This window comes from Pan paniscus, chromosome 21 (genome assembly GCF_029289425.2).
Source record: "Pan paniscus chromosome 21, NHGRI_mPanPan1-v2.0_pri, whole genome shotgun sequence".
Lineage (NCBI taxonomy): Eukaryota > Metazoa > Chordata > Mammalia > Primates > Hominidae > Pan > Pan paniscus.
Window position 1 is genome coordinate 64,772,547 of NC_073270.2, and position 71,574 is coordinate 64,844,120.

The 71,574-nt window shown below is 43.4% G+C and overlaps 3 protein-coding genes across 3 annotated transcripts; 1 reads left to right on the forward strand and 2 right to left on the reverse strand.

The window, feature by feature from the left end:
* The first annotated feature begins 10,009 nt into the window (after nt 1-10,009).
* TUBB1 (tubulin beta 1 class VI) lies at nt 10,010-17,414 on the forward strand. Its single transcript, XM_003810801.5, has 4 exons — nt 10,010-10,413; nt 13,664-13,772; nt 14,311-14,421; nt 14,526-17,414. Exons 1-4 carry the CDS (start codon nt 10,357-10,359, stop codon nt 15,602-15,604), a joined length of 1,356 nt encoding a protein of 451 aa, XP_003810849.2. The 5' UTR covers nt 10,010-10,356; the 3' UTR covers nt 15,605-17,414.
* A 2,007-nt stretch (nt 17,415-19,421) lies between these two features.
* Nucleotides 19,422-23,121, reverse strand: ATP5F1E (ATP synthase F1 subunit epsilon). Its single transcript, XM_003810805.7, has 3 exons — nt 22,961-23,121; nt 21,039-21,165; nt 19,422-19,576 (listed from the first exon to the last, which is right to left on the reverse strand). Exons 1-2 carry the CDS (start codon nt 22,990-22,992, stop codon nt 21,042-21,044), a joined length of 156 nt encoding a protein of 51 aa, XP_003810853.3. The 5' UTR covers nt 22,993-23,121; the 3' UTR covers nt 19,422-19,576; nt 21,039-21,041.
* Nucleotides 23,122-23,886: 765 nt separating this feature from the next.
* Nucleotides 23,887-33,720, reverse strand: PRELID3B (PRELI domain containing 3B). The gene is made up of 6 exons (XM_003810803.4): nt 33,426-33,720; nt 29,195-29,363; nt 27,920-28,009; nt 27,420-27,490; nt 27,201-27,303; nt 23,887-25,859 (listed from the first exon to the last, which is right to left on the reverse strand). Exons 1-6 carry the CDS (start codon nt 33,455-33,457, stop codon nt 25,740-25,742), a joined length of 585 nt encoding a protein of 194 aa, XP_003810851.2. The 5' UTR covers nt 33,458-33,720; the 3' UTR covers nt 23,887-25,739.
* Between the last annotated feature and the right edge of the window lie 37,854 nt (nt 33,721-71,574).

The window sequence follows — 71,574 nt, forward strand, 5'->3', positions numbered from 1 at the left end:
CTCCATCACAAGTCCTGTACATCACTCGCTTTCAGCCCAGAGCCTCTGGCAAATCAAACTCACAAACAAGGGTCAGGAGGAGGGGTGAGATGGTCAGGAAGGGGAATAAACATTCACAGTCCTGCTCCCAAATGCTGGCACAAAGCTTAATTTATCTGGGGAGTTCCAAAGAGGAGACTCTCCGGATTTACCCTATTGAAAGTTGGTTAAAGGGAAGGATATTTTTAGGCTGGTAACAAAAAGGACGTCCAAAGTTGACAACTTGTGCCCCCTGGGTTTCCCTAACATAGAAGCAATTCAAGATCAGAATCTGATGGAATAGGGCAGGAAGAGAGGGAGGGAGCCTATCCATTTGAAATCATCATTTACTTTTTTTTTTTGGAGACAGAGTCTCGCTCTGTCACCTGGGCTGGAGTGCAATGGAGCAATATCGGCTCACTGCAACCTCCACCTCCTGGGTTCACGCAATTCTCCTGCCTCAGCCTCCTGAGTAGCTGGGATTACAGGCACACACCATCACACCTGGCTAAGTTTTTGTATTTTTGGTAGAGACAGGGTTTCACTATGTTGGCCAGACTGGTCTCGAGCTTCTGACCTCGTGATCCTGCCGCCTCGGCCTCCCAAAGTGCTGGGATTACAGGTGTGAGCCACCGCGCCTGGTCTGAAATCATCATTTTCAAGCCAAGAAGGAAGGAAGGGGGCCTGATGAGACTTACCTCTTCAGCCTCTTCTGATGGGTCCAACACAGCAAACCACGCAGAGACAGGGCTCCTCATCTCTGAACCTGGCCCTAGTCAAGTGGATGCATGTCTGGCTGCCAGACTGCTCCGAGAAGCTGGCGGGCTGTGTCATTTTGGGGGTTACTAAAATTGTGCAGCAGAGGATCCTAAATAGGATTTTTGGTTTTCTTGGTTTTGGGGTTTTTGTTGGTTGTTTTTGTTTTTCCCTTAACTCGATGCAAGATCTTAAACATGTTCCTTGTGGGGGCGGGGTTGGGGATGGCCACAAACCCACCCAAACTCAAATTCCAGTGCTGCTATTAGTGAAGGATGTTTAGCTGGAGGAGTTCTCTGAAGGGCACGCAGATAAAACCAGGAGGTGTCTGGGACTGGAAAAAGAGGAGGGAGCACATTGGGAACCTGATAGACAGGCCACCCCAGCCGTTTCTTGCTGGGGACTGCTTGCTGGGGGTTGAGTTTAGCCCCAGAGCTGTGTCTGTCTCTTCAAAGCAGACTCACCTGCAGAGCAGCTTGGGGACTCTTGGAAACCGGAAAGGTGTTTCCTCCTGACTTGGCTGCAGGTGCCTGCAAGGTGGTTTTGTGGATACTGACTCATCTTCTCATCTGGGCCGGGATCCGAAGAGGCTTGGGGCAGGGCACTTGGACCTTCCTACCTCTGAGGCCCTACTTGCCTAAGCATTGCTTCTAGCAGCTCTTTATAAGCAGCTGTGTGCCACCGCCTTCCAGCTTGGGGCAGAATTGAGTAGGTATTTAGAGCAAGGCGTCTCCCCTGAAACCACTTTGCCTGGAAAGCTTGGCACCTATCCTGGGTTTTCCTTCCTGGAGGTAACGGAGTCATTCCTGCTCCCAGTGGTGCTTGAGGGCAGAGGGCTGAGCCAATGACATTCTAGAGGACTGTGCAGCCGCATTTGATACTTTGCACAATGCTGTGAGGTGGGGGTGGGGGTTGGGAGGCAGATGCTATTACTCCATTCTACTGGCGAAAAGACTGAGCCTCTGGAGATGTCAGGAGACCTGTGCTCAGCACGAGGCTCCTGGGTGGCAGGTTCCAATCCAGTCCCTTTTTTTTTTTTTTTTTTAACCCCATGAATTCTCCTGGAAAACACATGATCCAAGGCCACAGACACAAAAGCCTATTCATTTCTAAAAATAAGGCTGATTTTTCTCCTCATTCTGATAAAGATCAGCACTCAGGCCACGGCTGGCCCACCTTCCCAACCTGGAGGAGGAGAACACAGATGAGTTTTCATCGACTGTGGAATGGCCTCGAAATCCTTTTTCTTCTTCCTTTGTGCCATATTGTCTGGCTTCCACCCCGGCAAGCTGCAGACATTTCCTATTATTCCACATTCCTGAGTTTAGCCACATCCTGGATACCGGCATTTGTTTGGGTGGATGCCGACAATGCTCGCTAGGCTAGGCTGGTTTTGCAGGGCACGACGGTTCCCTCACCAGCTACAGGAGTTCCTCTTGATCCACTTGGTCAACGGGTCAGAGGCACTCGCTAACACCCAGATATCTCTGCAGTGCAGGCCTTCAGATAGGGCAGGCCAGGTTTGCAATCCACCATGCCACTGTCCCCAAGCACCACCATGCATCACATCCTGGCCTGGTTGTGTTATGGGAAAGGGGATCCCAACCCAGATCCCAAGAGAGGGTTCTTGGACCTCACGCAAGAAGGAATTCGGGAAAAATCCATAAAGTGAAAGCAAGTTTATTAAGAAAGCAAAGGAATAAAAGAACAGCTCCTCCACAGGCAGAGCGGCAGCACGGGGTGCTCAGCTATTTATACTTACCGTTACTTCTTCATTATACACTGAACGAGGAGTGGATCATTCATGAGTTTTTCGGAAAGGGGTGGGCAATTCCAAGAACTGAGGGTTCCCCCCCTTTTTAGACCATACAGGGTAACTTCCTGATGCTGCTGTGGCATCTGTAAACTGTCATGGTGCTGGTAGGAGTGTCTCTTAGCATGCTAATGCATTATAATTAGCATATAATCAGCACTGAGGACAACCAGAGGTCACTTTCATCGCCATCTTGGGTTTGGTGGGTTTTGGCTGCCTTCTTTATCACATCCTTTTATCAGCAAGGTTTTTTGTTTGTTTTTGTTTTTTGAGACAGAGTTTCGCTCTTGTTACCCAGGCTGGAGGGCAATGGCACAATCTTGGCTCACTGCAACCTCTGCCTCTTGGGGTCAAGTGATTCTCCTGCCTTAGCCTCCCGAGTAGCTGGGATTACAGGTGCCTGCCACCATGCGTGGCTACTTTTTTGGCTTTTTTTAGTAGAGACGGGGTTTCACCATGTTGGCCAGGCTGGTCTTGAACTCCTGACCTCAGGCGATCCACCCGCCTCAGCCTCCCAAAGTGCTAGTATTACAGGCCTGAGCCACCGTGCCTGGCCTATTGGCAAGGTCTTGGTGACCTGTACCTTGTGCCGACCTCCTATCTCATCCTGTGATGTAGAATGTCTAACCTCCAAGGAATGCAGCCCAGGAGGTCTCAGCCTTATTTTACCCAGTCTGTATTCAAGATGGAGTCGCTTTGGTTCAAACGCCTCTGACAGTTGCACAGTGACTGGTGGTGCACACTTGCTTGGGAGTGGATGTGGCTCCTTGGGCTGACATTGATGAAGGCAGCCTCATCAGTATCACCTTTGGGACACACCCTGTGCAGCACAGCATGTAACAGACACAGCCCACCCATGAACTCACCAGGAAGTCTTTCAAAGGGGCACTCAATGACTACCCGATTGAATTTGTTTGCCCTCTAAAGTTAGGCTGTCAGCAAATATTTGTTGAGCACCTAGTATGTGCAGGCTACTGTTTTCTTCCCCGGGGATTCGGCAGTGAACAAAGTCCCTGTCTGCAAGGACTTATGTTTTCTGCATAAGGGAACATGTGGAAAAGTAAAATGCTCAGGAGGTAGGAAGTGCTTGCAAACAGTTAAAACGGGGAACAGGAGAGACGGAGGGTCTCTGGAGAAGTTTGGTCTGGGACCATTCTTTTAGGTATCCAGTGAGTTGGGATTGAATAATGACAGTCATGGAAGGTGCTGGAAGGAGACTCAGCAGAAGGAAGAGTGTCTGCAGAGGCCTGAGAATGTGAGTGCACTGGGTAAGTGTGTGATGCACTGGGGAAAGCCCTTGGGGAGGCTGCGGACAGGTGGGCTCAGCCTCCAAGCTGCAGGGACCATGCGGGCACTCAGGCCAGCTTCACACGGCCAGCCCACCTCTCCCCTTCCCTCCCCTTTCTGCCATCTGACAGAGGCTCTGCTGACCTCCTTCATCCCCCACCTAATTTCCCTGCCCAGCGGGTTTCCCATCCCTGTCTCATGGGGCGTGTGCATTTTGGAAGATCTGAAGGCACACATCGACCTTCCTTTTGTAAGAGGTTTGGGTTTTCTCCCGGTTGCCACTGGCTTTCCAGGAGGGCAGTGGCTGAGAGCTGATTTCTGTTTGTAAGATCCCTCTGGTGGCTGTGGGAAGGATGCTGTGAGTGGAGTCAGCTGTGGGACAGGAAGGGCCCTGGAGGGGAGAGCCACAGGTGATGGATGAGGAATGCTGTTTGAGAGAAGGGGAGAGTAGATGCATCAGGACATCCACCTGGGAGCAGGACTTGCAGGATGCAGTTACAGAGTGAGGAGCAGGGGACGTGAGCACCCCGGGCTCCTGGAGCCTGCCTCTTGGCCCCTTGAACTGTACCCCTGGATGTAGGTGTCTGAGGACCTGCAATCCGTTTCTGGTTCTGCCACATTATCCTGAGACTTGAACATGTCAATTCCTCTCTGAGCCTTAGTTTCTTCTTGAAGGTGGTGGTGTCATGCAGGCTAAACGAGGGAGCATGTGGGAGACGGTGGCGGCGGCAGAGAAACTGGTAAAGACCGGCAGAGCGGGAGGCTAGTGCTGCTTTCACCCTCTAAGTCCCTGGAGGGCAGGGCCCATATTTTCTACTTTTCTGAGGTCCCTCAAAACTCATATATCAGAGATTTCTTGGACAAACACTGGGCTTGAAGAAGTACATATTTTTGTTCAATTTCAGCTCCAGGTGCTGACCCATTTTATGCTTATCTGTTCATGCCACAGAACATCGCTTATCACTAGCTGCAACTTCGGGAGACAGGAAAGATGCAAGTGAGAAGGTTCATGTGTCCATCTCTTAGATCTTCGCGCAGTTCAGGGGAAGTGGTGGTGGTGGTAGGTGTGTGTGTGCGCGCGTGTGTGTGTTATCTCCTGTAAATCAGAGATGCCACAGCCTGCATGCTGCTCACCAGTGCACCTGGAGAGACAGCAAGGTGTTTCCACCCTCTGGGCTTGGAGGCTGGACAGGTGTGAGGAGCAGCCAGAGTCTGCCTGGTACAGGAACCATGAGCATCTCAGCTGTGGGGGAAGAAGGTTAACACTCCTGGCTCAGCGAAAACCAGCAATGTCCTCCTAGTCTCTCTCCTGTTGTAGTTAGTTACTCATCCTCCTAGAACTTTCTTTTCCAGTAAGAGAACACACACCGAGCAGGGTACAAGAAAGTGGAGCTCAGCTCCTCTGGCGGGCTGCCTACACCCGCTGAGTCACCCATAATGGCCCCTCAGATGTCATTTTCTTGCTAAGACATTTGGAAAAATTTTCTGGTTCTAAATCACACGCAAACGGTATAATTCAACAATCTTCTCTGAGTTATTCAGGGAACTTCAACGCACTCAGAAGTGGAAGATCGGGGCGGATGAAATCAATGAATTCTCTGAGTGCTCTGTTTTTCTCTGAATTCTATTTCATTTGCCAAATGGAGGGTGGGGGCAGCTCCATCTGAGCCCTGGGGGATAACTCCTGGGGGAAGTCTGGAAGCAGCCGATTCGGGGTTTCTGGGTGACACTGGTTTTTCTTATCTTCTCGGTTCTATTTCTGTAATAGACGCAAGTGTCATGCAGGAAAAGGCTTGCTGCTACGGAGCCTTCTGTGGATGGCTGTGACAGGCCACTGGAGGAGAGGGTTTCAGGCTCAGGGCTGGGCTGGTCCTGGTTGGGAATCTCAGTGTTGTGGGCCATAGCGTCCTCACCACACTTGCTAGGAGGAAGCTCCTGCCCTCTGGGGCAATGCTTGCTGATCTCCTCACCTAAATGCAGGCACTGCTAACCTGCCTTGGTCACAGCCCTTTGTTGGGGGGGCAGAAAACAACTTTGTCACTCATCACGGTGGCCACTGTGAATCGCTTGCTGCAGCTCAGGACGGGGGCCGTCACCTTCAGCCTGGCAAAACAGACCTTGGGGTTGTGCCGGCATCTCCAGGGGCAGTGTTCACCTATGTCCTGCACAGGGCCCGCTTCTACCAGTCTGAGGGCAAGGCAGACTGTATTCCCCACCTCACTGCTGGCACTAAGGTGGCAATCAGAGGAGAGCTGTTTCCTCTGGGGAGCAGGTACCTTCAGAAACAAGGACAAGAGAGCTGAGACGGGACGCACGGCTTTCCAGACCTGCTGCCTTTCCTGCCACTCTGTTCTGCCCAGACATTTTAAATTGAGACAGGCCCCGATGCCCACGGCCATGTCAAGTCTGCCGCACAGTAGGTGCTCCGTCTGTAGGTGTGGAATGCATCTCCCCCTCCCACCCTGCGAAGCCCACTTGAAAAATACCACCGGCAGCCACATGTTAGGGGTCAGCCCTGGCAGGCCCAGTCCTCACACTGACTTGTGACGTGGGGATTTTTATTTCATTTTTCACGTGAAAAAGTTCAGGTCTAGGGCGGAGATGGGCCCCTGGGTGGTGGAGCTGCCACTCCATCCCTCACCCTCTCACAGCCCAGCGTCCAAAGCTCAGCACTCGCCTGGCCTGAATTAACATGGCCGGCGATACAAGAATCAAAGCAAACAGGGCTTCTCTCTTTTTCCTCCCTTTTGCCAACTGCCCCATTAACAGAAAAACCTTTTAAGCGCCCACCTGGAAACCTGGCTTTTCCCCCTCCCTAAGCAAACTAAGATGGCCAAGAGGAATGTGCTGCAGTGCGGAGGGTGGGCGGAGGACCCCAGCAGCCTGGATCCTGCTCACATGGCAAACAGTGAGCACAGGCAGACCAGAAATGCCCCTTGGGCCCAGCCCCGTGGTCCCTGCAGCAAGGCGGTTTGTGGCCAACAGGGGCTCCTTTCAGGAGCTGGGCCACAGAAGGCCACGGCTGCCCACCGGTCACACCTTCCCGTAATAGCTCACTGCGGTTATTCCATCTACAGTCTGTCCCCAACATCCAGGCTTCTTGGAACAGTTTATATCTCCAGCCTAGACCACCTCTTATGGAATGGAGGAAAAAGGTGACCCCACCTGGAGAAGGACACACTCGTGAATAAATACATCACTGGCTTTAAGAACACAGCCCGCTCTGAGCATCACTGCTCAAACCTGCCCAGCTGTCAGTGTGCCCTTAACAAACATTTACTGAGGCCCTGCCATGGATCAGGCACTTTGGGGACTCAAAGATGAAATGACACAGGCAGCTCCCAGCCTGGCGGGAGATAAGGCATGTGTATAAGTAATTAGCAAACAGGACTGTGTGTGGGCACTGCAGGTTGAAGTGCTCTGGTCCCCAGGAGAGGAAGTGTCTCTGATGAGGGACCTGCCTGTGGGAAGATCATGGAGCTGTCTTTGGTCTTCGGAGAAGTCTGGTAGGCAGGGGCCCCTGGGTGGGGAGGGAGGCTGGGGAGAGCTGGTGGGGACAGAGACAAGGGGAAAAGAGGCCAAGGCACGCCGGGAGAAAGGCTGGAAGTGAGGCAAGATGGGCTAATGTCTATGGAAACAGAATGGTCTGTTCTTAATTTTAAAATGGTCTGTTTTAATTTCTGAAAAATATTGCTGAGGACCTATGAATAGGTCTGTTTTAATTTAAACAGATCATTAATAAAATGGTCTGTTTTAATTTCTGAAAAATACTGCTGAGGACCTGTGAATATCCTCCTCTTGAATTTGCACATTCTTCTCTTTACCTTTGGGCAGGGAGGAGGGGTGACTGGACCGGAAGCATCTGTGAGTCATGTGACATTCAGGTTTGAGCACAAAAAAGTTCCAAACTTAGAGAAATATTACAAGGGTATTAATCTTGCGCTAACTTTGAAAAGAACCAGCAATTGTTACCACTCTGCCCCTTTACTGAACTGCCCTCTCTCCGTTTCTCACATTATGTGGTTGTGGAACTGTTTCAGAGTAAGCTGCCAGCATCAAAACGCCCTTGAAGCACAGTGCTTCATAATATGGGATCTCCTGGGAACAAGGACTTCCGCTTAGAACCACCCTGCCATGATCAAAGTCAAGAAATGGAACACTGATACGATACTATTTTCCAATGTACACCATCCTTATTTGAATTTTGACAATGATCCTCATACCATCCTCTATAGCAGCCCTCTTCCCTGGTCCTGGATCCAGCCCAGGATCACGGGGTGCACTGTCAGTACTCTAGGGCAGCGTGGGATCTACACACTAGACAGAGGTGAGAAGCAGTCCCAGTCCAGGCACTCTTAGGGCACAGTGCTTTCTTCTTCCCCACCTCTGGGTTTCTCTTCTGGTTTATAGCTCAGGCCCTTTGGCTGCGTGTTTGAGCTCCTTTGGGAGTAAGCAGAAGTGATTTCCCCCAGACACTCCATCGTTAGGAACTTTCCTGATTGTGTTCCTGACCTCACATCCTGGGCCCCACCAGGCCTGTAGAGGGAACACAAGGTTTAGGAGTCAAGCCTGGGCTTGGGGCACAGGAAGCACAGGCCCCTCATGGACCAGGCTGGGCTCCAATGCTTCAACCAAGGTCACGGGTCTGGCGAGAGGCAGGGGAGGGAAGGACCTCCAGGGCTTCTCGCTCTGAGTTCAGTAGTCTTGCCTGTCCTGAGTCCCTGTCCTGAGAGATGGCGTCCTTGAGCTGCTCCAGAGCTAGGAGTGCTCTCTTCCTAAGTAAGCCAGAGTTCCAAGAGTGCAGGATCTGGCCACATCTACCTCCTTCATTCCCTTGTCTGCAGCACCCAAGGTGAGCCCAGCCTATGACAGGTCCCCGTCCATAGCTGTTCAAAGAATGGGGGCAACCTCAGGGTGCCCGGCAGACATTAAAGAGAGGCCTCAAGAGGTGGTTGCTCACCGAATGGTGGTTGTCCACATCCTCGGGGCTTCAGGAGTGAGGCCTTGCCCTGTACCTGCCCACCTGCACCTCGACAGCTCAACAGGCACAAGGCAGCGTCCACCGGCTCTCCCCTTCCGAGCCAGGGCTCTCACGCCTTCTCAGGGAGTCCCTTCCCCATCTTCCTTGGAAGCTTCCACCTTCTGTCCTCCAGGCGGTGGGGAACTGCCACCCTCCTGGGCAAGGATATGGAGCTGGTGTTTGGCCTGGATGCCCTTGCCTGGTTGGAGGTAATAAAGCCTAGGGCTGGCTTTCGACGATGATAGAAGCTTGGTGGCAGGGGATGTACTGAGGACCAGGAGACAGAACAGCTGCTTTCAAGCTGCTGAGTACCCAGCCTGCTGCCACTCCTGTACCGCGCATGAGGGAATGCTTTTTTTTTTTTCTGACAGAGTCTTGTTTTGTCGCCCAGGCTGGAGTGCAGTGGCATGATCTCGGCTCACGACAACCTCTGCCTCTCAGGTTCAAGCGATTCTCCTGCCGCAGTCTCCCGAGTAGCTGGGACTACATGTGTGTGCCACCACACCTGACTAATATTTGTATTTTTAGTAAGAGATGGGGTTTCGCCATGTTGGCCAGGCTAGTCTTGAACTCCTGACTTCTGGTGATCTGCCCACCTTGGCCTCTCAAAGTGCTGGGATTACAGGAGTGAGCCACCACACCCGGCTCTAAGGGAATACAACTGGGAGTCCATTTTGCTCTTGGAGAATTCAGGGTCTGGTAAAGGGACCCTATGGCAAACATTAAGACCCCAGACACCATGAGCTGAGATGGGACGACAGAGCAGGAGCTGGGAAGGGTGCTGAGGCACAGCCCAGCCCTGGCATGGATAGGGCAGGGGTCCAAGAGGCCTGCAGGACACTGCAGAGTAACTTGCATACAGGGCGAGAAAGGGCATGTGGGGGAGGGCTGGGCAGACAGTGCCTGATGCAGGCCATCCCGGGACCTGGGACCTGCGAGGCCCAGTTGTGGAGCCTCCTGCTGTGTTGGGGCACGGGGCTTCTGGGGACCAAAGTCTGGAAAAGGGGCCGGGAAGATGGACAGGGAAAGCCCTTGGAGGTGGTCTGGTTACCTGGGTGAGCTAGGAGCCACAGTCATCATACCACGGTCATTAGGGCCAGCATGGTCACCTAGAAGCCTGCAAACAGTGCCAGCCTCCAAGCCCTGTGCACCGAGGTGGCCTTTAATCTTGCACTCACTCTCTAGGAAATGATGGGGCAGTATTCTGTGTTGAGGGAGGAAAAACACTCCCTTCCAAAAGCATGACAGGCAGAAAGCAGAGAAGGGCCAGGACTGGCTGAGGGCGGGGAGCTGGGCCTCTGGGGTGGACACACCCTTGGTCACATTGTGAGGGTAGCTTGGTTGGCCAGTCCCACCACTGCAGTGACCACAGTTGTGTTGGGCTCACACCAGTGAACTGAAGCTCTGGATTCTGAGAGTCTGAGGATTCCGTGAAGATCTCAGACTTGGGCTCAGAGCAAGGATGCGTGAAATTGTCCATATTCAGATTGGCCAGTGTGGCAACCAGATCGGAGCCAAGGTAAGTAATGTCTGGTTACTAATCCTAGCTTTACCACAGTCCATAGAGGCGGACAACCAAAAAAATACCCTAAGTTAGCAGGGAAGACAATAAGTCTAGCAGATTTAATGTACTTGCTAAATATCAGACAATACCTTTGGGCTTTAATTCTTAAAAAAAAAATTTCACATGGGAAAAGAAGGAAACAATCTTTAACTAAAGAGCTACAACACACATTAAGGGCTTAGAGTGTTAATTTAATTAATGTTAATTTTATCCATAGATACATATGTACAATACATGCCGACCATTATATTACATAATACGTTTATCATCTTTTTCTTTGCCCACTCTGTTGCCCAGGCTGGAGTAGAGCGGCAGAATCATGGCTCACTATAGCCTCAACCTCCTGGGCTCAAGCTATTCTCCTGCCTCAGCCTCCTGAGTAGCTGGGATTATAGGCATGCACCACTATGCCTGGCTAATTTTTAAATTTTTTTTGAGAGACAGGGATCTCACTTTGTTGCTCAGGCTGGTCTTGAACTCATGGGCTCAAGTGATCCTTCTGCCTCAGGCTTCCAAAGTGGTGAGATGACAGGTGTAGGCCACCGTGCCTGGCACTTTTATCATCTTTTATTTTTTTGAGATGGAGTGTCACTCTTGTTGCCCACGCTGGAGTGCAATGGCACAATCTTGGCTCACTGCAACCTCCACCTCCTGGGTTCAAGTGATTCTCCTGCCTCAGCCTCCCCAGTAGCTGGGATTACAGGCATGCGCCACCACGTCTGGCTAATTTTGTATTTTTAGTAGAGATGGGGTTTCACCATGTTGGTCAGGCTGGTCTCGAACTCCTGACCTCAGGTGATGTGCCCGCCTGGGCCTCCCGAAATGCTGGGATTATAGGCGTGAGCCACTGTACCTGGCCCACTTTTATCTTAACAATGAACTTTTCATATCTAAAAACAGTAATTTGTCTCAAAACAGCTTTTTGAAGTTTTTTGAGAAACTTTCTATACCCTGTCACTATGGTGTCTTTCCCCTCCCCTCTCATGTTTATTGTAACGCTTAAAAAAATCAATTACTGTTTTATTAGTATGCAATTGAAAATTTAAGAAATTTAATTGAAAATAAAGTTTTTGTGTACAGTAACATAATTAATTAAAATACACTGTCTGGAATATAAATGAGTTTTTCTTTCCCTTGCCCCCCTGCTTAAAAATTTCCCCCAAGTACGTAACTTAATTGGCCAACCCCAAGAACACAGATGCCCGAACCCACAATCTCCAATCTTGATTTTAAGATGACCAATTGCACTGTGCAAAATTTATCGTGTTCTCTTTGCTGCTGTGAAATTACTTTTACTAATATGAGATGCATTAAAAGTAAGGTTTTGAAACACCTACATTCATCATCCATCAATGACACTTGGGTTGTTTCTGCCTTTTGGCTACAGTGAGTAATGCTGCTAGGAAACAACTAAGGCTTTTAAATGCAGGTGTTTTAAACCGGGGGCAAAGAACATTACTGCTTGAAAAGAAGTCACCATTCCTCCATGCCTCAGGGGTAAGACATTCATAACTCACACACAGAGAAGTGGGAGGCAGGAGCCCTGCTGCTCTGAAGCTGGAAGATAATACGGAAAGGGGCCCTCAAGAGAAAGTGTTAGGTTTAGATAGGGTCTTAGCTCTCACTCTGGAATCGTATGGTCTAGCGTTGAGAGTCCTGGCTGACTCATCATTTAGAGCTATAAGAACTTTAAGACACATTTAATTTGGGGTATCTTAGAACTTGAATTTATTTATTCTTCCACTCCCTGAACAGTGCTGGCAGTTTACCATGAACTGCCTTGTTATTAAGACCATGGCCAGAGCGGCGCTGTCATTTAGAAGATATGGCTGGGGTTTTTAACATACCCTTGGGGATTTTAATATATGTGAATACATTTTCATTGCATTTTAATATGTGCCTTTCAGGGTGATCAAAAGGAGTCTTCCCAGTAATTGTTTCCATATTAAGAGCTTGGCACATATCTATATTAATAGGTACTGTGTATGTGACTGGAAGTGCAGTATGTTTCAGATAGTTACCAGAGGACAACTATGTGTAATTGTGAGTTGTATGTATACCTGAGAATCAAAAATGCACATTACTGGCCGGGCGCAGTGGCTCACGCCTGTGATCCTAGCACTCTGGGAGGCCGAGGCAGGTGCATCACCTGAGGTCAGGAGTTTGAGACCAGCCTGGCTAACATGGCAAAACCCTGTCTCTACTAAAAATGCAAAAATTAGCTGGGCATGGTGGTGGACGCCTGTAATCCCAGCTACTTGAGAGGCTGAGGCAGGAGAATTGCTTGAACCCAGGAGGTGGAAGTTGCAGTGAGCCAAGATTGTGCTACTGCACTCCAGCCTAGGTGACAAGAGTGAAACTCTGTCTCAAAATAAATAAATAAATAAACATGAAAAAATAAAAAAAAGAAAGAAAGGCCGGGTGCTGTGGCTCATGCCTGTAATCCCAGTACTTTGGAAGGCCAAGGAGGGTGGATCACAAGGTCAAGAGATAGAGACCATCCTGGCCAACATGGTGAAACCCCGTGTCTACTAAAAATATAAAAATTAGTTGGGCGTGGTGGTGCGTGCCTGTAGTCCCAGCTACTCAGGAGGCTGAGGCAGGAGAATCGTCTGAACCCAGGAGGCGGAGGTTGCAGTGAGCCGAGATCACGCCACTGCACATATAAGACTCCGTCAAAAAAAAAAAAAAAAAAGGTGCTAATTACTTAAAATCATGCACAGAGGTCCAAGTTATGGGCTGTTTGGAAAAGTTCATGAAAAGAAATCCCCAAAGTGAAATGAGATATTACTGTGAAATCAGATAAGAATTCAGTTTATTTTCCTTTAATGGAATCTACACTTTACTAGCTTGGAGCATTATAAGAAGAAATTAGAGCTATATTGACATTAAATTCTAAAACAACAGCTTTAATGTATATAATGGCATGAATTTAATAGGAGGAAAATCCGATTTAGTACTTTGTGTTTGACATTTTATTTAAGGAGTTCAGGTGGGGAGAAAATGCAATCTTCATATTACTTCATATTGCTTAGTAGAGGCAAAAAGCGAATGATGCCATGGTTATTTATGAAAAGGCCCTAAAAGAATGTCTTGGGGAGGGTCAGGCAACCAGAGGGAAACAGGCTTGGGAATGCTAACTTTCTCTCTGGTTAACACAGCCTTTTTCGGGGTCCGTTTACTCTGACCTTCCTTCTGCTTTCAGTTCTGGGAGATGATTGGTGAGGAACACGGGATCGACTTAGCTGGGAGCGACCGCGGGGCCTCGGCCTTGCAGCTGGAGAGAATCAGCGTGTACTACAACGAAGCCTACGGTAGGACTGGCGGGGCTCTGGGAGCAGTGGTCCCGCAACTGGGAACACAAGCAGAGGAAGGGCAGAGGCCCAGGAGATGGAAATGTCAAAGCAGTGATGTCTATGCTCAGGGAGGCGACAGGCAGGGCAGCAGGATCCTAGAGTGGTGGGTCCCCAAGCCCTGGTCAAGAGGCAGGAATCGGGAAGGAGCTGCTGGATATGGCACACACCTTAACACAAGCAGGTTAAGTACTCACTTTCCTTTGTGGTTTCACAAATGAAACCAGGATCATTTCCAATATGAAGGAAGAGAATCTCTGTCACTGGCAATATCACAGAGCAGACAATGATGGAGATTGTTTCTGGGTATTCTATAGATTTGTGGGATTGTTGTTGGGGTAAAAAATATGATGTTAGATACTCAAATCTCGACCTACCAAGGGCCCCTTTCTAGAATATCCATGATTTTTTTTGGACCAGTATCACAAAGTTCTATTTTGATAAAACATTAACTTTTAGAAAAACAAGTAGGCTGACTTTTTCCTATTTTTCTACACAGGTAGGAAATATGTGCCCCGAGCAGTCTTGGTGGACCTAGAACCTGGGACGATGGACAGCATTCGATCTAGCAAATTAGGAGCTCTCTTTCAACCCGACAGTTTTGTCCATGGTATGTTTTTCCACAAGGTTCCACCAGGAGGAGGGGGGGATGCTTTACTGGTGCCCTTCTCTTTTCACTTTTCTTCCCCTGCTGGTTACTCTTTTTGGCCACAGGTAACTCTGGGGCTGGCAACAACTGGGCCAAAGGCCACTACACGGAGGGAGCCGAGCTGATCGAGAATGTCCTAGAGGTGGTGAGGCATGAGAGTGAGAGCTGTGACTGCCTGCAGGGCTTCCAGATCGTCCACTCCCTGGGCGGGGGCACAGGCTCCGGGATGGGCACTCTGCTCATGAACAAGATTAGACAGGAGTACCCGGACCGGATCATGAATTCCTTCAGCGTCATGCCTTCTCCCAAGGTGTCGGACACGGTGGTGGAGCCCTACAACGCGGTTCTGTCCATCCACCAGCTGATTGAGAATGCAGATGCCTGTTTCTGCATTGACAATGAGGCCCTCTATGACATCTGCTTCCGTACCCTGAAGCTGACGACACCCACCTATGGGGATCTCAACCACCTAGTGTCCTTGACCATGAGCGGCATAACCACCTCCCTCCGGTTCCCGGGTCAGCTCAACGCAGACCTGCGCAAGCTGGCGGTGAACATGGTCCCCTTCCCCCGCCTGCACTTCTTTATGCCCGGCTTTGCCCCACTCACGGCCCAGGGCAGCCAGCAGTACCGAGCCCTCTCCGTGGCCGAGCTCACCCAGCAGATGTTCGATGCCCGCAATACCATGGCTGCCTGTGACCCCCGCCGTGGCCGCTACCTCACAGTGGCCTGCATTTTCCGGGGCAAGATGTCCACCAAGGAAGTGGACCAGCAACTGCTCTCCGTGCAGACCAGGAACAGCAGCTGCTTTGTGGAGTGGATTCCCAACAACGTCAAGGTGGCTGTCTGCGACATCCCGCCCCGGGGGCTGAGCATGGCCGCCACCTTCATTGGCAACAACACGGCCATCCAAGAGATCTTTAATAGGGTCTCTGAGCATTTCTCAGCCATGTTCAAAAGGAAAGCTTTTGTGCACTGGTACACCAGCGAAGGGATGGACATAAACGAATTTGGGGAAGCTGAAAATAACATCCATGATTTGGTATCCGAGTACCAACAATTTCAAGATGCCAAAGCAGTTCTAGAGGAAGATGAAGAGGTCATGGAGGAGGCAGAAATGGAGCCAGAAGATAAGGGACATTAACTGTGAGAGAAGCTGTGCCGCGGAGTCGCTTACAGAACAGTTTCTCGTTAGATGAGTGTCTCTCCTGCAGCACTCCAAAACCCACTCTGCACTGCAGCACCGTGAATGATATGCACTCACCATTAGCTTCGACACTGGGACTGCGGGAGACAGGTGGGGAGCCGCTGACAGGCATTAGGGTCTTTGCTGACATTTACTAACCTTGAAGAGTTTGATGTTCAATGCATACTTATTAACTTAAAAAAATAGCAAATTTATTGTAAAGTGCTCCCTTTGTTTCAAAGTGTTTGCCAGGCATCCAGACTACACGTGTGGATTTGCAGGGAGCCACTGGAGTTGGTGTTACATTTTTATACTTTAGCAGCACTGATAGGCACCCTGGAATCCTCACTTGGTATCCGAGGGCTACTAAGACTCTTTCCTTAGGTTCTTTCCTCTGAGCAAACACTGCCTGGCATCCTGCCTTCCAGTGCCTGCCAGCCTCCAGAAGAGCCAGGTGCCTGACTAGTACATGGGGAGCTACAGAGCCAAGGTCAATGTGAGTCAACATCCACTAGAAATATCCATGTTGTGTAGACCTGTGCATACAACATGCTAACTGGAAAAGAGGAAAAAAGAAAAGCCACAGTCCTCTCCACAAAAATACCTGGTCCAAACAAGAAAAACAAAAAGACAAGCAAAACTAAAGAACTGCAGTCTTCTGATCTTTATTTCTGAAGAGCTAGCCTTTAACATATATGTTTATATAGTTTAAATTTCTTACTACTGTTAGATCCCAGGAATTCATTAATAATCATCCTTGGCTTTCCTTTTAAAGGCTATTTTGAAATGGTCTTTTCACTTTCATTCAGTCATCACCCCCCAAAATGCTCTGCAGCCTCTCTGCTCTTTGAGAAAGGGCACACCATGTGCTCGGCAACCATTCAAATGCAGGAATTAAGCCGCAATGGCTGCAGTGTCCTTCTCAGTTACGGAGGACATCGTCTCATTAGGGAACTTTTACAGTTCAAATTAATTTGCAGAAGTTGCCATAAATGTTTGCATAATGACATAGCTTTAACCACTACATGATTTTAATCTGCTCACATTATAACAGGACCAAATACACAAGAGCGTAATCAAATCATCTGTAACTTCTTAATTACAGTTTACCTATTTCTGACATGCAGCACTGCCATCTCTTCCAGCACCATCAGGGTTTTAATGGCCCTCTAGAATTACCACTGAGATACACTATTTGATCCATGGATAACCGGTAATGGGAAAATGCTCCGACCCTCAATGCAGTAAATATTTACTTGCAGGCAACTGGGTTCTCATCTCTTGATTTGCTTTTGTAATCAGCAATAATAAAATAGCAGGTAGATGGATGACAGTTGCTCATTCTGAGAAACTTCACTCTTTTCACTTATGCATCACGAGGAAATAACTAAAATACATACCAAGAGAAAAATACCTTGCCATCGGATCATCAACAAGTCTTCTATTTACAAACTTCAAAAAACACAAAACAACAATCATGTTTTAAATGCTTTCTGCTTGTGGTTCAAGAAGCATAAGATTTAGTAAGAAACTCTACCTATATACTTAGTTTGAAGTTAGTAACTTCCTGAGATGCTAAAGACTTACAGCCTGCGATTATACAAGGATTTACACATGCTTCCTCTGGTGCTTTACTTCTCAAACCTAAAAAAGCAATGAAATAGATGTAAGGGAGGAGGGATTTAAACCTTTTAAAAAACTTTTGCTGACTTCTATTACTGTAAAGATTTGTTTGCTCAATAGTAATCATTAAACTACAAAGTAATTCAATTTTAAATGGCAAAATTGCTTTATTTCAGACTAAATAAATTCCTTTTGTTGAAGCCTAACCATCCAGACTGAGTAGTTAAAAATATTTAGAAATGCATCTCACCATCCTACTCTTTCATATGGTAGAAATAGATGTAAAAACACAAAACAAACTAGAAACCTAAGGAATCTGTCCCTTTCGATTTTGGAGAGCTTATCCTTTAGCAGTACGGTTGCTCCAGCGACCTTGGTCTCTCAGAGCAGCAGCATCACCGAATTTCAGAGCTTATCCGATTCCTTCACTTTGCTCACAAGAACGATGTGAACCAAGAGATTCACTGACAGCTTCAAACATCATCCGACTAGTTAGTGGGATACTCATTAAGTTGGTCTGATTGGGGTCACCTCATCACTGGGCACAGTCATCCTGCCAGCTACCCAGCACTGCTGGAGGCAGGAAGTTTATTATACTACTGGTTTAGGATTTTTTTTAATCACGGAGAAAAGAGCCTCTAAGAATCTCTGCTGACAGTAAACTTGTCTTTTACTCAGTGACTTCACTCCTTTCCATATCACAAGCCCTGTCCCTAAGTCTCACCTCTAATTACCCCATCTGCCTCCTTAATAATATACCATCTCTATACCAATAATCTACCAATATACTACCAATCTACCATACCATCTATATACCAGTAATACGCCATCTGCCTCAACATACCATCTCTATACCAATAATCTACCAATATACTACCAATCTCCTATGCCATCTATATACCAGTAATACCCCATCTGCCTCCTTAATAAATGACTTATCTCTAATTACTTGACTGGAAATCATTTAGCCCCTTTGCCTATTAGTTACTTTATTCGTCCCATGTCAAAAAGGCCCGACAGCCTTTTGATTCATTTATTCCTGTTCCCTGTAATGGAGGATACTTCCTAGTACCTTAATCTTGGGGGCCACAGCACTGAACTGAGGTGCCCTAACTTGCCAACAGCAGGATGACAGCTCCGAGGCGGAGGACTCCAAGGGCTCCTAACCTGCTGTTTTCCAGAGGCACCCTCTTCCACTCAATCGGCTCTGCCTCCCTGCTCGCTCTGTGCTGAGAATTCAGTAAAACCTACAGGTCAAGTGTCGGGACAATAAGTCATTCCCAGAAGCCGAGAACAAAGACGTTCTTTTTGGCTTATCCTCGGCATTGCTGACAGTGGCCCTGATAAATTATTGTGAGCTTAAGTACCATGTGAGAACTGATCCTAGAATGGTGTTTCAAAATTTCCAGTTCAAATTTATTTCTCCAGTCTCCAAAAACAGTTAAAATCAGGCAGTTAACTTTGCAATGGTGTTTTACTTGCCCAAGCCCTTTCAAGTTTCAAAGAAAGATAAAAACATAACTTGCAACAATTTTTCATCCCTAAATAATGAATGAATGAATCACTATGGAAATACCACGAAACTGCTGTTGTGGTCGCCGTGTCCCAGACTTGCAGTCAAAACTCCTAGGTTTTAATTTCAGTTTGGCCATCAACTCAATGAGCAAGTTATTCAATAGCTTTGCCTCATTTCCTATGAGAAATGCTACCAGAGTATAAAGATTCATTTACAAAACAATGTGAAAAACACTTTGTGCTTAAATTCTGTAACTGTTCTTATCTATAGGCTTTAAGTGCACAATACAAAACGAGTACAATTTAGTATTTCTTCTTCTAATCTACACTTTTAGTATTTAATAATTATTTCCATTTGTTACTGATAACCATGTCATTATTCTGACATGACAACAATTCAAAAACAAGGAACTACGGAGCCTCAATGACAGCAGATAATTTTGATCACCAATTAATGTCATGAAACAACTATTTTGAGACATTTTCAAAATGCTTTCTGTATCCCTTTGGTCACTAAATATTAAATCTGGCTTCCCCTGCTTCTAAGAAACCCTGGTTCACATGGCCATAATCATGCAGCTGTGCAGACAATTCCTTTAAAGAAAATGAAAAAGTCTCACAAACTAAAAATCAAGAGTAACAGTGAACCATATTTCAATTTATTGACATTGTCAATTTATGAACAAGACAGGATTTTTTTTTCCCACGGAATGAGATCCTTTTCAATCTGCCATAACATGTGCCCACACATCTTCACCTTGGAAATGCAGCATTTCAAGCTGTAGTCAGGGTCTAGGAGGAAAAAGAAAATGCAAGTTGCTGGCTAGTTCTCTGTGTTTTCTTAAAAACTCAACATGAATATAAGAAATAACTTCCTTATAGTGAACTGTATAACTGTGGCTATCATTCACATTGCCGTGGCTCAGATGTAAAAAGTGCTGGTTCAAGTACACAGGCTTAGTCAAGCAGGCATTTTCCCGCTGAGTAAAAGTAAACACTCTCCCAGCATAAAGAAACTACTTTGCCTTTAAAAGACACTAACATCTCCTTGTGCTAATGAGGTGGGGTCTGTAACCCTGAAGGGCATAACAGAGAGGGGCTAATGCTTTGTTTAAGGGGATCGGACACTACTTCCTGACCCCCAGGACTTTGCAAAATCTCAGCATTAGATGCAGTCTGGCAGCTCTGAGCCGAGTGAGGCTAAATGATTTTGTTAACTTATTGTTAAAACAAAACAACTCAACATAAAACCAGGTCTCATTACTCAGAATTATGAGATTAGACAGAGAGCCCCTAGAAAAAGGGCTAAATTCAAAACACTGCATCTCCAGACTTGTAATAAAATATTTACTAATTCAAAATGAAAATGAAAAGTGCTTAGGGGAGACAGTTCCAATAAGTAAAATTGCTCATAACCATAAGCTGCCAAAGGATTAATATTTATCACATTTCTGTGCTATTATGGGTCTGAAGCTTCTTAAAAGCAAAACAAGAAAAATTAAGTCTGAAAAACATCTCTCTGATAATTTGCCTTGCCTACTTTTGAAATAACAATGTCAAGAAAGTACTTTAGAGATCAAACCACTTTTATAATGTGGAACACAAAAGTCTACACTTATCAACTGTACAGACCTTTTTATTTCACGAGAATTTAACTTTACATCACCAACATCTTTGGAAAAGTAAAATGAACCAAACCCTCTGAAAGCATAATAAATTAGCAAAACAGTATTGGCTGCGGGGTCTTGCAGATTTTATTGCTTGATACGACAGCAGGACCCTTGCCTGTGCCTGTAGTTATTATGTTCGGGAAGTAGTGATTTGTGAGAACATTAGTAGTTCTGGGGGAAATAAAAATGTAAAGAACTGTAGTTTTTCATGCTCTTGGACTGTTACGTAACTCCAATTGCAATTATACAAGTGGGGGGGAGTTCATCCTCCAAATTATTTGATTTGTGCATACAAATGAAACAGGTTTAATTAAAATACGATGGCTCTCTACCTAAGCATTGCTAAATGAACTGAAAATCAATGTGCCAATTACTTCTGCTTGTCAGGGCCCAAGAAGACTTTCTTTTTATTAGGCCAGGGGACTTCTATAACCTGCATGCTTTAAATTATATTATCCCAATAACTAACTTCCAAATACACTGACTAAAAAATGAATAGAACCCAAAACTAAAATTATTTTGATCTTTATGGTGCTCCAAAAACTTAAGATGCAACTGTTCTTCTAAATAAATCAGTAACTTACATATTATTCCTTCTTTACTTTCACAATTTTTACGCTGCTGCCAGAAGTCTTCTCAGCATTTGCTTTGAATTCTGTCTTCAGTGCATCTCTCACTGCTTTTGCACAGATCTGGGAGTATCGGATGTAGCTGGGAGAAAATGAGAGAAGATATATGGTTAATTATCAATATTCCAGCCAGACAGCTGTTACTGTGTTTTCGCTTTTCTTCCTGTACTTTTTATTTTGGTTTGGTTGTACCTTATTGTAGAATTGGATTTAAAAATATGACTAATGCCAAAAAGTATCTATACAAAGAAAAAGAAGTAGAAAAAAATGTACCAAAGTATTAACTGGTGTTTGGATGGATGATCTTTGATTTTTCTTCTTTGTACTGTGTTTTCTCTTTAGTGTATATTAATTCAAAATAAAAGATGCATAAATGTTTTTAAAAATCCCACAGCATAGAAAAAGACTGAAATGTTTAGAGACCATAACATGAATCATCAATTCTCTCCTCGATTTCTCTCCTTAAAACTTTAATTATATTATTCTTGGAAAATGAGGTATACATAAGAGAAAACTATTTTGAATTAAAACAATTCGTTCTAAATTATTTAAACTCTTCTCTGAGAATACTGAATTCTGTCTCACAAGTCTGCCACTGAAAATAACCTCCTAATGAAGATTTCTAAATCAAACTGAAAAGTGCTTAGAGAACATCATCAATTCTAGCAGAACTGTAAAACCTGCTTCCTGTTTGGTAGATGGACTCCCATCAACACTGTAGTTTCCAAAAGATGTCAGATCACCTTTCCCACTTTTGAAAAACAGGAAGCGGGGAGGGGTGCTATTTTCTCATGTTTTAGAATTTATTTTGGGGACTCAGAGGTATGAGTTCCAATGCCTGCTTCCATTCTTACTAACTGGGTGACCTTCAGGCTGTTCAACCTTTTCAGCACGTTTACTCACCTGAAAAAAACAACAGAATAAAAAGACAATAATATCTGTCCTGTTGATAGCTGGAAGGAGGAAAAACAAGTGTGAAAAAGTACGGATCACAGGGTAGGTTGCCTAATAAACGGTATCTACTACTGGGACTATCATCCTTCCATCCTTCCAATTCTACAAGACTTCGCTGGCTTGACCTCAGCAAGTCGGGAAGCTCCGCTGTAGTGTAGTCACATGTACCCACAAAATGTAAAGTGCTACACCATCCAGTCAACTAACAAGGTGTGTCACCTAGAGCAAGGTACTTCTGCTCACTCAGGTGCACGGGTAAAAAAAAATCGGATGTGACAGCTAGACCAATGGTTTGCGGTTCCACTATGAGACACCATGTCCTCAAGTGGGTTCCATATTTGAGCTTTCCAGGAGCCACCTCTCATCTTTGTGAGGGGCTCTCGACAGTTATGGCTTTCACCCCTTTTAGACATAAGGAAACCTGAAATCAACAGGACTTAAAAGTTTAAAAAAAAATGTGTAAAGTTGTAAAAGGCTCCACCTCGATGCTGGATTAAAGGTCAAAGCTGCTAACGGCGGTCACGTGGAGAGAAATCTCCTGTTTCCCGAGGTGGATGTGACTGTACTACTTTCACCACCTGGCTCCAGCACCATTCTAGAAGAAAAAGGTTTGCTGAATAAGAGCTGGCCTCTCTCTCTCTCGAGAAACCTGCCATTCACAAAGGTGTCCAGGGGCACTCTGTGGGTGCTGGGCCGCACCGTCGGGAAGCGAGGCAGGACACAGACGCGCTCCCACGCGAGGTCGAGGCCGCGCTCGCCTGAGCGCTTTGCCCATAGCGACGCCATCTTGGCGGCGACGCCCGAGGCTTGGCCCAACCCCGGTCACGCGTGGGGCCGCTGCTCCGTGTCCTGCATGACCTCTGGGCACCGGGATGCGCGCGGGCCGGCTCGCGAAGCCCTTCCCTCTGGAGGCCTGGGCCTACCTGAGTCCAGCCTGTCTCCAGTAGGCCACCATGCTGTAGGGAAAGCGGAGCTCGTCGGGCCGAATCGCCAAGACGCCGGCAATGTCGGCTCAGCCGGGCGGTTCAGCCGCAGGAAGATCAGACCACAGAAGCGGAAGGGGCGGGGCGTGCGGACCTGCCAATCACCGCCTCCTACCCGGCCCCGCCCCTGAGCACGGCCCCTGCTGCCCTGCCGCGGAAGCCCCCCGGCGCCGGGAGCCAATGGGCGCGCGCGGTCTAGACTGCGGGTGCCAATCCCGGGGCGGGCCGGCCGGCCGCGCCCACCTATTGGCTCCAAGAGCTCCCGGGGCGTGTGTCCCCCGACCTTCCGTATTACCCCGGCGGGGACGACCGGGGCAAGAAGGCCGGGGTGTCCCCGCTCGCTAAGGACCACTGAGCCGCGTGCTTTCGGGAAGCGAGGACGCGAGGCGGCGCGGGCACGGCCGCTCCGAGGGCCTGGCTTTGCGCCCGCTTCAGGGAAACGGCGCCGGCTTTTTTAAATCTGTGGACAGACAAGCGTGTCCTGAGAGCTGAGATTTAGAAAGGCTGTTAGGGCACCCCCTTTCTCGGAGTGACACTAAACCCTGGAAACCCAGTGGAGGACCCCCTAGCGTTTTCTGTAGTTCTAGGACCTGCTTCCGATGTGCGACAAGACGGAGGGTAAGGCAACAGTTGCCACTGTTGCCCGGAATGGATGGGAAGAAAAATGTGAGGAAAACCCACTGGAGGCACAGGGGAACTGCCACGCGGCCGGGAAAATGCTCATCTCAGAGCCTGTGATTTAGAGAAACTAACCCAACGCAGTGAAGGCTCACAGTCTAGGAATTAAAGTGTTTCTCTCATAAAGAAAAAAAAGCCTTTGCCCTTCACCTTTAATTACTAAAAAGAAATTATAATCAGGAAAAACATCACTTAAAAGAGTTTTTATTAACAAAAGTTTTCCTTAATCCACATTTCAACTTTATTAAATAGTCCAAGGGTTTCATTTATGAACACTTATTCCAGTTTAGTTCTCTTAAATTCATTTGCTTGTTGTGCATTTATGTTTAAAAAGGTAACTAACTGCACTGGAAAATGAAAATTTATAGTTTTATCAATAGGTCAGTTTTAAAAAAATCAAAGGATAAGGATTTAAAAATATTAGGGCATTACACCTTTTTCAGAACAAGGATAATTTACAGAAATTATACAAAGCAGATTTTCATCAAATAGCAATTATTTAGCGATGTTTTATTTAGCTGAAATGTTATTTCACTTGTAAAAACTATCTCCGGTTACAAAAAAAAATCAGAAACCTTATTAAATTTAACCTGCTTTTACAAATGTCCTAAGAAGTCTTAAGCTAAACAAAATTTAAGTAGGAAAACGATAATTTAAAAATAGTGTGTTATACTATTTCTGTGGTTTATGTACATATATTAACTGGTCTCTTGGATAGGAAACATGACTAGAAGTTTATCACACTAAGCACTGTAAAATAAAGGCAAGAGCTAATCATCTTCTAGCAAAAATAGTCTCTATGCAACAATTGCAAATGTCAAAGCTATTATTTAATGGTTAATTGCCTGCTACAGTACATAAAGTACATTTACTGGATTGTTTTTCAGTTTGCAGCTGCCCTCTTGACATCCCAAATAAGGAATTCCCGTTAAGTAAAACCTGCAGTGCAATTCACTCAGTGGTTAGTTTCAGGCCAAGCCTCCCCCTACCATTATCCTTGTTCTTCCCCACCGCCCCCAAATCCTGCAGTGGCACCATATTATTAAAAACACTAAGTACCTGGGATTTATGCCTCAGAGCAAGACATCATTTGAGTAATTTCAAATGATACACAGCTCCTTCATGTAAAAAAGATGTTTTGTGGTCACAATTACTTCAAAAAGTAATTATATTCAAATAACCTGACATATCATGCCTTAGCAATTACAAAACCATGATTTTGACACATGGCAATTTTTAAGTTAGGCAAATGTGAAATGCTAAAAGATGTGAACAGCTGTTCTTCTGTTTAAGTTAGAGCACTGCAAAACTCAGGTAATGACTTTTATTTTTTTCAGTTAACATAACCAGCCCACGATACAGCATACTAAATCACAAAGTACAAATCCAAGGAAGTTAATACCTTTACTAAGTTACAAAACTTGGGCAAATCAATACAGTACTCTTTTATAATGAAACCATACTTTTGTTGGAGTCATGTTACTTTAGTGATAATTTTCACTCCAAAAATATTTAAGTACCAAATCAAAACACTGGTTTTTAATGGTGGTTTATAGCATAGTAAGGTATTTTACACAAAATATATTTTAAAACTACACAATTTCTCCTTTTAAGTGAGCTCCCTTGTGCAAGCTGCTGAAGTGTACAGCAGCAGGGCAATGGGCGTCTATAGGAGGTGGCTCTGCTCTGTTCTGGGGTTGGTCCAAAGTCAGGTGGAGTTCCAATGTATGAAAAGCTTGAAAAATCTACCTTAAGGAGACTGAATATCAATACCAGTTTCCAAGGAGTTCTTGTTGAATTTTCACAGAGATACTGGAACCCTCAAAATCAGATAGTAATTTCAAACAACATTAATTTCAGATGATCCCTTTTATTTAGAGGCCCTGCATCTGTTTTGATCAAGTCACATAGCCTTACACCAACTTATCAAAAAAAAAAAAAAAACTACCCAAAATATAGTTGTATTTTTAAAATACCAAATAAATATATAGTCAGTTTGGAGAGACCTGGAGTACCCGACGTTGTCTACCAACTGTCACAATCACTTCTCTGCAAACGCTGCTGCTGCCATTGGAGTCCTTATGGTTCCTCTTGCTGAGGCTGTCAGTTCTTCAATCTCAGCATTTAATTTATGTATTACCCATTCCATTGCTTCTCGGCCCTTAAAAAAATCCAATACATTTATTGTTACTGAGGGAGAGCAAAGGCATATATCGAACTAATGACACACCAGGAAGTAACAAGGGGCGTGACAAGTTTAACTCAATCTCAGGATGACAGATCGTTTTTGTCCTGGCTTTTTCTAATGTTATTTAGCAAACATCAAATGCCTTGAGCAACTGGCTTGATCCATAAACTGACTTTTATTTTGTATGCAAAAGATGTTCTCAAATGAATCTACAATTAAATGACAGAATGTCTTATTTGTTTCATTATTATAGTGGTCCCCTTTTTAGGGGCAAGAAGGTCAAATCCCTTTTCTTTACATTTTAAACCAAAATCCTGTGCAAGGTCCTGCAGGATCTGGTCCTCAACTCACTCCTCACCCCTTCTCTCCTAGTGTTCTATGTAGTTCCTTGAAAAACAGCATTCCCTACTTCCTGTCTCAGGGCCTTTGCACACGCAGCTGCTCCACCTAGAACACTCTTCTTGGAATACCCCTCGCAATCCACCTGCCCCCATTTGGCACTCAGCAGAAACATCAGTTACTGAACACTCAGTAAGCACTCTCATACCTTTCTGTACCTTTACTTTCCTAATTACATGCTGTATGATTAATGTCACCTGCCTCTTAGTTCCACGGGGGCAGGGACCACATTTGTTTTGCTCCCTGCTGTATACCCTGTCTAGCCTAGCACTCTGCATGGCACAGAGAAGGCATCCATGAGTATCTCCTGATAACCACATTCACCATGTGTTATGTAACAGTGCATGGCATCTTTCTCTAAACTTACTGTTTCAGATCATGCATTCTCAATAAGCAAAAATTGGTTCTTGGGGGGATGGAAAAAATCTCCCTCTTTTAATGTATAAAGCCCACACATATGTATATGATATATAACTTAATGGAGGTGGCAATTAGGGAAAAAATGTCTAAAATGAGTTGGGGGAAGACAACAGTGAAAAAAGGTTGAGAAACAGTGCTTTAAATGACACACAGCTACACATCATCGAGCACTTCCTCAGTGCTGGGCCTCAGGCTACACACTTTCCATATGTTATCTCATTTACTCCACATCAACCCTGTAAAATGGGTAATCTCCACTTTAAAAACGGGAAACTGAGGCATAGAAAGGTTAACTTAATTGCCCAAGGTTAAAAGGCTAAAAGTTAGAGCTTGGATGTGAACCCAGAGCCTTTGTAAGTAACTGCCCAACGTGCTGCAGTTTCCTATGGTAGAATGGGCAAGGGTCAGCTTACAAGGACACACATGCAGTCAGCACCCCATTCCATTCCCAGGAAATGAACCAGGGAATAATAACCAAGAAGCAGCCTCACTTACTTTACTAGCGTTTGAGGATATGGTACTTGCCATCAGTCCTTCAAGGTAACTGCTGAGGCTAACTCCTTTCACGGTGATTATGGCTTCTTGTGTCAAAACAGTTCTGGAACAAAACATATTCACACAGGTTCAGATGACCCAGCTTTCATTTTTAAAAAACTTGATAAAAAAACCTTAAACACCCTTTACGATACATTTGTTAAAATATTTTTTACTCACTTTTCTGGATCCTGAGGATGTGGTTTGTATATAAGTCTCTCATCTACTGAAACCATGTTTGTAAATGAAATCTACAGAATGAAGAAAAAAAAAAAGATCAAATCATTTTGGAACTGAAGATTCAAAATGTTGCTAAAATCAACACACAAGCCAAAATCTTACTAAACATACAAAACAATAAATAAACCGCTGCTATTACTGCATAAACTATTCACTGCCTACTTTTTATTTAAAAAGCAAAGTTGAGGAAATAAAGTATAATAATGATAATACACATAATCCCAAACTCATTTTATTGAGTGCTATCCCCTTAGAGATAGGCAAGATCATGAGAGCAGGAAGGGTAAGGAAGCAACATCCAGGGCCAAGTTAGGCCAGCACATAAGCAGGGATTCTCTGAACCACATCATGAACACGCACTCACTTCCACGGCAACTAGGAGAGGGACAAAGAACTCAGCCAGACACTTCGAAATGAAACAAAAGGGAGCCAAGACTTACATTAGTAGATTTAAGTTCCATTGTTTTCTCTACAGGATCAACTACAGAATGTTCTTGCACATATGTTTTCGTTCTTGCTGCACCAATAAGCTAAGTAAAACATTCAGAACTAGGAATCAGAGGAGGAAGAATTTCTTACCAAGTGTATCAATATTTTATTTGAAGGAAAAAATGTGTTACAATATTTTGAACCAAAAATCTGTTTCCTAAAAACCAGAGGAAACAAGCAAAGATCAGAAAGGAGGCCTATTCACATATCATGGATGAGAGGAGACTGCCAGACACAAAAACTTTTCCCAGAGGCAATTAGAAACCAGCCCACTGAGAACGTCTGCAACGTGAGGCACCACGCTGAATCTGCCGCAAGGCGACGGTGGAGCGCTGAGGCTGAGATATGGAAATCAGGTTTGGGGCAACATGGCAGCTAGAAAAAGGAGAACTCAAAGGCATCTGTCAGTATCTTCCTAGAACAGCCCAAGGGAGGGGGCACCTCAGCTTCATTCTCCAGACAGAAAAACAGCGTTCTTACGACGGAGGATCACACGTCAGTGTCCACTGTCACTCCCTGTGCTATGACCCCAAGCCCACCCCCTGACCCTGCTTGTTTCTGTGTCTGCACTATGGTTTGCATAAGGAGGCAGTAAGTACATTCCTATTGAAAATGTGTACTTTAGTTTTCTTAGTGAACCTACTCTCCATAAAGAGACCCTCTAAAGAAACCTGGATCCACTTATTACACCAGTTTTCTCGCATTATGGTAAACTGGCATTCTAGTTTCTTCCTGGTAAAATCTGCTCACTAAAGCCTGCTCATTCTTAAGGGAATAGAATTGTTTCTAAATGTACAGGAAGGAGTTCCAGACCTTGGAACAAATGTGGCAATAACAAGTCCGAGAACATAGTCCTTACTTAATGTACACAACCCACCACTGACCACAGAACTGTCACCTAACAATTATGACCAGACCATTACTGCCAAACCTTAGTATTGGTCTCAAGTCGCTGGCAAAAGCAGAAAAAGCAGAATAGAACTCCTTTCAGATCACATGGCATTAGCTGGCTTCCTTAAGAAAATTTTATCGGGTGCCTTCATGAAGACTGTAATAATATTTCCAATTCATTATACACTCATAATTCAAGTTTATTATAATACAACTTGAATGGATGCAAAAAATGACATTCAGAATCCGCTCCCACAACCTATTTGAAAGTATAATGCGGTTTAGAAAACTTCTCTACAGCAGTCACATTTCTCCGGGAATAAAGACACACTTACAGACTTCACAATGGAAGGCAGTCCCCACTCTGTGCTGAGAAGTCTGTGGCTGTGCAACTTTCCAGAGAGATCTATATGTCTGTCCAACACATCAACTCCAACCACACTTGGGTTCATAGGGTTTGGGTATTTCTGCATTGCAGCTGTTGTAACAGTTTCCCACGGGTGGCTGGTGATGTGAACCAAAAAAAAAAAAAAAATTCAAACATTTAAAATTATGCATATGAGTTAAACAATTTTTATAATCTATCAAATCATTCATTACAATGTAAGTTTAATGAGTTTACATAGGAAAAATTACCTTCTGAAACACTGATGATTATGGGAAACTGATCTACATTTTTAACAGGCTTCAGTATTTTTCCACAATACAGGCTATGTAAAAAAACTCATATCTATAAAGATCAAAGCAGTCTACACCATCTTTCCTACTTATCCTTATCCACTTTCACATGTAAATTGTTTCTAGGAAGAACCAGTGATTCATGAAAATGTATTTAAAAATTATGTTCCACTGAAACAAATAGCCAAAAGTATCATTATGCCATTTATTATTTTTTCTGACCCCAATTCTATCAGTTTATACGGAAGTAACAAAAGTAAAAGAGTTTATGGGCACTATAAATTCTTACAGGGATCACAAAAAGATCCAAAGCATTGATTTAATTATTGAACTTTCCCTTCATTTTAATGTAATAAATAACAGTGGCTCCTCCAGTCAATCTTTATCTACTGTTTTTCTCAAAAGAGTGATTCTGATTTCTGTCTTGAAAAGGTCACTCAATATAATAAAATGTCCTTAAGGTGCACTCCTAATATACTATTTTCTAATATTCTCTTTTAATATAATAAGCACTTGCTTATCACCTAGTATTGAAGTGGTAATAATATCACATCACTTGAGAACTTGCAGTATCTTTATTTTCTTCAAAAAGGCACATGTGCTTGGGTGATTCAAAATGTGATGCAACCTTTGTTCACTTCACAACTTCTGTGAATAAGACACTTGTACAAAAAATATCATTTTCAAAAGGACCCCTTATTAAGTACAATCAGTATTAAAGGTGACTTAGTCCACCTGCAGTCTGATTCTGATGCCTTCTACACTACTTATCTGTGCTCTCATCTTCACTTAAAGGAAAAAGACAAGATCTGGGGATGATGTTTCAAGCTACAATGACTGTTAAGCCACACAGCATTACTTTTTATTTTTCTAAAAGTAAAACAAGTAGACATTATTCCAACCTTTTAGAGAACTCAGATTGACAACTACATCTTGTTGACAAAAGGAAAATCTCAACTCCATTAATTTCCCAGAACCCTGGACAACCAGTGACATCATTTTTAATGTTTTCATTATAATATTCTTTTCTATACAATATTGTACCAATGAACCTCATTCTGTCTTTAGTCTCCAGCCTTATCCAGCAATCAATGCAGGTATATAAGCAGAGTTGCTTCATCAATCTGAAGTGTCCCCACAAATCGAAGCATACAGGCCAAGCACTGATTCTTACCAAGCCAACTCTCTAAAATGAAAATCAGATGAACCCTCCCCAGGTCTCCATCCAGTCATATGCCATGGTTAGCTGGCTTCCATGCCCTTACCTCTTCCCCCAACCCTCTCTAAAAAATTAATAATCGCAGGACTTCAGGGTGGTTATGCATTATTTGTAATTTAGTCCATCTCTCCTTTCTGAACCAACTTGAAACCATTGATGTTGACTTAGCTTGGCTCAAGATTGCTTTATGAACCATAACCAGCTCAAACATTACAAACAATACTTATTATGATTAATCTTCCAGCAATTAATCTGAGCTATATTAACATAATTACGTGGAAAAGATCTCACAATGGAAGACATTCAAAGACCACGCCAAAGTAGAATCAGGAGGACCTGGCTATGGCTCACTGACTGGTCCAACTTCTTCACCTTTGAAACAAGGTGAGGACATTATTAACTCCACCGGCACAGCATCGAGGTCTTGATTTACTTATGAAAATGTAATCAATCCAAAGAACAGTGGCTGACACATACTGGGCATCTCTATAAGTTGAAGGAATCAATGAATGACTTCACCTGGATGCCAACTATAGGCCTCAGAAGAAAAGTGTTGGAAAATCAAAGACAGATAAGATGTAGAATGATGACTTAGACATTGTTAGAGAGTGACATCCTAAAGATCAGAAACAACGCTCAGATTTGTCAGGGGAGATGATGACTTCAATTTCAGACAGGCTGAGTTTTAAGGGCCTGTGGGACAGGACGGTAGCAATGCCTAACAGGCACCTGAAAATGAAAAGCGAAGCTCAAGAGAGGCTGGAGCTCAAGGTACAGATCTGGGTGCCATAAATGTATACCTATCATTTGGGACTTTGACCAAACAGCTCAGATTATGTGGGGAGAAAGCACGGATCAGGGCTGCTTCTCCCAGGACAAAAAAAAAGTCTGTGACAAAAAGAGAAACAAAAAAGAAATTAAGATCACAGGTAAAATCCAATATAGGAAGGCCAACACAGAATCTCACTGAACATTTACACTGAATGGGAAAAGACAGGGAAGCGCTGAAGACAAAGGCAGAAAGAGTGTAGAGGGAAGGAGGGGATGAGCCAGGAAGAAGAGTTAGGGAAGATATGGGAGAAGACATTTCTAGGGAGACTGAGTGCCAAGCACCTCTGAAGCATGCAAACCCAGAAGAGGACTGAAGCATGCAAACCTGGAAGAGGACTGAAATTAAACATCCTCGGAGCTGAAATGGACTAGTGATGAATGTGACCAGGTTAATGAACATCTAAATGACTACAAATTTCGGGTCTTTTTCCTCCCAAAAAGACTAAACAGTAGGGGGAAAAGAAAGCTTCCTTTTGATTCCAGTATTCTATACTTTGCAGGATACAGCAGGCCCTAGGATGTGTCCCACTAAGTACAAATGCGGACAACGTTTTAAAAGTTGCCTTCAGAGGCCGGGCACAGTGGCCCACACCTGTAATCCCGGCACTTTGGGAGGCCAAGGCGGGCGAATCACCTGAGGTCAGGTGCGACCTGACCAGGGCGAATCACTTTGAGACCAACCTGACCAACATGGTGAAACTCCGTCTCTACTAAAAATACAAAAATTAGCCGGGCGCGGTGGTGGGCGCCTGTAATCCCAGCTACTTGGGAGGCCAAGGCAGGAGAATCGTTTGAACACGGGAGACGGAGGTTGCAGTGAGCCAAGAACACGCCACTACTCTCCAGCCTGGGCAACAGAGCGAGACTCTGCCTCAAAAAAGAAATTTTAAAAAAAGTTGCCTTCAGAGACATTTTTAAAAACATAAATGGCTTTGTAGCATATTTATTTACAAGGCTATACTAATTAAAACAGTGTGGCAACGACATTAAGATCAGCGGAACAGAGCAGGTAACTCGGGAAAAAAAAGGATTTCGCTGCTTAAATTTGTGGCTCTTTTGTAAATGGAATCAGGGACCTGGAAGAGAATATAATTCTCCACATCCAACTGGTTCAAGGCCTATTTTCGTTAGTAAACATTTCACATTATCCAAAAAGATGTTCCTGAACGTGGCCTCAAAGAGCTAACACGGGTAGGCCCTGACGACCGTCCTTTTCCATCTCTCAGATGAAAATGGGTAACCCAGGGTCACACGCTTGTTACAGCGAGAGCTAGACCTTGAATTCCAAATCCGAGGCTCTGCTGCGTAGATGAACGAGTTGTGAAAAGGCTTCACATCCTGGCGGTCAGAGTTCACCCGAAATTCACATTCGAAGGTAGAAACTCCACCCAAACGGCGGCCAGGGAAAGTACACTCTGGAGAAAACCAACACCTCCCTCTTGGGATCCTCGGGTCCACGTCCCAAAGGGGTTTCACAGGGCGGGATGTGGCAACCCTGAGTGCTGTCAAGGGCTTCGTGCTCCGCGACGCCCCCAGGACCTCAGGAAGCCGCCGGCCCGAGGCTACCTCATGGTGGGGGACAGCCCGGAAGTGGCCCCGTAGCCCTGCCGGTCGCAAGGCCGCCTGGGTCTGGAGGTCGGGGCCGTCCCCTCGGCTAGGGCGCCTCGGGGTCGTGACCTTGGTCTGCCCTCCGTGTCGCCGGGGCCCGCAGGCTTCAGAGTTCGCTCCCCTCGCTAGGCCCGACGCCTAGAAGCCTCCTGCGGGCCGCCTCTGCCTCGTCTCGACTCCAGGGCCGGCGTGCCTGCCCTCCACGGAGCCGACCCGCGCCCCAAACTTACTCAAAGACGTGCTCCGAAGTCCAGATCTTCATGGTGCCGGCACCCTGAGCGATGTCCGGGTAGCGCCAGGGGACAACGAGGCACAGAGGCTACACCTGCCCCTGCCCCGCCCCCAGCACCCCAGCCGGCGGCGCAGCGCGCAGGCGCTGTCGGGCCCGACGCGAGGGACGTCCAGACGCGCGGCCCCACGCCCTATCCCGGCCCAGGTTTTGCCCCAGCCTTGCGCGCGGCGCAAGGAAACCCCGCCTCTTAGCGCCGGGCGCATCGCGCCGGCGCAGTGCCGCAGACGGCAGCTGGAGGGGCCGGCGCGGGCGCTGTGCTGCGCAGGCGCGGCGGGCTTGTAGCGAGCCTTGACCTCTGGGCAGAGTTGGGTCAGGTCCAGGAGGTGCCTGCGAGCCCGCTTGGCCCTCCTTGTCCTTCTGGCCCAGCACATCCTCGCCTGGCATTTCGAGGCGTGTGGACGCATGCGGTCAGCCTGCTGACATAGATGTTCCTTGTGGTGGTCACTTGTGCAAAATTTCCTGATGCCCTATAGAGAGTTCCAGCCACCTCCTGGGTCAGCCCGGGCTGTTGTCCCAAATCCACCAGCCACCCAGCCGATCAGCTGTGCCCGTCCCACCTGCCCGCCAGGAGCTTGCAGCCCTTGGAGGGGATAAATAAGGCGTGACGCGGAGAAGCTAACATCAGACCTGCCCATGAATAATACCCCTACGAGGGATGCGGTCCGGAAGCACGGTGCCAGGGGTCGGGTAGAAAAGCTTCCTGGCCGGGCACACCTTGCCCTAGGTGCATAGGATGGATCTGAGCTGAGATGTCTCTCCCAGAGAGACTTCCATCGTCATCATTTCTCACCTTGTTGCTCTGCTCCATCACAATATCCTGTTGCATTTTTTATAGCACGTACCCCTCTGACATCATTTTGTTAATTTATTTGTGAAAATTGACAATCGAACTGAGTTCTTGAAGGCAAGAATCTTGCCGGTCTTGCTCAAAAATCATTCTCAGTGTCTCCCATGTAGTCAAGGCTCAATGATTACTTATTGAAAAATGAAAAAAATCAATAGCTATTTGTGGGATGAATGAATTAATGGAGTCATCTAGTTTATTTGTTGTAACTTCCGCTAGACTGTAAGCCCCTGAGGGCGAGGCTCTTGCCAGACTTGTTCAGTGATTTCCCCCTTCCTAAATGACAATTATTTGTTGCATCAATGGATGAAAGAATGACTAAGAATTGCTGGGGCAGGAGGAGGTGGCATGTGGTTTCATTCAGAGATGAGCCTTGTCCAGGGAACAGACTGCCTGGCTTAGCTTTTGGAATACGGCTTCCCACCCTGCTCTCCTGCACTCTCCACAGCCGTCTACCTCCTAACAGAACAATTTGCCATTTTAAATGAAGGTTATGGAGGAAAATCTTTACATCTAGTTACTTAGAAGCTTGTTAGAAGGACCACCTCATTCTTGTTCTTAGCTTGTTTGATTGTTAAAGACAAAAAGCCAGGTTAATTTAGGAGGGAGGATAATTTTTCAAAATAACATAAGTCCTTTATACAGGAAAACAAAAATTACATTAGACAGGAAGGAAATAATATGGTTGGGTAGTTGCTAAGTGCAATTTGTGGTACCTGAGATTTTCTTTTTTTAAACCTACAGTACTTAAGAGTGATTTCTTGGGGAGGTAATGCTTTAAGGGCTGCTGAGAGTACCTCAGCCTTGACTAAGATGCGGTTAACGTCGCTGGGTGTTAAAAACACTGGTTCAAGAACCATCAGCACAGAACAGCCTGTCCCTGCTATTCCTGGAGTTCCATGAGGCTGTTCACCATTCAGCATTCCTGTTCTGTTTATTTTAGAGAACATTATTCTGCCCTCAAGTTCAAAATTTCTGTGTTTTATTCATGAAAATTAAATGACACCTATCTCCCGTGCCCCCAGCACATACACTATATCAGTCTAATTTTACTTACTAGATCTAGAGTGGTGGGATGGGGCATGGAAAGATGGAGATCCAGGACCCAATTGTCTTCTCTGCGTGTCTCCTCATGGTGGAAATACTACCACCTCTTGCTTGGATTTGGAGGGTAAGACTTACATAATGATTATCTCCCGGAGACTCTGTTAGGAGACACAGAGGAAGCAAATTAATGGTTTTTAGATACCTAAGCACTGCATTACTTGACAGTGCCTCTCACAGAAACAGAGAAGTCATTAACAACAGATCATTACTTTGATTTGAAATTAACTAGGTGACTGGTAGTTATGGCCCTTGCCCCAGGGATGACACACATCTCCACACCCTTCCTGCTGGGATCTCCTGTTGGGATCTTGCCGAGCTCCGTGTCTGGGATGAGAATGCAGACATTAACTCTTACCTACAAGGAACTTTACAACTGGCCAGGAACCAAAACCAAAACACAAGTCAACAATCAGCTAGAGGATATTTATTTATTTTTTAGACAGAGTCCCACTCCGTCACCCAGGCCCAGGCTGGAGTGCAATGGCACGATCTTGGCTCACTGCAACCTCTGCCTCCCAGGTTCAAGTGATTTTCCTGCCTCAGCCTCTGGAGTAGCTGGGATTACAGGTGCGTGCCACCACACCCAGGTAATTTTTGTATTTTTAGTAGAGATGGGGTTTCACCATGTTGACCAGGCTGGTCTTGAACTCCTAACCTCAAGTGATCTGCCTGCCTTGGCCTCCCAAAGTGCTGGGATTATAGGCATGAGCCACCATGCCCAGCAAGAATCAACTAGAGGATATTTAAAGGAAGGGTTGGGTGTTCACAGCCAAGAGACCCAGAACTTTGAAGTGCAGCCTCTGGGTCCTTATGGAAGGTAGTGGGCAGAGGAGGATTGGCTAAGAGGCTGGGATCAGGGGTTGGTATAGCAAGAGGCAGATGGCAGCACTGACATGAGTGGCCCCATGTTAGCCAGTTCCAGAGACAGGCCAGGCAGGAGAAGCACTCCATCGTCAGCTGGGCCTCAGCTACTGTTATTTCCAAATTCCCCTCACTTGCACACCGTCTTTACAGTTGTTGCCCTATCTTCATTCCACATGTCCCATTGTTCTCGGACCAAATCAACGGTCAGGCTGCTTATTCTCAAGGCCCAGTAACGAGATGCAGATGAACTGGGAGAGAAGGGAGTTAACCGGTTACAGGAAGGAGGCCTGGAGATTATCACCAGACCAACTCAAAGTTACAAAGTTTTCCAGAGCTTATATACCTTTTAAGCTATATGTCTATGTGTAAGTGTGCATTCATCTAAAGACATAAGTGATTAACCTCTTCTAATCTATAACTAAGATCTGAGTCCTGAAGACCTTCCTCTGGAGCTTCAGTAAATTTATTTAATCTAAATGGGTCCAGGTGCTGGGATGATTACTCCTGCTACGTCATGGAGGTTTGGGGAATTCCTTCAGACCCCTAATAAACGTGTCTGTGGAGGCCTGGGGAGTTTCTTCAGACCCCTAGTAAAACTTGTTTAATCCTAAGCAGGTTCTGTTAAGAATTCCTTTGCCATCTTGTCATACTTCAAGGCCCAGGAAAGGCCTAGACAAAACTCTTGGTGGGCTTTCGTGACATTCCAGCCTTTGTGTAAGGACACTGGCTCTTTTGGCTTTTCATATTTAACCACTCAGTCAGCATGGAAACAGTTGTTATGGAGGCCTGCATCAGTGAGACCTGGCCTGCCACACCATTACTACTTGATTTTTTATATCACTGTGGTCTAAGAAGAAACGTACTTGGTCTTTGTCCCACATTCTTGTCACAGAGCTCCTAAAACCCTTGGGATTTCCTGAATGATAGGGATGCCTTTGATTATTTATAACAAGCTCCTTTTGATACCATCTCCAGGTAGATGGTGTTGGAATTGTAATGGCTGCTAGAGAATTGTGTGGTTGGTGGAGAGTACCCCCACACATCTATGTCGGAACGTATGTGTGTTGAGAGTCTAGTAGTAGGAAAAACCGTGTGTTTTTGTCAGAATCAGTTTCCTTACAAATACACTTGAAAGGAAACTTTATATAACTACTTTCAATAGAAAACCAGTATTTTTACCCTGATAAATGCTAAATACATGACTCTTAAAATAAGGCAGTGAGCCCCGTGGGCCTTCCTAACACCTTCTCGTCTCCTCACAAAGTGGGCATGTCTCACTTTGGTGCTGACTTCCAAACTTCCCAGGTGCTTTTTGGACTGTCATCCATTCTCCTCAAACTCCAAGCCACCTTTTCTTCTGAATCTCTCAGCAGTGACCTTTATCTCTAAATTCACTGTGAACTCCTTCAACTATCTTCTTCTCTTTGTATTCTCATGAATCCTTTCCGTGTATCTTCTTAACTGAGAATCTTTCTCTCTTTCCCTCCCTCCTTCCCTCCTTCCCTCCCTCCCTCCCTCCTTCCTTCCTTCTTTCCTTCCTTCCTCTCTCTTTCTCTCTCTCTTTCTTTCTTCCTTTCTTTCAACAGAGTCTTGCTCTGTCTCCCAGGCTGGAGTGCAGTGGCGTGGTCTTGGCTCACTGCAACCTCCTCCTCCTAGGTTCAAACAATTCCCCTGCCTCAGCCTCTTGAGTAGCTGGGATTACAGGCATGCACCACCGCTGGCTAATTTTTGTATTTCTAGTAGAGATGGGATTTTGCCATCTTGGCCAGGCTGGTCTTAAACTCCTGACCTCAAGTGATCCACCTGCCTTGGCTTCCCAAAGTGCTGGGATTACAGGCGTGAGCCACCATGCCCGGCCTCGTTTTTACATTTTTATTTTAGAGACAGAGCTTTGCTCTGTTGCCCAGGCTGGAGCGCAGCAGCATGATTATGGCTTACTGCAGCTTTGACCTCCTGGGCTAAATTGATCCTCCTGCCTCAGCCTCCCGAGTAGCTGGAACTACAGATGCGTGCCACCATGCCCGGCCATGATAATGTGTCCCTTCTCCTTTCCAGTCTTTTTGTCTGTGCTCCCTTCATTTAGTCATTGCACAAATAACAACTGATCATCTATTCTGGGTCATCCCTATCACACTACAGCAGCAGGTGACAATTTCCCTAGGGACAATATTCCCCAGGGGACATTGGCACTGTCTGGAGACATGCTCGGTTGTCCCAACTGGTGGTGAGGGTGCCACTGGCATCTGTGGGTAGAGGCCAGGGATGCTGCTAAACACCCTACAATGCCCAAGATGGCAACTGATTCCCTGCCCCAACAAAGAGGGATCTGGCCCCAAATGTTGACAATGTCAGTGTTGAAACGCTGGGGTTCATCTAACAGGCTCTTATCTCTGTCCCAGTCTACCTGTCTGGCTTTGATGTTTTCTCCTCCCATTCTCCAACTCAGCTGAACCCACAGCCACATAAATCTCTCGCTATCCTTACAGGCCATGCATTTCCACACCCTTGAACTTTGCACATGGTGTTCTCTCCACCCAGAATGCACTTTCCTCTGATTTGCCCTGGAAAGTCTTACTCATATCTTGAGATTCTGTGCAAATACTCTACTCTCCAAGTGTCTCACTGATACGCCTCTCCCCACTAGCTGAGCACAGTGCCTTGTTTCGGCTTCTGTGCTCCTGTTTGCATTTGACACAGCCCTCATTATGACACATCACTGTGGAAGTGTTGTGTGTGTGTCCACACTGCAATTTAAAGTCCAAAGCGATGACTTCTGTGTTAGAAGGATGGGGGTGGGAGCATGGCTCCTTATCAACCTCTTCATCATTTGAGTCCTTACTATAAATGTGGCCACACAGTGAAGCAAGAATCATCATAACAAGAAAATATTTGCCACTGGACCAAATCTGTACATATAAACTTGGTGCCTTATGAAAGCAGCAGCATAGATCCTCATCTCTTGAACCTATGTGATTGCTGGTTAGTCTCCCACTGATTGTCCAAGGCTAAAAATAACACAAGTGGTTGGAAAGTGAAACCAAAACTCTTGGAGAAGATGCAGAATTTCATCAAGTTGATGAGAATGATATTCAAGAACTCCTTCATTATACACTAACCCATCAATAGATGACTTTGTGTAGAATTAAAGCAGTTAACATTTGAGCAGACAAAATTTGCAAGGGATGGTTCACAAAGAAAATGATATGAATGGCTAAAAGTTGGGAAAGACCCTTGGGAAAAATATTCGAGTCCTTGAATATTTCTGCAAAGATGTCCATCTCTGCGACTGAGTTGTGAAATTCAAACATATTTTGCAGTGCTATTTTCCAGTTTGGTGAGGAAAATCATTGCAGAAACCAGCACTTGGTTCATTCTATGTGATAACAATTTGATAGAGTTACAATTTTAATCTAACACATGTATATATATATATCTCATATAAATATCTATCATTATATATATCACTAAATATACACATATGGATATATGTGTATATATATAAACTTACTATCATTACTTTATTTTATGTTATTTATTTATTTTTGAGATGGAGTCTCACTCTGTCGCCCAGGCTGGAGGGCAGTGGCACAATCTAGGTTCACTGCAACCTCTGCCTCCTGGGTTCAAGCAAATCTCCTGTCTCAGCCTCTCAAGTAGCTGGGATTACAGGCACCCGCCACCACACCTGGCTACTTTTTGTATTTTTAGTAGAGATGGGTTTTCACCATGTTGGTCAGGCTGGTCTTGAACTCCTGACCTCAAGTGATCCGCCACCTCAGCCTCCCAAAGTGCTGGGATTACAGGTGTGAACCACCGCGCCCAGTCAGTATCATCATTTTATGTTTCATTTTTCAGGGTAAAGTGTCAGCTGCACTTTTTGTTTTTCATCATTTACTGTAAAATATTGGTGTTGCTTTTAAGTGGATTTGCTTTCAGTGAGCTTATTGGGTACCAATTGCATACCAGAAATGACAGCTTTCTTCAAACTCCAACAGCTAGGACTACACAGGGAGGTCGGTGAGGAGAGAGATGCAATCAGTACTTCGGTTACAAACAATAAGGGCAGCGGTGATAGGAGAGGAGCAGGAAATTGGAGCCATGTTTAGGGAGCTGTACTGGCACAGCCTGGGACACTCTCACCTTTTCACTTGTGGCCCAGGTGGCCCTGATGGAATAGAGAGCCAGAGTCTGCGTGGCCATAGAATAAGCCAGAGAGAAGTGACCAGCACAGCTCAAGCCTGAGATTTCAACATCCCTATCAGCTCTCCAACCTAGGGAGTGTAACTGGCTGAGAAGGAGAGACCAGAACACAGGAGGGGCTCAGGGGCTCCCAAGCCCTCAGACATGGTGTCCACCCCTTGTCTCTGCAAAGGCAAACTCCCCATTTTAGGAATCACATTACTCGTAATTTAATACAAATCTTTCTTTCTTTCTCTCTTTCTCTCTCTTTCTTTCTTTCTTTCATCTTTCTTTTTTTTTCTTTGAGACAGGGTCTCTTATGTTGCCCAGGCTGGTCAAACCCTGGCCATAAGTGATCCTCCTGCCTCAGCTTCCCAAAGTGCTGGGATTACAGGCATGACCCACCCCACGCAGCCTAGAATCTAGAGTCAAATTCAATTTTGTTTCCATTAGTGATTGAAGATTTCAGGTAGCCATACAGAACTTCCTGTCTTTATAATTTTTCCCATTTTTTGTTTACCTAAATATAGAAATAACTTATTCTTGAATCCCTGTCTTAAGAAATGAATCTCTTCTGGAAAGCTCTGACTATCACAGGAATTCCCCATCCTGAGAAATTAAAGGTAATTTCTTAATGCTAAATCAATCTGTCTAATTAGCAGTTTTTCCATAACCAGGTCCATGTCAAAACTAGCTTTTCTCTTTTTCTATGCTAAAAGGTTTTATCCTGAAAAGACTCTCATATACTCACATACATGATGGTATAAAACCTGGCCCAGAAATTCTCACTGGGATAATGAAAATGTCATCATTGCATGTGTGTCCTGAGATGAACAGTTCTTGCAGTCCTTTCTTTTACATTCGTTTGAGTGATATTGGTTGTTTCCTATTACAACATCAGGAGATGGAAGTCACTGACCAGCTGCCAACACCTGAGCACCACAGGCTCATAGTTTCTCTTTTTTCTTTTCTCTTATGTGGGACCTTTTTTTTTTTTTTTTTTTTTAGCTGGAGTCTCACTCTGTCACCTAGGCTGGAGTGCAATGATGCGATCTCAGCTCACTGCAACCTCCTCCTCCTGGGTTCAAGCGATTCTCCTGCCTCAGCCTCCCAAGTAGCTGGGATTACAGGCATGCATCATCATGCCCAGTTAATTTTTGCATTTTTAGTAGTGATGGGGTTTCACTATGTTGGCCAGGCTGGTTTTGAACTCCTGACCTCAGGTGATCCACCCGCCTCGGCCTCCCAAAGTGCTGGGATGATAGGCGTGAGCCACCGCTCCCGGCCATTATGCAGGGCATTTTTTATTTGCAGTCACCAGACAGAGACCTGCTGCTTGGTGACCGTGGCCAACGCCACGAGTCCACTGCATGTCTTTCACATCATGAAGGGGGAAGGGGGGAAATCCTCTCTCATGGGCCAAGATTAATCCTCTTCGTGAACCACGTAATTAGGTTTACAGAAGGGGACAGAGCCTGGCTCTTGTCATGGAGGTTGGTGGTTTTCATCACCCTGCTGAAGGAAATTAGTTCTCTGTCTTTGCTAGAGGCAAATGGATCAATCCTGAAATAGACTTAGGCCTTGAAGGGGCCCCCATTCCAAGTACCCTCATCCACAGGGGGTCTTGGAGACAGGCAAAGAGATATGTAGCTGCATATTGGCCTGGGTTGGATCCAGACAGCTGCTTTTTGTGTGTCCTATTCTTGCTTGACTTTATGTTGGTGACCTTTTGGGGATAACATTTCAGTGGCCAGCAGTGTAAACACCAAGGGAGGGAGCAATGACAGCCATGTTCTCCTTCCTGAAAGCAGTTTAGCTGCCTACAGTTTCAAAGGATCAAACCATCACATCCTTCAAGCCCCCAGGGCCCAAACTATTTAATAATAAGTGCCTGGGCAATATTTTGGAATACTTTTCTTTCTCGCAGCCCAGAGCATGCCACACCTATTCTGTCACTTGCCAGTGTGACATCTTGTAAAGAAAGGGAAGCAGGGTTTGGGAGGCCCAGGTGGGAGGATTGCTTGAGGCCAGGAGTTCGAGACCAGCCTGGGCAACATAGTGAGACCCCCCCGTCTCTACAAAAAACAGAAAAAACTAGCCAGGCATGGTGGTGTGGGCCTGTATTCCCGGCCACCTGGGAGGCTGAGGCAGGAGGATTTAAGACCAGGAGTTTGAGGCTGCAGCGAGCCGTGATTGCACCATTGTAGCCTTGGCGACAGAGTGAGACCCAGTTTCAAAAAAAAGAAAAGGAAGGGCGAGCAGGATGATTATTCCAGTTTTATAGGTGGAAAATGGAGGCGAAGAGATGCTGGTGCCTCTCCCATCCAATTCCTAGCCTTATTCTCTCATCACTAGATCATGGTGTGGGGTGTTAAAGGTGATACCACGTCAATACACAGCTTAGGCAATGGGCTTCCCTTGGTTCCCGGGTTCAGACCGCAACAGAGCACAGCTGTTCATCCAAGTGGGACCTGCCGGGTTACCCCTGTTCATTCTGTAAGAAGGTGAGTGTATTACAATGTTCTGAACATAAGTGGATGTGTAACAGATACTTGCTGGATTCTATTCCTGGAATTTGGGATAGAGTCAGCGTTTGGCTTTTTCATGGTCTTTCTGAGAAGTCCATTCTGCAGAAGTGTGACATTTTATGTACATTTAAAAAATTGCATTAAAATCAAGCAGAATAGGGTGGAAGAGTAGAAGGAAAGTCAGTTGTTTGTCATGAATCATCTTGTAGGGACAGAGCTGGCCCTTTTAAAAAATATTTATTGTTTCAACATCAGGACTCTGAACCCCCAGTGCAGAAGGATAGCATGATACCCTGGAGTAGAGTGAGGAGCCTAACATTGTAGGTGGAAGGTTTTGAGTATGGCCCCAAGAGTAATATATTCAGTGAGTCTCTTCTGAAGCTCCAGGGGTCAACAAGTACCAGACAACAGGTACCTGTGGGCCTGGAAATAATCCCCCTCCTATTCACCTGGGAGGTCATTGCTTGTCCTGTTGTCATGCACTCAAACTAGTTGACTCAGTCATTTCAATGAACAAAAGACTAAGCCAGATTATTGGCATTCAAGACGGAAACCTGGATATGGGATGGCTGGCCTCTCTAGCCATGTGCAGGCACAGCATTTGCACACCTGAGTCATGTCAGATAACTTTTTTTTTTTTGAGACAGAGTCTCGCTCTTGTCAGCCAGGCTGGAGGGCAGTGGCGCGATCTGGGCTCACTGCAACCTCTGCCTCCTGGGTTCAAGCAATTCTCCTGCCTCAGCCTCCCAAGTAGCTGGGATTACAAGCACCCACCACCACGCCAGGCTAATTTTTGTAGCTTTTTAGTAGAGACAGGGTTTCATCATGTTGGCCAGGCTGGTCTCGAATTCCTGACCTCAGGTGATCCACCTGCCTCAGCCTCCTAAAGTGCTAGGATTACAGACATGACCCACAGCACCTGGCCCATGTCGGATAACTTTTAGGAAGAGAAGATAGAGATTTCAGCTTCTGTTCTCATTGTATTCTCATTCCATTCTCATTCTTGTATTCTCCTCCCAAACAAAATAAAACAAAGAAATGTGTCCTTTCTAGCTTTATGCATGCATGTCCTCCGAGGAAAGGCAGTCCTCTTCATGTTTAGATGCTCCAAAATGATGTCAAAAATTTTCCGAAAGGTTTTTTCCCACCAAGTGTAAAGTAAACTGAAGCATTCTAGACTATGAGGCAAACCCAGCAGGATCGAAGGGCCTGCAAGCATCTAGGGTTGTGATGTTTTCAGTTCTGGTAAGAAAGAGCACATGGACAGAAAGAGGCAGAGAGATGGTCTGTCTCATTCACAGGTATATCCACAATACCAGGCACATAGTAACGGCTCAGTAAGCATCTGTTGGGTGAATAAAGGCATCAACAGAAAGCAAGCCAAGTCCTGGTGTTAGGTAACCCATGCCTTATTTATCATCAAGGGGTCAACAATATATAGTGTGTACAGTTTATGAGCCCTGACATTTACCAGAATTTGGAACTTGCAAGGCATAACATGAAGGTCCCAATCCAGTAAGAACACAAGGATACGGAGAGAGAATCAGCAGGTGCCCAAATCTGGGCAGTGCCGCTGCCAGCTCTCTGGGTCCCAAAGCCATGTCTAGGGAGACCAGGGCACCTAGAAGCAGCAGTTGTTCCCCAGCTGGCTGTGCAGAGCAGGTCTGGAGGGAGACAGGTGCCCACAGCCCAAACTGCCTTCATTTGAGAGAACAGCTGTTTGCTTGGGCCTTAGGCTGAGGAAAAAAATGCTGAGCCATATGTCCTTAGTAAATCAGTGCATGGCCCTATCAGAAAAAGTGCCCAAATGATTGATTAGAAAGCAACCAGCCAGCCCTTGCGTATAGCTTTACTTGTGTGCTGCAAGTTTGTTTAATGTCAAAATGTACCAAAATCCACCCTGCGCCTTCCACTTCCATTTTTCATCACAGAAATATTTGCCAAATGCATGCACTGAAACCACTGGGGAAGAGAAGAAAGTAAGACATTTTCGTAAGAGGAGGGACTGCAAAGTGAGGCAGAAACTCGAACAGGAAACACCCTCTTTTATGGATTATGTGTGATGTTAAACAATGATGAGAATGTTTCTGAGTACTTGCAGGCTGATAGATCATAAAGGAATCTTAAATTCACCTAGACCTTTTTTTCAAACACTCAGACACCTACCAGATGGGGAAACAGAGGCACTAGAACCCATATGTTGACAATCTTTGGAATCCAGTGAGTTAAGACCATAATCTACATCTCTAGTCTTTTTCCTTTGCTGACTTGTCTATTCACTCAGAGTAATAACGAAGAAAAAGCCTACCTTAAGAAGGAGTTTCAATGGTTTCTCATTTCTTCAAATGGTATTGAATATAATTCCATATAAGCTTTAGTCCTCAAACAGCTTTAGTCACTTACATCAGCCGACTGGTACCTTCAGCAAAAATACATTCAGGTATTTACATTTTTAACAAGATAAATCAGCACATAGCATTGGTTGTATATTTATTAAAATTCTACCTTGGGTAATTGTGATTTATTGGAAAAATTAATATCAAAATCTAAAATGTTAATCAAACTTAACTGAAAAATGCAAAAATCAGCACCTTTCTTTCAAACCAGCAGTGATCATGTATAAACAATAATAGAAAAACCCTATCAAAAATAACTCAAGGCCAAGTGCAGTGGCTCACGCCTGTAATCCCAGCGCTTTGGGAGGCTGAGGTGGGCGGATCACTTGAGGTCAGGCATTCGAGACCTGCCTGGCTAACATGCTGAAACCCCATCTCTACTAAAAATACAAAAATTAGCCGGGCATGATGGTACGTGCCTGTAATCCCAGCTACTTGGGAGGCTGAGGCAGGAGAATCGCCTGAACCCAGCAGGCAGAGGTTGCAGTGAGCCGAGATTGTATCACTGCAGTCCAGCCTAGGCAACAGAGCGAGACTTTCTCAAAAAAGAAAAAAAAAAGGACCTAAAAATATGAAATATCTAGCAAGAAACCTTAACAAGAGATGTATAGGATCTAAATGAAGAGAATCATAAATTTTCTCCGAGGAACATAACAGGAAACCTGAATAAAAGATGATATACCATGCTTCTGGGCAGGGAGATTCAGTGTTTTGATACTGTCAATTCTCCCTAAATTAGTTGAATGAAATTCCAGTTGAAATCTCAGTAGGACACTTTTGGAACCTGACAGAGTGATTCTAATGTTTCTTTGGAAGAACAAAGAGGTGAGGGTGGCCAGGAAAGTTTTGAAAAGGTAAAGAGGGGAATTCAATCTACCAGATATTACAACATATTAGGTAGCTATAGTAGCTAAAGTAGTGTGAAACTGAGCAAAAATGGGTAGAAAGAAATGGATACCCTTAAAATCAACCTTAACATATATGACATTTTAGCATGTACTTTAAATGGGCATTTCAAATCCAAGGGGAAAGGATAGATTAGTAAATAAATGGTGCTGGAACAGCCAGTTAAGTATTTGGAAAAGACAGAAAGTAGGATTATCTCAGGCTATATATCTAAATCAATCAGAGATTACCTAAAGAGAGAAATACTAAAAATCTAGTTATTCATACAGCTTCAATTGCCTAAGTGGGACAGAGTCACAGATACAGAAAACATCAAAAACATTAAAAGGAAAATATAGTATGAAAATATTTACCACAAATGTAATGGATTAAGAGTTAATTTTCTTAAAATATAGGCTGGGCGCCGTGGCTCACGCCTGTAATCCCAGCACTTTGGGAGGCCAAGGCGGGTGGATCACTTGAAGTCAGGAGTTCGAGATGAGCCTGACCAACATGGTGAAACCCCGTCTCTACTAAAATAAAAAAATCAGCCAGCGTAGTAGCATGAGCCTGTAATCCCACCTACTTGGGAGACTGAGGCAAGGGAATTGCTCAAACCTGGGAGGCAGAGCTTGCAGTGAACCAAGATCATGCCATTGCACTCCAGCCTGGGCGATAGATTGAGACTCCGTCTAAATTAAAAAAAAAAAAAAAAAAAAAAAATATATATATATATATATATCTCCTCATATAACCATTAGAAACCCACTAAAACCCTTTAGAAAATGAAAATACCATGAACAGACAATTGGTAGAAAAAATGCAAGTGATTAATGTGAAAAAATGTTCCACTGCTTTGGTGATCAAATAAATGCCCATTAAAACCATATACCATTTTTGGCCTATCAACTTAGCAAATCGAAATATAGCTCTTATTCAAAGTTGGTGAATATGAAGTGAGGTAGGTACTTTCATACACTTCTATTGAAAGTATCAGTTGGTACAATCTTTCTGGAGAACAATTTAGCAATATCTATGAAGAGTCTTAAACATTCCTGTTTGTGCTTGTGATTCTCAATGCAGGAATTTAAGGAAATTCAGAAATTTGGACCAAGATCTAAGTCACAGAATTGTTTGTAATAATATAAAGCTGGAAAAACCTTAAGTGTTCAGAAAAAGATTCACTAGTTGGATCATGAAGAAATAGAATTTGTGTTTTAAGGGGAGGGAGAAGAAGTGGGAGAATTCTAGGGAGAAAGAACAGCGAGGGTGATAGGAAGGGTGCATGAAAGTGCATTGCAAGTTTGAATTGGAAACTGTAGTGTGCTCTGGAAGGCCAGGTGAGGGGCAGATAGAAGGGGTAAGAAGAGGTGAGGCTCAGAGGCTTGTGTAGCGGTCTATCTCCTGCATGAGAATTTAAGATGTAAGGACTCTGGGTTGGTTATCTTTATATCCTTCCAAGTTCCTAATAGGTGCTTAACAAATGTCTGCTCAATAATCAAGAGATTTCTTTCAGTGTTGAGCGGCTTTGAGTTCTGTGTTATTAGGTTATGGTTTTCCTCTATAGCTAGTAAAGATTCAGCAAAGTTGTTTTTTTTTTTTTTTTTTTTTTTTTGAGACAGAGTCTCGCTCTGTCGCCCATCTCGGCTCACTGCAATCTCTGCCTCCTGGGTTCACGCCATTTTCCTGCCTCAGCCTCCCAAGTAGCTGGGACTACAGGCGCCCGCCACCACGCCCAGCTAATTTTTTGTGTTTTTAGTAGAGACGGGGTTTCACCGTGTTAGCCAGGATGGTCTCAGTCTCCTGACCTCGTGATCCGCCCGCCTCGGCCTCCCGAAGTGCTGGGATTACAGGTGTGAGCCACCGCACCCAGCTAGATCCAGAAAAGTTACTTAGGAAGAAAATTAATAACGACTCTCCCTAAGTAACTTTGTTGATTTATGACAGGCATTAAATGATACTTTAAAACAGCCTTATGTGGACTTCAGTCAGTAGGGGGTGCACCAATGCTGAAAATTCTGATACTAATAAAGGATAGCACTTATTTGTTAATCTTACGGTCCTTCGTCCTGCTTACTATTTGTCCCTTCTTTGCCCCTCTCACCACTCTCTATCCCCCACATTAAGAAATTTCTCATTGCTGCACATACCACCAGTTATAAAACTGGATTTTAATAAGAGTTAATTTAACGTTGCTGTTTATTAAATTGTTACAAGTAAGTGTGACATTTTTGAGAAATTGCTGTATGGAGAAGAGTTTAAATTGTGCTTATTTATTCATGACACATTTTTTATCACAATAGTTGAGAAAGTATTAATACTAGTAAAAAATGGAGGTGATATTTAATAGTCCATGGGGACACAAATTGTATAATTAAAAGAAGAGTAATAGTGACCTTTAGATAAAGCATATTTCATAAAGTGCTCATTAAAAAGGAGTTCACTTTTGGAACTTTATTTTCTCAAAGTTCTCTTTATAAAATAGAATTAATAAAATACCACAGTTTATTGAAATTTTAAAGAGTACAGAGAGCTGTGGTGTTGTGTAGAGAAATTGAGGGGGAAATAAAATTAGGTTTGTATATGGTATTTTTGAAACAAAGAGGAACCTGATTGGTATACTTAACATTTGAAGAATATAGCTAAAAATATTGCGCCAGAATAATAAGCCCTGGTATCAAAACATATGAAATGAGAATTAGCATTTCCTGAGAGAAAATTAAAACTATAGAATTAAAGAAAGCACCATCTGAATAGGAAAAGAGAGCCATTTGTGGTAGGGTGAGTTTGGAAACTGAGAGGTGCCTACATTTCATTAGATGATGCTATGCTCTTTTGAAATGATGATACGGGGTGTACCAATGATCTTCTCCCTTTCCGTTCCTTAAAAATGCTTATAAAGTGGCTTAAAACAAAGGAAAATATTAGCAATGAAAATGATTACTAAAGTGAATCATATGCAATCAAAAGTTTAAAAACTTTTGTAGAAGAAAAAATTATGAAACTAAAATTTAAAAAAAAAGCACCATGTGGAAGACCTATTAAAAGGCACAGATGCTCAAAAGAACTCCTAAAAGATATTTCAACGTTGCACTTTCTCTGAATAACATACTTATAAAAAGTCACACAGATAACCTAAAATTAAAAGTTTATACAAAGATAGAGCAATGATAATAAATATGAGAAAGCAAAAGCTTTCCTATATTATCAAATAATATCCTATTTTATCAAATAATATCATATTTTATCAAATAATTAAAGATAAAACATATTATGTGAAATAAATGGGTGGTTATACAAAGATAAATATAGTACATAACACATAATAATTGTGAATTTATATGCACCAAATAACATGGCAACAAAACACAAAAAGTGAGGGATAGAAGAACTTCAAGTAGAAGCTAACAAAAATTTAGTTACAGAGCAGCATTAAATTTCTTGTAATCAAGACCACAACAGGTAAAGTAAATAAAATCCTGCAGTCTGTAAGTTTGATATACTCTCCTTATAAGTATTCAGAGAACACTTATTACTCTTATCACTTGCTAGTTTACATAAGATCAAATGAATAAATATCACCAGAAGTTTTACAGGCTGCACTGTGACCAAAATACAGCCAAAATTTGAAAGTAAATGCCTTAAGAATAAACAAACAAAATTGAAAGTTACTGCAATATTTTAAAGTAGTCCCTCAAAGAACAACTGGGATAATGGGAAAACAAAGAATTCAATAAAGACAATTTAGGAAATAATAACAATATACTACATTTCAAAATCTATAAAAGTCAATGCTTAGAGAACAAGTTAATGACAGCTTTAAATATTTTTATTGTTAATATGAAAAAGAAAAAGTAAATTTATTATTCAATATTACATCTTAGGGAAAAAAGAACACAATAAAAGAATAAAAGATAAAGTTATAAATTGGAAGGCAAGAAAATAAACAGTAAACTAAGGCAAGAGCTGATTCCTTGAAACTTTGATAATGGACAAACCTGTGATAAATCTAATTTAGAAAAACAAAACAAAAAAAGCCAAACATAAAAAGTAGAAATTAGAAATGAAACAGAAACCCTATAGACATAAAAATTATAAGAAATCAATGTTGATAATTCTGCAACTGTATTTGTAGCTCTCAAGGAAATGGGTAATTTCACACAAAAATAGAAGTTTCTAAAGTTTATACAAGATGAAGAACATCTTTACACATTAATAAGAGAGGAATACATTCAGAAAATCATCAAAGAACTATTAAGATTTCAAGAAAGAGGGCTCTGAATCTGACAGATAATTACCAAAATATTTTAAAGAAATAAATAATACTATTTTACAATGAGTATTCCTGACAGAGAAACACTTATTATACTACCGATAAGGATAAGCACCCCAAACAACTAGCCAAGGTCATAAAAACAGATGGGGAAATCTTAAACGAAACCCATTAAAAAGACATTGGATTATGAAGTAAAATGTATCCCTGAAATGCAGGGATGGTTCAATGACAAAATGTAATACGGTATGAGAGAATTAAATGAAAATCCATACATAGCCATTTCCATAGATGTTGACAAGTAGTTTGACAAAATTCAGCACACATTCTAACTACACATTTTTTTAAAAAAGGCTAGAGGTATATTTTCTTAATATATTAATAGTTTTTGTTTGTTTGTTTGTTTTTTGAGACAGGGTCTCCCTCTGTTACCCAGGCTGGAGTGCAGTGGCATGATCTCAGCTCACTGCAACCTCCACCTCCCAGGTTCAAGTGATTCTCCTGACTCAGCCCTCTGAGTAGCTGGGATTACAGATGCCTGCCACCACACCCTGCTAATTGTTGTATTTTTAGTAGAGACTAGGTTTTACCATGCTGGCCAGGCTGGTCTCGAACTCCTGACCTCCAGTGATCCACCCACCTCGGCCTCCCAAAGTGCTGGGATTACAGGCACAAACCTCTGCGCCTGGCCATTTTTTTTTTTTTTTTTTTTAAATCAAGGCCGGGCATGATGGCTCATGCCTGTAATCTCAGCACTTTGGTAGGAAAAGGCGGGAGGATTGCTTGAGCCCAAGAGTTTGAGACCAGCCTGGGCAACATGGCAAAAACCTGTCTCTACAAAACACACAAAAATTAGCTGAGTGTGGTGGTGTGCGCCTGTATTCCCAGTCTGGGACTCAGGAGGCTGAGGCAGGAGAATCACTTGAGCCCAGGAAGTCAAGGCTGCAGTGAGCTGTGATTACACCACTGCACTCCAGCCTGGGTGACACAAAGAGACCCTGTCTCAAAATAAATAAATAAATAAATAAATAAATAAATAAATAAATAAAAACCAAGTAACATTATAGCCAATGGACAACCTTAGAGACATTTCTTTAAAAGCAAAATGAAATTTTTAAGGTGCTGCCTTAATTTAAAATTGTTTTGAGATGTATATTCAATAAAATAAAATCAAAAATTAAGAAATAAGAATATGTAATGGACCCATCAGGACAAAACATTCATTTTCAGGTGATAAAACATGTAACTAAACCTGCTAAAAGCTGCTGGATACAGAACAAATCTTTAAAATCAATAGTATCCCTGTGTATCCGCATTAACATTTCATTAATGATAATAAGAAAGAGTAGAAAATCCTTAGAAATAAGCTTAATAAGGAATAGATGCGTGAAATACAGTGAACAGTTTACTGAAAAGTACAAAGGAAGACATGATGAAAGGTAGAAACATGCTGTGTCCTGCAAGGGAACACATTTTCTAAGGATGGTAATTTTCCCCAAGTTCAATTAAAATCCCCAGAAGATCTTAAACAGAACAAAAATAGCTAACATAAATAATTGTAAAAATCATTAGAAAGAATGGTCATGTGAAGCTATAAAGAATTTAAGTGGCGACCAGCCCGGCTGACCAAGGTGGATATACCATGAAGCTACTGAAGTTTTCACTCCTAAGTGCTCAGGGCACAGATCCTCCCAGTAATGCCTGGGAGGAGCTCTATTTTTCTCATGGTGATGTGCTTTTGTAAATTTTACATCAGTAAATATTTTCTTCGTGGGATACCACCCCTCACCCAATTGTATAAGTTTTGGGTGCCACAATACTTGAAGCCACCATGCCAGATATAAAATGATGTTCTAAATCTATAATAATTAAAAGACTGCCGGCTGGGTGTGGTTGCTCACACCTGTAATTCCAGCACTTTGGGAGGCCGAGGTGGGCGGATCACCTGAGGTCACGAGTTCGAGACCAGCCTGGCCAACATGCTGAAATCCCATCTCTACAAAAATATAAAAATTAGCTGGGCGTGTTGGTGTCCACCTGTAGTCCCAGCTACTCAGGAGGCTGAGGCAGGAGAATTGCTTGAACCTGGGAGGCGGAGGTTGCAGTTGAGCTGAGACTGCACCACTGCACTCCAGCATGGGCAGCAAGAGTGAAACTCTGTATCAAAAAAAAAAAAAAAAAAAAAAAAGAAAGAAAAAATAGGTCAATAGAACAGAAAAGCCAGAAGTAAATAAAATGATATCTAAAATGTAAATATGTCACATATACACCATGGAATACTATGCACCCATAAAAAAGAATGAGTTCATGTCCTTTGGAGGGACATGGATGAAGCTGGAAGCCATCATTCTCAGCAAACTAACACAAGAACAGAAAACCAAACACCGCATGTTCTCACTCATAAGTGGGAGTTGAACAATGAGAACACATGGACACAGGGAGGGGAACATCACACACTGAGACCTGTTTGGGGGGCAGGGGGCAAGGGGAGGGAGAGCATTAGGACAAATACCTAATGCATGTGGGGCTTAACATGTAGGTGATGGGTTGATAGGTGCAGCAAACCACCACAGTGCATGTATACCTATGTGACAAACGTGCACGTTCTGCACTTATATTCTGAACTTAAAGTACAATAAAAGAAAGGAGAGAAAAAAATAAATATGGGAGATAGTGTCATAAAAAATATGAAAGAACACAAGAACACATTATTTAATATACGGTATTGGGTACAGCTAGGTGATGTTCAAAATAGTAACAACTGGTGTGGCATGGGCACAATGCACTGACAGGTAACAACAGTTACTGGCCATTCCCAACATATGCTGCTGAACCAGTATGTATGGACTTCATGTCATCCCTGCTGTAACTTAGGAAATTGGGAAATGCACTTTATTTATTTATGTATTTATTTGTTTTGAGACCAAATCTCACTCTGTCGCCCAGGCTGGGGTGCTGTGGTGTGAGCTCGGCTCACTGCAACCTCCGCCTCCAGGGTTCAAGCGATTCTCATGCCTCAGCTTCCCGGGTAGCTGGGATTACAGGCACATGCCACCAAGACTGGCTAATGTTTGTATTTTTAGTAGAAATGGGGTTTCACCATGTGGCCAGGCTGGTCTTGAACTCCTGACCTCAAGGGATCCAGTCACTTCAGCCTCCCAAAGTACTGAGATTACAGGCATGAGCCACCACGCCGGGCCAGGGAATTGCACTTTAGATCTATACCCTATGCTATGTTGAGCTCCAGGTGGATTGGCACATTAAATTTAAGATACTCCTCATGCCTGTAGTCCCAACACTTTGGGAGGCTGAGGCAGGGAGACAGGAGTTTGAGACCAGCCTGGCCAACATAGTGAAACCCCATCTCTGCTAAAAATACAAAAATTAGCTGGGTGTGGTGGTGGGCGCCTGTAATCCAGCTACTTGGGAGGCTGAGGCAAGATAATCTTTTGAACCTAGGAGGCAGAGGTTGCAGTGAGCCGAGATTGTGACACTGCCCTCCAGCCTGGGCAACAGAGTGGGACTCCATCTCAAGCAAATAAAAAAATTTAAAATACTCGATTCTAAACTAGACTTTCTAAGAATAGAAGCAATAAAAGAAGCCAAACATTTCAATAATTAGAATGTAGAGCATTTTTATAAAATGAAAATTAACAAAAATCAGAAAGGAAACTATTTGGGAAAAAATGTGAGCATCAAATATGGCAAGGGGTTAATATTTAAAGAAACCACTTTAATATATACCAATAACGTGGAGGGTCCGATGAACAAAGAAACAAAGGTCATAAGTGGACGATTAACACAAGAGCGAGGAGTAAACGAACATATGGAGAGATGTGGGGCTTCTGGACTGGGTAAAGACATGCCACGTGAGGTAACAATGGGGTGCCATTTAAACTGTTCACACGAGTGATATGTTTAAAAAGACGCATATTGCTGCTAATGCTGCAGTTGTACTAGTAACTGGCATGGTATAGTTCAAATTATTTTTCTTGCTTATTACTCTGTTCAAATAATTTTCTCTTGAACAGACATAAGAGAAATATACATTGGCAATATAAAAGTAGAATAATAAAAATGTTTTTGCCTTTTTGCCCCATAATCCCGTATTGGAGAAGAAGCATGGCATGGGGAAGAGAGCATGGAATTTTGAGTTGGAAATTCTAGGTTTGAAGCCAGGTTTTAATACTTGCAAGCTGGGCAATCCCAGGAAAGTTGCTTAATTTTCTCTCTGGTCCTTAGTTTTCTCTTTTGCAAAGTCAGGATTATTATATGTGCCTCAGAGGGTTTGGCTGAAGGTTAAATGCAATAGCCTGGGTGTAAATGGAAGAACTTAACATTTCTATGGCACTTTGTTCCTTTGTTCATGAATCTCAGTTTCCTTGTCTGTAACATGGGATAATAATACCTGTCTCACAGTCAGAAGAGATAATGTATTCATTCACACACGCATTCATTCATTCAACCTTGAGGGTTTAGGAGTGACTTGGTGCTGACCTAGGTGCTGGCCATACGGAGGCAGATGAAGCAAACCCAGTCAGCCATTCCCTTTCCAGCTGGAGCTGAGTCCAGAGATGGGCTTGTCATGTGGCCATCATGCCACAGGTCTCAACAAACACAAACGCGCTGTAATTAGCTAGGATGACTCTGCCATCCGGGGCACATTCAGTGCTCCTCAAAAGAGAGTCCACAGTTATATTTCTTTTGTGTGTCCTCTGTATAGAACAGAGGCTCAAATGAATATTCCATTCATTGGGTGCATGCATGCATAAATGTCTACAGGAGGGTCATTTGTTTTAATGAACAATCTGAAGTCACCTAAATGTCCAATATAAGAGGAGTGGCTAGGCCAGTGGGATTGTAATCAAGCAGCAGAAGACTTTGCAGTCATTAAAATGGAAAATTCTGAGCATCACAAAAGACACAGAAAAATATCTGATATAATATTACACAGGAACAAAAGTAGAATACAAAATGACACGAACTTCACAATTATAAATATATGTCCAGAATCAGAGGGAATATTGAAAAGCAAACATTTTATTACAGCAGTGAGATTCTGGGTGAATTTAAAAAATTCCTTTTATGATGTGAAAATATTGTGTTAGCAATAAAATAACAACTACCAGAAAGAAAATGGCTGCTGTGCAGAGAGAAAAATAGATGAATTTATTAAATTTTTTTGGTTGAAGTATAACTTACAAATGGTAAAGTGCACCTAAATGTACACTCAATGAATTTTCCCATATACACACCTGCCTAAATGTACACTCAGCTAATTTTTCCATATGTGTACACCTGCCTAAATGTACATTCAATGAAGTTTTCCATATGTATACACCTGCCTAAATGTACACTCGATGAATTTTTACATATATATACACCTGCTTAACCTCCACCCAATTCAAGTTATAGAACATTAAAAATGGGTGATTTTAAGTGGGAGAAAATAGCTTTGGTGTATGTTGTGAGGGTGGACATAAAATCAATAGACAGTATTATTTTGCAAAAAATATCAGTCTTCCTAATATGAAGATAAAATGTTAGAATACATTAAAACAGCAGAGAATGTAAGGCCCATTTTTAGAGGGAGTTCAGAAGTTGATAGATTATCCGAGGCAAACAAAGTGAACAGATTTTTTTTCCCCTTTTTATACTAAATGGCCCAAATGGAGGAAAATCACTTTCAAATGATTACATATAACATGCATAACGACAAATCTGACACTGCCAAAATCATATGCACAACCTCAGTTTTCCTTCCGGCAAGATAAACAAATCGACACCGATAAATCTGAGTGGAAATCGGGCTGTCAAATGCTATCTTCCAGACTTGGGATTAGAAACAAGGGGAATGTCCCAGAAGTCATTTGGCACCAGGAGGGCTGTGCATGCCCTTGTCTCTCTGCCTCATCCTTTGCTGCACTTTCCTCCAATACGTGAGTACATATGTATATATTTCTCTCACAGCCCTCCTAATTCCCAAACCACAAACACCGAAGCCTCATATAATTTCACTGTGATTTCTTTTCTGTTGTTGATTTATCTGAAGTGTTGCTTGACTGCTTTATCTTTCTCTACACAGCCTCTTAAATTGCTTCAGCAGATCTAACCTCTCCAGAGACCGGAGACAGGCACAAAGCTTTATGCCGGACACTGCCAGGCCCACGTCCGTGTGGGCGTTGAATGGATGCTACGTGATGGCAGAATGAGTCACTGAGATTTAGGCGGAGAGTTTGGAGGAAGGTGCTAATGAAAAGGGCTCTGGTGCTGCAGGAGACATACGCAGGTCAGGAATAATGACGTCAGCCCGGAGCCAGTGTTTAAAAATAGTGAAGCTCTTCTATGAATCAAAATGATTCTATGGGGAAAAAACTAAACTGGTGATGGAAGGTTATATTGCTTTGTAAAAGAAAAAGTAATTTATGCTCGACCTCAAGAAAAGCAAAAGTTACAAATCAAAATAAACTCAGAAGTGCTTGAAGTAGGCAGAAACTCATCAAAACAGTTGGAGTGAACTTACCATGTTCTGTACACTAACTAAAGAAAATTGCTAGGGGATAGTGAATAGCAAAGATGCCCGGCTTCCTTCCCTATCGCAGTCACCTCTGCAAGTAGGATTACCAGCTTCTGCTTTGTGACAGCTTTTGCTGTTTCTGATGGGTCCTTATGCACGAGAGGGTACAGTCAACAGACCATTCACTGCTGAAGCTGTCAGAATTAACCCCAAAGAAAAATGGAGCTGAATAGGCTTTATGATTACATAACATGCCTAGACTTGACCAGCCCAGGCTGTTTGTTTATATATGTCTGGCATGCCAGATTCGACCTGACTTAAGTGGTACCTGCTTTAATTAATTTAATTGGTTTTCTTTTCTTGATGGAAAATAGAAAGATATTTAACTACTCCAAAATCTCTTCCCTACCCCATGAAAGCCTTTGTAAATTCTATTTGATGAGGTGGTTAAGTTATTCAGTGAATGATTCTATGCAAGCATATACTCACAAAAATAATATTTAAACAATACTATAGCTGACATGGAATAAATACCAAATAACTAGTCAGACCACATCTGTACTTTTACAGTTGATCTTAGCCAAAGGCTAAGAAGCAATGCACCTCTGTACTTCTAAATACAAAATCAATTCTGCAACATAAAAACATTCACCTATGGGAATTGAGATTTTGGCTTTCTTTTAGTAATTCATAAGCTTGTGGTAATAAGTGTAAAAACAGGAATTACCAACTGAGTAAAAATTTTTCTATCTATAAAAACTAAGCAAAGCCAATAATTAAATACTGTAGTTTTTGAAGGTTTAGTTTTAAAATTTTAGTCTTTTTATAAAATTAGCCGTGATATATATTTTTAAATGACTAAATAGTACAGCAGGCTAGAGATCTTATTTATTTATTTATTTTTTTGGAGACAGAGTCTCGCTCTGTCGCCCAGGCTGGAGTGCAGTGGCACGATCTCGGCTCACTGTAACCTCTGCCTCCCAGGTTCAAGCGATTCTCTTGCCTCAGCCTCCCTAGCAGCTGGGATTACAGGCGCCGCCACCATGCCCGGCTAATATTTTTGTATTTTTAGTAGAGATGGGGTTTCACCATGTTGGCCAGGTTGGTTTCCAACTCCTGACCTCAAGCGATCTGCCCACCTTGGCCTCCCAAAATGCTGGGATTACAGGCATCAGCCACCAGGCCCGCCCAAGATCTTATTTTTTTTCTTAAATAACCTGGAGCAACTTAATAATAAAAACAAACAAGTTAACTTTAGTTCCTGTTGTTCGCTTTATACATTATCAAGGTGTTGCCATAAAATATGAGATGAAGGTAGAAATGGTTTTAATGAGGCATGCTTGATTTTTCTTAGTTTGTTTCATGCACATTTTATCCGTATGACAAAATATCAATGTGGAATTAAATATTATACAGAAAGAGGATATAGAAAGCAAGCATATTTTATTTTTGCTTTTATTCTTTCCCATTGCACTCAGTACTATAAATGAGTTGCAAATGAGGTACAGCTACAAGTAATGAAATTGTGCTGTTTGGTACAGTTCTAATAATTTATATCAATGAAACATGGTAACCGTTGCATGGAAAGTGTGACTCCATCTACACAGACGGCAGCACAAATAGATAAAGGAAACCTGAGTTGGGATTACATAACGATAAGAGTATGCAACATAAAATACTGTGGGTTGCATTGAATTTTTTTTTTAAATTATGTGGATATCAAGAAAGGCAAAGAATTTGACTGCATAACTGGAAATTATGCCTCTAATTCTCTAATTATCGCCAAGCTAATTTATAATGGAAGAGCAGGATGAGAAAGATAATCATGTCTTCAAATGAAGTATCATGATTTCTCAGGGGTGAGCTACATTCTGTGTCACACTGGAAAAGAGACAGTCATTGCCCTTTTCTTCTAAAAGGATTTAGACACATAGAACACATTTGTCCTCTAATAATTGCATACCTCAAATTGTTTCAATCCTAAATAAATAGGCAGCTATTTATTTAGGATTGAAGCAATTTGGGGTATGTGATGATTTAGAATGGTCTAAAAATCAAACAGTCTTAAGAACAACTTTGCATCCTTTCCAAGCTATTCTGAACAATTGATTCTATGTATTAGATGCAATTGTTCAACCTTTTATGTTGCTAAAGATGTTCGTTTGCCTCAGAATAAATAACAAGCATCCTGCCTGTAAGACAGAGTAATATTTTTACCTTCATGATTATGAAAGATTAAACAGAAATATTTTAAAAGACATATTTTAGAAGGTAATATAATCCAGAAACTGCAATTTATTATCCATGTCTGACATAAAATACAAATTTATCTGACATAAGAAGAAAAAAGAAAAGTGACTGGGAATTCAGATCAAAGAGTCAACAGAAGCGGACTAAGAGGTCATCCAGGTATTGCAGTTAGCAAACAAGTACTTCCAAATACCTACGATTAAGATGCTAAAGAAAATAGAGACAACTGTGGACAAAACAGATAAAAGATGAGGTATTTAAAAATGAATTGGATGTATCAAAGAGCTTGTAGTACTGGTTATGGTCTCCAATACAACGCTGACTAGAAGTGGCAATGGTGGTTCTTCCTATCTTGCTCCTGAGCTCAGGAATGGTGTTAGCTAAAAGGTTTCTGTAGCTGTACCTTTAAGGTTTGGGCACTGTGCTATCTGTAAGTTATACTTCCATAAAAATCGAAACAAATCTTAGGAGATATTTTTCATTTATAAGTTAAACTGTTCCAAAGGGGGATAACCTCTGTCTCTTTTACTTAAAAAATGCAAATATGCTCAATCTAATCTCATTTCAATTTCTGAGAATTGCAGTTTCAAGAATTATTACTGACATCAGCTACAAATAAAACAAGAAAACAATTGTTTAGAAACCTCAAAATTGATATAAAACTATTCTGGTCAAGACATTTTTATTAAAATATTGTTTTGAAATTTGGCAGTTGATTTCTGGTCTCATCATGATGCCAAAAATAGATTAAATAGATTCAGTGAGCTATCTAGATGGGCCAAATAACAGATTTGATAAAGTCCCTACTACGTGTTTAGGCAGTGACATTTGTCAGTAGCCAGCACAGTAATAGTTATAAGTGACAATTCGGGGAAGAGTCTGGGCTGAGAGTGTCAGTTCCCATCATGTGGCTCAGTCTCCATTCCCTGTCAGCCTAGACTGAAACATAAAAGAAGCAAAGTGCTTTCAAGCCTGCATAGGAAGGTGTCTTCTTCTCTTACCCCTGGAATCAAAGAAGCGATGAAAATCTTTGTTTATTGCTTTCGTTAGAGACTCAAACACAGGCTATCAAATGTGCAAAAACGTTTTCTTTCACATAAAAGATTTCTGATAGCCATGTCACTTGTTTCAATTTCCTGTTCATTCCAGATACCACTGTATGGGAATGGGATTCAAATGGAAGATATCTTGCATTTATCCCAAAACATTCAGCTACCTGACATGACATATGATGGGACATTCTTTTAACTTGTTTATTTCTTTGGATTTTTTTTTTTTTTTCACATCATCTCCAGTGTTTCAATTTTCTTAGCAGCCAGAGGCTTCTCCTGAGTGTCTCTTCTGGGTAAAGGTGGTCAGGGCTGCTGCAGGCCCAGGCCACATGCTGTCTGTAAATGGTTTTGCAGGCACATGATAGACATAGATTCAATTCTTGCTTCCTGATTTCCTGCACGTCATTTTGGAGCTAACATACCTGCATGTACAGAGGCCCTGGGGAAGAATGCATACTGATGCTCTTGAGCAGGGTGCACACATTGGGGCCCAAGGGCCAAATCTGGCCAGCTCTCTGTTTTTGTATGGCTCCCAAGCTAAGAATCATCGTATTTTTGAATGGTAGGAAAAAAATCAAAAGGAGAATAATGCTTTCTGACACATGAAAATGATACAAAATTCAAATTTCATTGTCTATAAATAACTGGAACGGAGCCACGTACGCTCATTCATATTGTCCACGGTGGCTTTTGCACCACTATGGCAAAGTTGACTAACTTTATCAGAGGCCTTTGGTCTGCAAAGCCTAAAATATTTACTATGTAGCTATTTACAGAAGAAGTTTGCCCATTGTTATGGATTAAACGATGTCCCCAAAAAAGATGTTGATGTTCTAACCACCAGTACTTGTGAATGTGGCCTTATTTGGAAAAAGGGTCTTTGCAGATGATCAAGTTAAGTTGAGGTCCTTAGGGTGAACCCTAAACCAATATGTATCCTTATAAAATCAGAAAATCTGGAAATACACACACACACATGCAGAGAATGCCATGTGAAGATGGAGGCAGAGATAGAGCTGATGCTTCTATTATACAAGCCAAAGAATGCTAAATGTTGCCAGCAAAACACCAGAAGCTTCCAAAGAGGCCTGGAACAGATTCTCTCTTGCCGCTGTCAGAAGGAGCCAACCCTGCTGACACTTTGGTCTTGGACTTCCAGCTGGCAGAACTGTGAGACAAGAAACTTCTGTTATTTAAGTCCCTCAATCTGTGGTGCTTTGTTATGCAAGCTGGAACAGCATGTACCAGCTCCTGATGTAAACACACACATTATCCACTGAAAGGTGCTAATGCCCTTTTCACTTCATTGGGTTCTTAAGTGTCTGCTGTGAACAAATGCCACACATGTCACCTCCGTTTCTTCCTGTTGCCACCTGTGGAAAGGCCATGGGGAGTGGCTTGGACGCTCTCTCAGTGGTGAGGCTCTCTCAGGGATGCTGACTCCCTCTATGCACTCCGAAACTCCCCACAAGTGACAAGCACTTTATTTTTCTCAATAGCGAATCAAGAACTGTCAGTTAAACTCCCACTTGAACCAACTTCTCATAGCCTCCTATTCAAAAATTATATTAAAAAAAAATCTTTCTTTTAAAAGATAAAACAAGGATGGCTGCATGTGATTTTCTCTCTACCAATATTTTCAAGAACATACACCAGTGGAAGTGCCCAGTAGGATCCCAGAATTTAGGGGAAGTTTCAGTGTTTCATTTTAATATTCCAAACAATAAAATGAGGAAATGAAATGTTTTGGTTCCTTTTAGAACCTGTTAAGGAGCCAAACATGCTTTTAAATGAGGGCTCAATTAAAATATCGGATGGAAGCAAAAGATCATTTAGAATCAACAATAAATTCTCCTGATCCGCCTTTTACAATTAGTTACTTACAGTTTAAAAAATGCCAAAATCATTTCTAAAAGTCATTCCAATATAGGCATAAGTTGTTAATGTAATGCAATACGAATACCTAAATATGCATAAAAAGACAAACAAGGAGTTGCTTATTCACCTTAATAACAGGGCTTTGGGATTCTTTTGTAAATGATTCATTTTATAAATGTTTGGTGGTTGTATATTGTTCTAGAATACATCTGTTGCAAAAAAAAAAACAAAAAAACAAAAAACAAAAAACTAAAAACCCTCCAATTCCCAATCAAACAAAAGATTTACTGAGAAACTTTGAGATGCCCAGTTCTAATTCTGGTGCAATGGGAACAAACTTATACTGAGACATAAACTTTGACCTCAGTGAATTTATGGGATTCATTTTTAGCCTGCTTGCAAAGATTAGAAAATTATATAGTCAAAGACTAAATGGATGGAAAGACTTGTATGTACAGTTGGTATTCCAAACAGACAAAAATCCTTGCAACTGTCATGAAACCACAGGAAGGAGATGGACAAGATTCAGCTGCAGCGTGAAGGAGGGGTATGACCTGGAGAGACGCAAAGAGGGGAGACGAAGGATTTTGTGTGGTGCACACCAGACCCAGAACCCACCGTACTTGGAATGGTGACTGTAATGTTCCTCACCAAACAGTGAGCTTCCTGAGGGCAGGAGCTGTGTTTTGTTACTTTTTTGGTCACTAGCTCCTGGCACCGGACTGCACACAGAAATGGGGCTCAATGGCTGACGGATTGAATTAATGATAGTGAGAATCCCAGCAATATAGAAATAAAGGAAGGAGCTGGAATGTTGGGAGTCCCCAAACATAAAGAGTCTTTATCTCCAAAAGTTACTTACCAGGGTTTTGGACTCAGAATTCATTTATTACCAAAAAAATCCTGTAAACACTGATCACCTTCCTGCAATAAATTTTGGCCTGTGCACAAAATTTAAAGGGGCACCAAAAACCTCAGTAATCAAAGTAAATAATATTTTAATGCAACATATGTTTTAAAATAAAAATCAATGCCAAAAAACTCATGATAAACAAAATATCACCATTTTAAATAAAAACACGATTGGTATTATTGACTTTTCTTGTTTCCAGAGGGTAAAATATGCCCTGTTGTTTTTTTTTTTTTTTTTTTGAGACAGAGTCTCACTCTGTCGCCCAGGCTGGAGTGCAGTGGCATGATCTCGGCTCACTGCAACTCCTGCCTCCAGGGTTCAGGCGATTCTCCTGCCTCAGCCTCCCGAGTAGCTGGGACTGCAGGTACATGGCACCATGCCTGGCTAATTTTTGTGTTTTTAGTAGAGACGAGGTTTCACCATGTTGGCCAGGCTGGTCTTGAACTCCTGACCTCGTGATCCACCGGCCTCGACCTCCCAAAGTGCTAGGATTACAGCCACGAGCCACCACGCCCGGCCGACGTATGCTCTGTACTGTTACCATGCAGCTGAGGGTGGTAAGATGAAGGCCAGAATTGCCAGTGACCACTTTTGTCAGGATGTGGAGAGCTCAGACTGAGAATGAAATCACAGAGATTCCATTAAATAAACTCTATGGAATAATAGAAATAATGCAAAAGAGTTATGTATTGATAATTACAAAGGAAGCAGTAGAAATAATGCCATTGCAATTCAACTACATTTAATGACGCCAGGATTCTCAAAGAATTGTTTGCCATTCTGTGCATGGAGAAACACGTTCCATTCTTTTAGGAAGAGAGAATAAAGAAGAAAACTGATAAAGCTGAGAAGAGCTTGGGGAAAGCAAGGCAGTCAAAAGGAATAGCTCGCTTGTTGGCACAGCAAGGGCAAGTCAGAGTGGGACTGGTTTGCTACTCAGCTCTCCATTTGATTAGAAAGGACCAAAATCCAATTCAAACTGGCTTAAACAAAAAAGGGGAGTGAGGTTCCCAACACAAAAAACCCAGCAGAACTTCCTTCAGGCATGAGTAGATCCAGGGACTCAAACGTGACATCAGAACTTAGTTCCTTTTTGCCTCTTGCTTCTGCTTTCATCTCTGTGGTTTCATTCTCAATCTGAGCTTTCCATATCACAGCAAACAGGGCCTCTGGCAATACTGGCCTTTATCCTACGCCTCAGCTGCGTGGGAACAGCAGAGAGCATATTTCACCCACTAGCAACAAGAAAAGTCAATAATACCGATCCTGTCTTTATGTAAAATGATGATATTTTGTTTATCATGAGTTTTTTGGCATTGATTTTTATTTTAAAACATACATTTCGTTGGCTGGGCATGGTGGCTCACACCTGTAATTCCAGCACTTTGGGAAGCCAAGGGCGGGTGGATCACCTGAGGTCAGGAGTTCGAGACTAGCCTGGCCAACATGGTGAAACCACGTCTCTACTAAAAATACAAAAATTAGCTGGGTGTGGTGGCATCCGCCTGTAATCTCAGCTACTTGGGAGGCTGAGGCAGGAGAATTGCTTGAACCTGGGAGGTGGAGGTTGCAGTGAGCTGAGATCATGCCACTGCACTCCAGCCTGGAAAACAGAGCAAGACTCCATCTCAAAAACAAACAAAAAAACCCATACATTTCATTAAGATATTATTTACCTTGATTACTGAGGTTTTTGGCACCCCTTTAAATTTTGTGCACAGGCCAATGCCCTCCTCTCTTTCCAGCCTGTCCTGGCTACACCTGCAACATTACTCTGACCCTCCACACCCTCCAGATCCTAAACCATATATTTTGCCCCAAGGTATCTGCTATGGCTGAATTGTGCATCCCAAAAGATATGTTGAAGTTCTAACAGCCTGTGCCTAGGAATGTGATCTTCTTTGGAAATAGGGCATTTGCAAGTATAATCAAACTAAGATAAAGTCAATAGGGTGGGTCCTCGTGCAATATGACTGGAATCCTTATCAGAAGAGGGAAACACCGTGTGAAGACAGAGACACAGGGAGAAGATGGCCATGACAATGGAGGCAGAGGCTGGAGGGATGCGTCTGCAAGCCGAAGAAGGCTGAGGATTCCTGGCAGCACTGGGAGCCAGAAGAGGTAAGGGCAGATTCTCCCCCGAAGGTTTCAGAGGGAGCATGGCCTTGCCAACACCTTGACTTCTAGCCTCCAGAACTAGGGGAGAATCCATCTCTGTTATTTGGGGACCCCTGCTCCCTTTCTTTTAGTGCTTTATCACTGCATTCCTAGGGAACGAATACAGTCCCCAATCTAGGGCCTTCTCTTTGGCTTTATCCCTGGGATCCAGAGACTCTAGAACCATATGTGAGCTTCTCTATATCGTCTTCACAATTTTCTCTCCCTCTGTCCACTGCTTAAATGTTGATGTGCCCTTGGATTCCCCTGTAAAGTCTTCGATGGGACTCTTCTAGACAATCTCCCCCTCTACTATCTAAGAAGGAAAAAAAAAACTTGCTCCCATGAACTGGCAGCAAGAGGGGCCACTCACTAATCAGCCAAGAATTGCCGGGTGGGGAGTTTCAGAGTAAACTGAAGGCACCCAGCAAGCTATGGCGTGGATTATTGCAGCATCCTACAGGACAGAGCTGAGAAAATGGCAGTGGGTCAGCCTGGGCTGGGGAATGCAGAGCACTCATTATTGAGACGTGCAACTTCAAAGTTACCTTTTACTCTACCCTAGCTAGTTACCCAGGTATAAATCCTATTGTTCTTCCTTCAGAATATATTCTGCCGCTAGTTACCCAGACTGGAAACCTCAGCTCCCATGAGAGTTCCTCCCCATTTTCACCCACCTTTTTCTAATCAGTTGTCAAGCTCTAACTTTCAGTTATTGTCACTACTGTGGCCACTGTTCAAGTTCAGAGACCTTAAACAAAAATGTTGCCAAAGTCACATGCTAATAACTTGAAGATCCGTTGGCCCCAAGCCCCATCCTTCTCCCCTAATGACACAAGATCTCAAGTTTTGTCCTCGGACAGTCAAGCCTCACGTCAGTCCTGGCACAGAGCGATGCTTCATAAATGTTTCCTGACTGAATGAAGAATCATGCATTTTCCTCTCATTTCACTTAGTAGCATCTTCCAAACAGGATGTTTTTTAGACTTTTAGGACTTCCTTATTATTTGGTCACATAGGGCCTGATCTTCTACATTGTTTCATGTTGCTACCTTTAAGAAAAAACAGGGCATACATTGAATTTGAATTTATACCCTGTTTAAGAAAAACAGGGCATACATTGAATTTCACAGCAAGCTGCTGAGTACATGGAATTGCCATTAGGGGTTCATAAACCTCTTTTTTGGGAAGATGGGTGGGTGGGAGAGGTAACAGCAGGGAAAGATGAGCTTAGGAAACATAATTCTTAGGTTGGGGAGGAAGCATGGGTTGCAAAGCGGCACAGGGGAGGGCCCCATAAGTAATCTCTAAAGCTATGGCCACTAAGAGGAATGGGAAGGATCTTGCCAGTTAGAAATGACAGTGATGAAAGGAACAAACACCAGATAAAAACAAGTCACCAGTAATACAGATTAAATGAAAGCAATGCATGGTTCTTTCTATCTCCCAGAAACAAATAAAGAGCAGCTAAGACCAGTTCAGAAACACTACTGAAAAAGTGGAATTTTTTTCCTTATGCACTTTGCCAAGGAGTTATTTGCATCTATTGTTATTTACTTTGGCTTCACTATTTGATCCTATGAATTCTTAAAAAGTGAGAATCAAAATCAAGCCAGTTTCAGTGAAGGACTAGCATACTGTGTTAGAAGCCTGAAATGTATTCCGATGAAAGATACACAAAACGCTCATCACCAACACAGACACACCGTATGCATCTTATCTAATGTCAGCACTCTACATATGAACTCTTACGCCTAAAATTCAGTATGCATTTATTGTATATGCTTTATTCTGATCAACTCAGTAGTGCTTCTGAGATAGAAAAACTTGCCAGGTATCCTTCCAGCTTTTCGGCACCAAGTTGGGGAAAAACAGCTTTCAGAATTACCGTGCTGAACTTTGACGCTACTCTGAGAAAGTTACTGCCTAATTCTACATCTCTTATGCAAACTGGGTGGCGCACGATTTCATTTCAACTTATTAAGTCAATTACCTGAAAAATAGACACCAAATTACAATGTATACTGTTTTTTCCCACTTTATAGAGAATCAAAATGTCAGAGGTAGGTGGGATTTAAAAAGTTTTCTGCTTATGAATGATACATAATTTCAAATGACTCATAGCACTTGTTGAAATAAAGTATCCAACCTGGCTGACTCATAACACTGACGCTGGAGTTTCAAATAGAGTTTCCATTATCACACAAATTGTCCCAATCTATGCATTGCACAGCGTTATTCTGACCACAACAAATTACTAGTGACCAGGCTATCAATCATTTAAACAAGCAATGCTATCACAAGATAATACACTCAATTACCTAACCCCATCTGCGAGTTCTATAGGAACTACTTTCATAACTTTAACAGAATGCTTTGGGATACATTTTAAAATCTTTTATAATTCAGACTCCATTGTCAAGCTCTGATGAAAAAGTGGGGCTCTTTATTCGCCTGTAATTTTGCAAATGGCTTCATTTCTTCTACAAGTACATGCAAGACATTTTGGATAGTTTAAGAACACCAGTTTTCTTAAAAACGCTGTGTGAGAAATGTGGATGTCTGGAAATGAAAAAAAGCCAGATGGCTTTATTTGTTTCATCTCCTTTTGCACCTACAGAGCCTGAAGAAGATCATACAATGCGTTCTTCACTTTGGTGTCTTTTCAACGAAGATTGAAGAGAAAAATAGAACCCTAAATAATTAAGACGGACTCATACTTGTCCGCTCACAGCAATGTTCTACCCACTAACTTATAACACCTTTATGAAAAGTCAGATCCTCTACATTTCAATTTCCTATTACAATACAGAAGATGGACATTTTAGCAGCAAGACTTCAAAGGGGAAAACTTCAGACACAGACTGAGTGCACTTTGCATTCTGTCATTTATAAAAGAGAGACACTAATGGATTTAAGCAAGGAAGGTGAGTGGGCTAGCTTTTATTCAAGTCCTGTATCTGTATTATTCGGTGTTGCCGTCATCAACAACACCTTTTCTATGGGAAGAGGGTGCCCATTAATTTTTTTTCCCCAAAAGAAAACTTCTCTGCAGGGATTTCAAAGTTCTGAGGAAGCAGTAAGAATCTTCCATGAGCTGATTCTTTAGTTTTCTAGGGTTCTCATACAAAAATGATCTATTCTTTTGATCAGTATTTCCTGAATTTTGCTATGTGCAAAGTGAAATGGCACTTGGCCTCATGAAGTTTACCCTCTGGTAGGAGAGAAAGATTCTTAACAAGCAAACCCTCTATTAATCATAAAGCATGATAGGTCACGAGACATACAAGCATGGCAGAGAGACAGGAGGCCAGGTGGGAATAGGGATGGAGGGAGGGTGCTTCCCTACTTAGGACAGGTTATTCAGCTACCCAAGGAGGGGACACCTAACCTGGAGTCTGAAGGATGGAAAGAATCTAGCCTCCTGGTGAGCAAGAAGAACAGTTTTCAGGAAAGGAAATGGGGATGCTGGACTCCCTGAGGTCTGAATGGGTGGGGGTGGGGGTGGCAGGTGTTGGTAGAGGAAGGAGCAGCAGCATTCACACTTCTTAGCCTCATTCCCCAACCCTTGTCTCCCCCTTCCCCAAAGAAGGGAGGCAAGTCAGGTTCAGAGTCTGGTGAGGATGTGGGGACTTGAGCCCAGCAGGGGTGACAGCAGCCCACTGTGGGGTTCAGTATGTGCACGTGTGTGTTCTTTAGTATGTGCCTCAGTCTTCCAAGTAGCTGGGACTACAGGCACAATCCCCACCGTGCCCAACAATTGAATATTTTTAAGTGAAACCACTGACATTTTCATAACTTCACTTTATCTTCTAGTGAAAAGAAGGTTTCATTCTTCACATAGTGACACTGGGTGCCTCGCACAAGCCTTCACACCTCTGCTCTCAGGAAGGGCACAGAACTGGGAGCTGGGGTGCTTCTGGGAAAAAAAGCAGTGATGCCACACAGTGGCTCCCACCACATGGCAGGTATTATCCTGTTTCTAGGAACTTCCAAGTGAGATTGGTAGTGTTAGCTCGAGTTCCCTGATTTATTAGGGTTTTGTTTTGTTTTGTTTTGTTGTTGTTTTGTTTTTTTTTTTTTGAGACAGGGTCTGGCTCTTTCACCCAGACTGGAGTGTGGTGGTGTGATCATGGCTCACTGTAGCCTCCAACTCCTTGGGCTCAAGTGATGCTCCTGCCTCAGCCTCCCGAGTAGCTAAGCCTAAACGCATGCACCGCCATGCCCAGCTAATTTTTAAATGTTTTGTAGAGATGAGGGTGGGGGAGACATACTGTGTTGCCCAGGCTGGTCTTGAACTACTGGCCTCAATCCTCCCACCTCGGCCTCCCAAAGTGCTGGGATTACAGGCATGAGCCACCGTGCCAGGCCTGATTTATCATTTTCAGAAGGTATTTCTTTTTTGCACTCTCCATGAGCTCTCAGCACATCACCGTCCTAGACAAGAAAATGAGGTTCTATTTTCTGATAAGCCTAGAGTGATGTGGCCGACTCAAGCCTCGTCTTGCGCACAGAGCCTTTCTGGGTCAGCCAAGTGTGAACAGCTTTTTTCCTTTGTTACAGGTTCGATAGTTCTTGGCCTCATTTGTAGGACTTTGTGTAATCTGCTTTGTAGTGTGATTAAATGTATATATGCTGTCACTAGATTTTGAAAACATAGAAGAAAAAATTTGCATCTTTATCCTTGCTCTATTCCTCAGAAAAATGCCTTAAACAACAATTCCTCAATACATAGTTATTGAATGTGAATGTCAAATGTATTCTCTATTAATAGATATAATTGGTGCCAAACCTAAGATTTGTGTTTCAAGTTTAAGCCAGGATATACACTATATCAATCAGGGGTTCTGATCACCAGCAACAGAAATGGATTCTGATTAACTTAAGAGGTTAGGAATTTATTGGAAGGCTACCAACAGTTGACAGAACCAATGGAAAGGCCTGGAAAATTGCCTTGGAAAGTAAGCAAGCACTGCGAGAACAGAAGCCAAGAGCATCAAGGGTCCAGGGGTCTCCCCCACTGGCAGTAACCTGTTTGTGCACCTGCCATTGCTGCCCCTGGGCTCCTAACCTTTCTGCCACCATGTTGAATAGCCTTCAGGGGCTTCCATTTCTTGGAGGCACATCCCAACATTTCAGAACCATGAACAGGGGAGCATGCAATCAGCTGAGCATATATATGCGCACATATCCTGGCTGCCAGGAAATGGGGAGGTGATTTATCTGCACCCTGTCTCAGGGTAGAACTGCATACTAGACAGTTTCCCTGAGCTATGATGGTATTATCATGTTGGAGAGGGAGAGGAGGAGGAAGGAGAAAGGAGAAGGAGGAAGAAAAAGAAGGAGAAGGAGGAGGAGAAAAGGAAAAACAGAAGGGGGAAGAAGGAGAAGGAGAAAAAGGAGGGCAAGGAGAAAGAGAAAGGGAAGAAGGAGGAGGAGGATGGGGAGTAGGAGGGGGAGGAGGAAGAGGAAGGGAAGGAGAAGAGGAAGGGGAAAGGGAAGAAGGAGGAGGAGGATGGGGAGTAGGAGGGGGAGGAGGAAGAGGGAGGGAAGGAGAAGAAGAGGAAGGGGAAAGGGAAGAAGGAGGAGGAGGATGGGGAGTAGGAGGGGGAGGAGGAAGAGGGAGGGAAGGAGAAGAAGAGGAAGGGGAAAGGGAAGGAGGAGGATGGGGAGTAGGAGGGGGAGGAGGAAGAGGGAGGGAAGGAGAAGAGGAAGGGGAAAGGGAAGAAGGAGGAGGAGGATGGGGAGTAGGAGGGGGAGGAGGAGGGAGGGAAGGAGAAGAGGAAGGGGAAAGGGAAGGAGGAGGAGGAGGATGGGGAGTAGGAGGGGGAGGAGGAAGAGGAAGGGAAGGAGAAGAGGAAGGGGAAAGGGAAGAAGGAGGAGGAGGATGGGGAGTAGGAGGGGGAGGAGGAAGAGGGAGGGAAGGAGAAGAGGAAGGGGAAAGGGAAGAAGGAGGAGGAGGATGGGGAGTAGGAGGGGGAGGAGGAAGAGGGAGGGAAGGAGAAGAGGAAGGGGAAAGGGAAGGAGGAGGAGGAGGATGGGGAGTAGGAGGGGGAGGAGGAAGAGGGAGGGAAGGAGAAGAGGAAGGGGAAAGGGAAGAAGGAGAAAAGGGGGTGGGAGCAAGAGGAGAAAGAATGGCAGTGTCTACTAGGCTAGGGAAAAATTTTGATTTTTGTTAACTACGAGTTTTTAAAGCAGTTTGCACGAAAAATTCGCTTTTCACAAAAACAAATCAACCCTTCTG

Bases quoted from the DNA above. Each gene is read 5' to 3' on its own strand.
- TUBB1 (XM_003810801.5), top strand. From the start codon at position 10,357: ATGCGTGAAATTGTCCATATTCAGATTGGCCAGTGTGGCAACCAGATC. The intron at 13,773-14,310 runs GTAGGACTGGCG...TTTTCTACACAG, and splicing joins GTACTACAACGAAGCCTACG to GTAGGAAATATGTGCCCCGA. The intron at 14,422-14,525 runs GTATGTTTTTCC...TTTTGGCCACAG, and splicing joins ACCCGACAGTTTTGTCCATG to GTAACTCTGGGGCTGGCAAC.
- ATP5F1E (XM_003810805.7), bottom strand. From the start codon at position 22,992: ATGGTGGCCTACTGGAGACAGGCTGGACTCAG. The intron at 21,166-22,960 runs GTAGGCCCAGGC...ATTTTCTCCCAG, and splicing joins TGGAGACAGGCTGGACTCAG to CTACATCCGATACTCCCAGA.
- PRELID3B (XM_003810803.4), bottom strand. From the start codon at position 33,457: ATGAAGATCTGGACTTCGGAGCACGTCTTTGA. The intron at 28,010-29,194 runs GTAAGTGTGTCT...TGTTTTACTTAG, and splicing joins TGCCTTCCATTGTGAAGTCT to CTTATTGGTGCAGCAAGAAC. The intron at 25,860-27,200 runs GTAAGTGAGGCT...GATTTTTTTAAG, and splicing joins TATCCTCAAACGCTAGTAAA to GGCCGAGAAGCAATGGAATG.